Source organism: Glossina fuscipes, unplaced genomic scaffold, assembly GCF_014805625.2.
Source record: "Glossina fuscipes isolate IAEA_lab_2018 unplaced genomic scaffold, Yale_Gfus_2 42, whole genome shotgun sequence".
Classification (NCBI taxonomy): domain Eukaryota; kingdom Metazoa; phylum Arthropoda; class Insecta; order Diptera; family Glossinidae; genus Glossina; species Glossina fuscipes.
Window position 1 is genome coordinate 2,755,609 of NW_023998426.1, and position 72,089 is coordinate 2,827,697.

Here is a 72,089-nt window from a genome sequence, read left to right on the forward strand (position 1 = left end):
TTCGAGCATAAACAAGCAAACGAGATACATGTATGCCGTCATAAAAATCCTGGGAACTTTTCACATTAACACTACAACTGTCGACGTTTTGCGTATGTCTATACCTACCAAAAGAAATCATTTGGATCCGCCTTTTTTGTGAAATCGTCGCAGTCGTCAGTCTTCTTGCAGCGAGGGGGGTATTAAAATTATTCCTCTTGACAGAAATAGGCAAAGGTCGGAATAAGTGACCAAATAGAATTGTAGCAAGGGTTTATCGTGGGTTCCTGCCTGAAAGGCTTAACCCCACGGTGGCCCAAGCCACTCTAAGCGTACTACGCCCCCTGGCGAGTTAGACAATCCCCAGAGAGTAGGGGCCTAAACAACACCAGAGTCCAGAACGGTTTATTGTGTACAGAACAATAAACCCCACTCTGGTCAGTGGTGAGGCCTAGCTGCACTCGACTGTTCCAGTTTGGCTAGGAACTTGCCAACCACAGCCACCACGAGTACTCCCCGAAGGGCCGCACCCAAGCAGTCAGGACTCACAAATTGATCAACGCTTGCTTTCGCCAGTGACCAAATAGGTATGAATCACGACTGCCAAGTCAGGGTTCGCAAGTTCAAGTTTCAAGGGCGGTAGAGTTTACTCTGATCGCAACCATAGTGAGCGCGAAGTTGATGAAAGTATGAAGTACCAACTGGGTAGATCTCCACTACACTGGCGCCAACACCTCCCTATCTTTTTTTCCTCAATTCTTTCTTTCTGAACGTCAACGCGGAAGGAACATGACCTGCATAGTTGGTGGATATTATAAAAAAAAAAAAATTGGTCATCTCGAAAGGTAAAAGATTTCGTAGGAATGGCTATATGAGAGAGGACTAAAAAATTTCCCTAGCCGCACAAAACTTTTCATACCAATTTAGAATACTCAAATACTATTACAAACGCAGCTTGTTGAGAAATTTTGAAAATTTTTTATAATCGGGTGCGCTATGAGAAGTGGTCGAAAAATGGGCCGATCCCGACCATTGTCAATAGCGTCTATCCTTGTATCAAAACACGCCTTGTGTCAGTGCCCCACATGTCAATGATTGCAAACTGTAGCTTAAACAATAGTTTAATTGGACAGTCATCAGACGGACAGTCGGACATATAGGCTTAGATCGATTCAGAAAAAGATTCTCTGGTAATCGATATAACGAAAGGTGGGTCCATCTTAAATGTTTCTGCGTATTACATAGCTTGTACCACAATTGCTGTAGGGTATAAAAATTGATTATAAATATTTGATGGTCCCTTCGTATAAGTACAATTATTCAAAAAATTTTGGAACATTACCTAAAGTACTTTTATTTTAAGATTCTAAATATTATTATTATTATTATAAATTTAGCCAGAGAATAAATTCTAAGACTAAAGTCTTAAAGCACTAGCATCTAGGGCTATCGGCTGTTATTAAAAAACTCTACCACACTTGAGGTTTGAAGCCACGACTATTGAGCTGCTACTCGAGACTCTTGCCTACTCGGCCACTCAGGCGGATAAGATTTTAAATAAGCCAAATAGGGACTATTATTTTCCATTTCCCAAGAAAATCGACTTTATTCGATAACGAAGCTTTTCTCAAGATTATGGGCTTAGATTGTACTTTTATAAAGCTAGCGCAGCGAATAATCCAGAGGGTATCAAACAAACTTTATTAAAATTAAAAAAAAAAAGAATAAAAGATACGTAAAGTAAAAAAATTATGTTTGGCTTTGTATGCACATGTCATATATACAAATAACATTGCTCTCTTATCAGAGAGTGTAGATATGAATAATATTGAACAACAATTCAAATGTCGCTCTTTAGTTACTCTCTCAAATTACCAAATTCGAAGTTCAAATACATTCAAACAAATGTCGCTCATTTAGTTACAAAGTATCGAAACAACGTATCCGGTAGTACTAGCCTAGTGTATGCTAGTATTACCAAGCTTTATCATGTCCGATATTTGCATTTGATTGCTTTTGAATCTTAATTACTATAGCGTACGATTGGAAGCACATTCCTTTCATCAATTCTTTTCCAATAGGAAATACCCACCTTGACAGACATTATAATAAACATATATATATATATATTTTCTTCATCGGTATCAAACACTGAGTCAGGCTATTTATATCCAGCATTCTATCCGTGTATGGTAAAAACTAAGATATTTATTTCAAGCTTGGCAAAAAAAGTATTGGAGATTCTTCCCGGCAAATTTATATTGAGAATGGCACAAATGGTCGAAGGACACGCCTCTGATAAAAGAAGAACACACACACTCGTTCGCTTTCAAAAGCAAAAAAAATTAGGAACGGAAAGAATGTCAAAGTCAAAAGATCTCGAATTGTTTTTCAATATTAGTTTTTATTTCCTAAGAAATATATTTTTGGATCCCTCAACCCATATGTACAGTCTCTGATAAGAGAGTAATGTTATTTGTATATATGAAATGTACATGCAAGCCAAATGCACTTTTCTTACTTTACGTAGCTTTTCTCCTTTTTTTTTCAATTTTAATAAAGTTTGTTTGTTGTTACCCTCTGGTTTATTCCCTGCGCTGGCTGTTACATGTATGTATACATATATGTATACACATAAAAGTACATAAGTGTCTAAGCCCGCAAGATTCTCAATCTTGACGAAAGCTTCGTTATCAAATAAAGTCGGGCTCCTCGTTGGCTTATTTAAAAATCTTAAAATAAAAGTACAACCGTACAATTAATCAAAATCATCAAGAAGAATTGAATTCAAGCTGTTTCGTTATCAAATACTGTAACCACACTAACTTGTTCGATGAATTTTACAACTCTTCTTTAAAATCCTAAAAAAACCTCTTTTTATACTCTACTTATCACTGATACAGGGTACATTAAACAGGCTATATTAAGTTAGTAAAGACGTAACACCCTGACGGCTACTTTCAAATCTCATCATTTTTTTCAACAAATATGCGACAAACACGTGACGCCTTACAAGAAAAATATTGGGATCAGACGGTTTCAAGATTGTCTTTATTTGTCGTAACATAAAATTTTGGGCAGACAATCATCAAGCACTTATAGCAAGTACAAACCACAATCTTCATGTCCCGAACAAAACAAGTAAGAGAAGATGTATTATATGAGAACATTTACAAACAGAATGAGAATTATTAGTGTGGAAACTAAAACATAATAAACAAAAAAAAAAAGTCAAAACAACTAGAGTTGCCAAACTTTGGATCTGTCCATAAAACTTAGATAACATGTTAACATTTGTACAGGGAAGAGCAAACGCAATATTAATTAATATATGAACACAGTAATATATGAACAGGAATCACTGATAATTATATATTTAACAAATAAATTTTGGTGACTATGCACATGTTTTATGTGACTATTTTATTTGCTTTGACAAAAACGTACTTGAATATTTTTTATAATATTATAATTTTAAAAATTTCTTATAAAATTCTTTTAACGCTTTTTAATTTTGTTAATAGAATTACTTGTTTATTTTCCTTTTTATTTATATTTGATTTGATTTTTAGCGGTACCTTTGTCGCACAAAGTAATCAATTTTCAGCCGGTATTTGTCTTGTTGTTTTTTTACGTATCCGAGTATATGTCCTTAAAAAAGGACATTTTAGTTTCTTACCTTCACCAAACATTCAGTTAAATCATTCAAACGATAAATGATTTTAATGTATTAAAAAAGCGATGAATTCTATTCTTTAAAAAAATCTGTTAATTGTCTTATATCGTACCGAGCCTCTTTAACATTATATACAAAAATAAGGCGTTTCAGTTCGAGTTTCAAACAAAGTTTTTTACTGTCCTTAATTTTCTAATATCTTAATTATTGTTTATATCAAATAAAATTATTTTTTTTATAGATTTATGGCCTTTATTTCTTATTTCGTTTACATATTTGGGATGGAATTGGATGGGATCCATTAATCTTCTTGTCACCTTCTTAAAATAGATTGCCTCTCTTAGCTTTACCTCCATTAAAGAAACCTTGGCTTTACGCTAGGTGTTTCATTCTTAGTTAAGTTAGCAAGTGGCGGTAGGGATTACCATATCTTATTATGAGAGATTAACTTCAATGCACCTAACCATACTGGCAGAAATTTTGTTTTCATAAAAAATCAGTATTGATATAGTTATGAGCTTTTCAGTTCGTTCAGGGTGCCTGAAGAAATGTTATCTATCATATTATCTCAATATCTGATTCTGTAAGTACATACATCTTACGACAAACCTAAACTAATTTTTAATCTTTCAAAGTTCGTATGATTCATAAATTAAACCAATTATGTTCACCATTTTCGGTTGCCTAGCTTTTTCATCTTTGCATGGGAGGAGTGCTTAGGTCTATATTCGCTGCCAGTGTGGCGATATGCTAAAAGCATACATACACGCTCTTTTTTTTTTGTAAATTTACACACGAATTTGATTTTTGTTTCATTAATTTTTGCTTTATAAAAGTTACTCCTAATGTTTAGCTTAATAATTTTTTTATATGAGTCTACCCTATTAGGCTATTATTTTAATACAACTGAATCACATCTGTAAATCAGTAAATGAATAAATAAATACGCAACAACTGTTCTTCTATTTGTTGAAATCAAACGGCAATGAAATGTGTGGCAATTGATTTTCGTTTAGTTTCGGTATTTGATTTTTATAGTTGATGGCATTTTAGTAAAATGCAATAATTAAAAATTTTTTAAATGCTGGCAACACTCTTTGCCGGCAGTAAAATATTAGAGGCAAAACTAAAGAGTAGCTAATATTTTCGCGGCTGATTTGCATAAAAAAGCGATACAGCTATATATTTAATTGATGTATAAAAAATCGGTGAAAAATCAGTTTTTAAATATTTATGGAAAAGCGCGTACAAACATAAAAAAAGAGACAAATGTTTTAACATAAACGAAATGTGATGGCATCCTTAGGTAGCTATGAAAATGAATCAAATGCCAAACATACCATTTCTACCTCTATCGGAGGCCGTTGTGAAGATCCCAGTTGCTTTGCGAGTAAATTAACTTCACCGCTACCAAAGCGAAGGTCTGCCCAGTTTTTTTCAGCTCCAGCTGTGGTGGAAAAGCCGGTATTAGTGAGGGGGCTTACATCTGCTTTTCAAGTACACGGTAGCTCGGCTAAATTCGCTGATTTAAAAAATCCGAACGATGATGATTCTGCTAAAACTATTTATCGAGTTGTACCTAATACTCATGTGCATGTAGTTAACTACGTGGTAGTAGACACCGACGAAGAAGATTTAAGTAAGATTAGTAATGCTGACCCAAGTACTATACAGAAATTGGTCGCAATACAAAAAGACAGTGCCGCGGAAACGTTAAAGAAATTAATGAACGCACCAAAAGTTTCGAAAACTTTGGCTTCTACAAATCTATCGATCGGATCAACGGTAAGCGTTTCGGCCATGCAGACGACTTTGCATTCTTCGACTTCGACTACACAAAATCCTGTAAACTCCACAATTTTGTCTATGCAAAATACGTTAAATTCATCCCCTTTGCCTGTCCAAAACACTTTAACAGCGTCAGCCTTGCCTATGCAAGGCTCATTAAATTCTGCAACTTTGCCAATGCAAAATACAATAAATTCATCCGTTTTGCCTATGCAAGGCTCAATAAATTCTTCAACTTTGCCAATGCAAAGTACATTAAATTCATGCGTTTTGCCTATGCAAAATACATTAAATTCATCCACTTTGCCCATGCAAAGCACATTAAACGCTGCAACTTTGTCGCTGCAAACTCTTTTAAATTCCTCAACTTTGCCTATGCAAAACCATTTGAATTCCTCTACTATGCCAATGCAAAATTCTCAAAATGTTTCGACTTTGCCCATGCAAAGTTCCTTAAGTTCATCAGCTGTGTCGATACAAAATCCCCTTCATTCTTCATATTCACCTGTGTTAACTACGATTTGTAATAAGAATTTTCAAAGTCTGTCGAATTATCCCTTGGCTCCAGTAAGCAGTACAATGTCCACTTTAAATAATAATTCAACCTCAATAAGCTTACCGCTACGAATGCATCCAAATTTAAAAATAACCGCAGTGGCGAGCGCAGAAAATATGCCGCCTCTGGCGTCCATCACTACACCGAGTACGCCTGCCATCCCATCATCTATAGTTTCGTCAAATATAATCCCGTCAACTTTGGCCGGTTTATTAAACACATCGCCTATGCCTCTTCCTAATGTATCCCCGCTAACGACAATGACTACGCCTTTGCCGCCACAACCGCAACCGATAACTGCCATTACTGCAGATGCTCCGAGGAAGCCGGTTTTCGATCAAATGCAAGCAGAACTTCAAGAACTTAGACGCACTGTAGCTCTGTTAGCTGAAGCTCAGGCCAGCAGTCAACTACAACAACAGACGACCGTGCAACGTTCTACAAAAAAATCCCGAACAAATACTACCAATAATGTCGCCTCGTAAGCCATCATATTTTGAAACGTGTATACCAAAAAAGTGAAGGGTGCCTAAGAATTCTTTGCTTCATAACCGTTGCAGACGTCACCAAAATCTGCTGAAATGGATGCGACCGGTTATGATATATTTGCTATTTTGATGACATAGCTTTAAAAGGAAAATACTGTATTTTTCTCTATATTCATCTTATAAATTATATTTTATGCAAAAATTTAGAGGGCATTCACGTCCAACTATCAATTAAAAAAACATCAAAAAATAATTATATAAATATTTCTCTAATAATAATAAAACAAAAAAGTATGAAATGAAATCGTACACCATAAAAACAACCTTAAAGCATCTGTTCCAATGGTTTGTTTATTTATTTATTTATTTTTTTTTTTTTTATATAATTTTATGTCTAAAGATCAAGTCAAGCATTTTAAGATAACTGATAAAGCTGACTGATTGGAATGCGGAATACGATATTTTTCTAAATGCGAGAATATATTTATTCGTCAAAGATGGAAGAATTTACGGTATGAAACAATTCAAGGAGTAATCTGTTTCTGGTTATGGTTATGCCATTAATGAGCCAGTTTGTGTAAACTAGGACATAACATTAACAAAATAGGATATTTGGCCGATTAACATTTTAATACTTATTGCTTTTCTTTAAGGGTTGAGCTCTCGTTATCGACATTAAGTTCTATTTTATCATTTTGTTTGATCGTATAGCAATTCTGCACTTATACCGGTCCACTTGTATAAAATAGTAGATAACGTATCGGCTATCACCAGACCAATGGAATGCCAACTGGGTAATTTTGTGAAGCACTTTAGTATAACATCGAACATAAGAGACCAGAGTTTTTTTTTCATACCGAATATCAATGTCGTCATCCACTGATCTAATCTGCTATTGCTACTCTTCAGTTTTTATATCTGCCTTGAATTATAGGATAAGAAATTGTACTTGATATAATATATGCTGACCATGGAAAGATGGGATTGTACAACATTTGTCATTTTCCTTGTAATATCCAGAAATTCCTTAAAAGAACCACACAAAGAATGTAAATTTTTTGTCAGCGTAAGATCATTTGGTCATTTTCGGCCACCTATCTCTTACTTAAAAGGTCCAGTAAGGTATGCGTACCCTTTATGAGGAAGAAGGTCCTTCTGAAATTCAAAGTTAACCTCACTTTATATCCCTCTGGAATTCTAAGTGGACTATGTACATTCAATTATGACCTACTCAACCCATTTAGGATCTTTTGGAAAAATGTCAATCGTATTCTCCAGCCGATTTTTCAAATACCATCAAATTTATTCTGCTTGGTTGCCGCGACAGAATTTTTTATTTTTTATATAATTTTCGTGGATAAATCAAAATGTTGGCTACGCTCCGTTGCCAAGCATTTGCTTGTTTGCCTTGGTTCAATAGCACTCTATCGACTTATATATAGGGGGTGAGTGCGTCCCTGTGGCAAATGAAGACATACTTCTTCTTATTACTATTGCCATTTATTTAGGTTGAAGAAATAAATTCTAGGACTAAACTGCTAGCTATCTCGTTTGTTCTATGTTTACACATAAATTGTATTTTACATATAGGTCATGTATATGACATAGGCTGTCTTAAAACAAGCAAAAACAGCACTATGGCATACCACGCCCGAACTATGACACCCTACAGTCATTTATACAGTGACTTTTTAAAATAAGGCGGCAGATGATCAAAGAAGACTAAACACCGGTAGCACCTTTCAACAAGTGATGTCATTTTGAATTACGAGCCGTATTTGAAATGGTAGCATACAACCATCATTGCGATGACGGTAAAAATTAACAGATTTTCAAAAACATTAGTTGACAAACTCATCAGTTTTTAAAAAAGTTATCCAGAGTGTTTTGGCTTATTTTCATCTGGTTAGGTGAGTCAACAAGTGAAATTTTCCCCTCCGATTCCCCGAAATCTTAGAGAAATAATTGAACGACAATGAATGGTAATTTTAAGAAGGTTTTGATCTGGCCGTGCAATACTGAATCGCGATCAATGGAATAACTTTACTCATAGCACTGTATTAAAATAGTTGAAGTTCAGTACTTTTTGATTAACCTAATATTTGAATTTCGGGTATTAGTTTTAAGGCAACTATAACTTTACTTACTTATATTGCTTTTGTACACCGAACTCCAGACGTCTGTAGTTACTACCGGCCACTGAGCGGTTATTCCGCTTGTAAATGCGAATCAAACTCAACCGCAATCATATCAATAAAACTGATACACCTCTCTGTCCAGAGAATATTGCAGCTTGTATACACGCCTACGCATAGATACGTGTGAGTATGAGTGTACACATTAGAACATTATCTATGCATTTTAGTTAACTTGTTTGTCGTTGAAATTATGATTGCATTAGCAGGCATTTCGCCCATAGTATTATGATATAAGCCGGAGTGTTATATACATATGTATATATGTGTATATATAATCTCGATATCTGCAACGGTTTTAATTAATTTTACATTGTGATCGCTTTATATGTGCGGGTATATGTGCGCGCGCTTTTTAAAATGTTTATTATTGATACAACAGCAATTGTTGTCATATATCAACAAAAATAATTACGTCACTGTAAATGTAAAACATAGAGACGCTATTAAATTTATTAGAAATCTACTTTCAATTGAATTCTCACACAAACATAGTTGTGAGGCATTTTTTTTTTTTGCAAATACCTTCAGATGCTTTGTTTTTTTCATATTGAATTTGATTCAGTCGACATTTAGGCGACAAGTCGCGTTTTAAAGTATTACGACATTTGGCCGAAGTATATATATATATATATATATACAGTAAATTCTCAATTATAAACTTGAAATAACAATTAAATATAGCTTACGCAATAAAATATAATATAAATAAACATTAAATGCACATAAATATCTATATATCTACATTATGTGTCAAACGATCATATTCTTATTTACATAAATAAATAAATATTTTAATTATTTATTATAACCAATGGAACAAAAATAGAACAAAAGATAAATGTAAAGAAATCAACAGAAACAATTAGATCAGTGGAAGTCTCTTCCCTTATTCGCGCGCGTACATAATAAAAGCATATAATAAATAATGATGATAGTAATAGTATATAAATAAGAATAGTTAATACATAATTATTTAAACGAATACATATATATATATATCTCATGTATCACCAATAATGATATGATAAATAAATGAGTGTGGGTTTACCTTAACCTTATCAACAGTCTCCGCTAATTTGTTCACATAGTTCAAATAGTTTATTTTTTTCTATACCCTCGACCACTTATGGTACACATATGGTATATTCAGTTTGTGTGGCCGTATGTTATACCCAGAAGGACTTGGGATAGACCACTCTGCTATTATACCAACAAACACACACACACACACTGCAGAATCATTTTTTGAATCTGCATCTCTCTATCCGTCCGTCCGTCTTGCCCTCTTCTATATTCAACCTTACAAGTTGTCATTTTTCATACATTTTTATGAGATTTGGTATACCGGCCTAAGGACAAACGCGATTGACTAGTGCCACATAACCGTTCCTTCGGAAATTTAATTGGAAAGATTGATGGAAAGACTTCAATTTCAATGTTTGTAAAAATTGATTTTATCGAATTTTTCGATCGCATCTTATATAAGGATTCTACGGAAAATAACCCTTTATATGGCAAAAATGGGCAACTTTTGATATTTTATCATGAAAACTGCTTCTCAGTGAATTAACCATAGGGAATTTGGTTCACATAGGTCTACATGTCTAAACCTCACCCCCTCCTATGACAAAGACAAAGTCCTATTTGTGGTTTGTTATGACTGAAGCAAACGGAAAAATAATAAAATCTTTGACAAGTAAGTTTAGCTGGCTTTTAAATAAGGTTGAGTGTCTTCCAATATGGGGGCGTTCGTGGAAATTACGCATTTACATAAAAAGATAATGCATAATTTTTGGGGTATTATTAAACAAAAGCGTGAATGATTGGATTAGGCAAAGTGGTGCAGGGTATTTAATAGTCGGCCTTGCTTGATTGTAGTATTCTTCCTTGCTTTTTGTAGTAGGATTGCACAACCAATTTTACGACACTAGTCAACTTTAACTCATTAAAATAATATTTATGCATAAGTGTAACTGTGAAAGTTGTATTTATATATATGAAATTCGTACATATAGTAAGTACATGGAAACGAAAGAAATTCTAGACGCTTATCATTTCTTTTTTTTTTTTATCATTTAATCTTATGAACATAATGCTGTCACGCTAACTAGAGTAAGCTTATGTTTACTGAATATATTGTTCTGTTTTAATTTAACAAATTTATGAAGACTTTTAAAGAGATTTATGGGACTACGCATCTGTTGAAACCCTCGGAATCTCTTGTAGTTGCAATCCGGAAAGTATGAATGTGATAAAGAGTAGTTCTGAAGGGAAAATGTTTTTTACATTTGTTCCTTTAATTGTTTATATATGGAACGGAAAATATCTTCACATATAGGTTTAAAGCCGATTGTAATTGGTTTTGCCTTCAATTCGTTTTTATACCCTTACACAACTTATTGTACAAGATACATTAAGATTGGGCGGAGGTATGCAACATTCAGAAGAACTTGAGGTAGATTCACCTTTTGCACACATATGGACAGACGGACAGACGAGCTTAAAAGGCTATTCTAAAAAGGCAGAAAGTTATTGTAAATCGATCTAATTCAGAATCACTTTTTCTTTTTTTCTTTTTTCAATATAGCCGATCACTCAGAGTGTCCATCATTTTTATAACACATTAACGGCCAAAAAGATGATAGGAAGGAGAAAAATATATTGAGGGTGTAACCGCATCGGCAAGTGTTAAACACTCACGGTAGTTAAGGCCAGCTTCCGAATCGCATGAAGGCGTTCTGCCCATCCGTTCATCTGATGTTTGTTTATGTATTCTTGTATTCAACCTACAGGCAGCTATTTTTGATATTTGATAAAATTCGGTACACTTCCTCGAACGACCTAGACTTGTCTGTCCGTCTTTCCTTCTATTTATGTTTGACCTCTTTTATGTTTGACCTCAACAAGTCGCAATTTTGGAAATATTTTCGTGAAATTTGCTGTACGCGAGATGTTTGGTCCAAAGATATGTCGAAAATGATTCGGCCTAGACCATTTTTTACTCCAATTTTCCTATAATGCCCTGTTTTGAAAATTCATTACATAAGCAACTGTATTAAGGAACGCATTATAGAATATTTAATTTAATTGAATTATCTTAATTTATGGTCGTATTTTTTATAATAATTTTGGATAGAATACAAACTACTTAAGCTACCAAAAGTAATAAAAAAATCACAAGGTGATATTACTGCCTAAGCGTAACAAAGTATGTTTATTAGTCTAGGCTTTGTTAATTTATTCGTAATATGATAATCAAAATATATATTTTCTATATTTATTGAATGACAGTTAATATTAAACATTTTATATATTGTACAGTGTTGGGCAAAACACACATATGGTTGTTTAGCTTGAGAGACAGACGGACAAGCGAGCTTAAATCGATTCAAAAGGTCATTCATATAGTAAAAGATGGGTCCTTATCCTCACAACCTAAATATATTCTTTTACCATAAAGGTGTAAGATATAAAGACATAATCATCGATGCCGATGTTTTTAATAGCCGGTGTTGCCGCATTTAGTTTAGTTGGCAATGTGAAGTTGTAAACGTTCCAATTAGAAGATAAAAGGTTAACAAAAATTTAAAAAAAAAGAAAAAATTGATCACTGATTTCTAACCTCTTCTACAGATATTGTTTTGTAAATAGATCAAATCTCTTATACCCATCACCATTTAGTTTACAGACTTTAATTTTTGCTGTCAGGAGAATGTTTACAACAGACGTTATACACATGCTTATATCGATTTAGAATTTCATGTTGATCAAGAATATATATATAGTTCGTGGATTCTCTGATGCTTCCTTCTGGGCCTTGCAATTGTTTTGACTAAATGCATATATCCCCATGCTTCGGTGGCGGATATAATAAAATGAGATTTTATATTTTTTATGATTGTTATTATTTTGTTGCGGAAACGTTGTTCTTCAAATTATATTAAGTAAACAATAAATGTGTATTACACATACATGCATAGTTCCTATTTCAATATTGTATCTTTTACTACCTCAAAAAAAGTAATAAACGAAACCTACATGCAAAGAAACATTGAAGTAGTTACATAGTAGAAACATAGTAATTGTTATTCGCCGAAAATATTATTTCTTAGTCCATTTTAACTCAACATCCAGAAAAGAATAAATAATTAGAAAATATTATTTTACGCATTATACATTGTTTAAACAAAAAAAGTGAAAAGTAATTGTTTAAACTACGATAAATTCTGTTAGCGCATAACCACTAATCCATGTTTTGTTGTTATAAAAGTTTTTCAAATCATCATAAACAGAAAAAATAGAGCTTTTTAATGCTTAGTTTCTCGAATTAATTACTCCGTTACTTGTAGGCTGACAGTGCATTTGAACTTACTTGAGGCGTATTTAACATATATTTCTTTTTGCGAACTTAAAAAAATAAAATTGTTTTAAAAAATATGCGGAAAGTTAAAAGTTGAAAAAGTTGAATCATAAAAGAGCCTGACACTAATAGAGATCAATGGAGAGACGTAGCCACGAGCCAAATGTGAATAAAGTATTACATTCGTAAGAGTAACGCCTCTTTTCATTCCTTAATTCAATTTCAAATTCATCAGAAATATGGATTAAAAAATTAATTAAAAAAGTCCGTAGAATATTGAAAATAATGTTAAAACGAAACCATTCGTGTAGAAAGAGAATTTTTTTCTTTTTAACTTGTGCTAAACCAAATTTTCTGGGTTTCAAATCGCATTTTTTTATGAGCATGGGCTGACAAAACTTTCTATTACGTCTTTAGGAATTACGTAAACGAATCTCCATATTGTACTAAGCATACCTGGAACTTTACCAAAAAACGATATCAGTCGATGATATGATTTATCGATTATATTTAATTTGATTACTTGGCAGCATTGTGATATGCTAACATTACTCTTCGGTCTACTCTTGTGTGAATAAAGAAGAGAAAGAAATAGATAAAAGGCGAGAGAGATACGTCTTTTTAACAAAGTATAAAGAAATATAAAATTATTCACGTTTCCGTTCTCTTTATTTTGTTTATTTCCGCCCATCGAACAAATTTGAATGAAACCAACGGTCTTAGCATTAACCAAGCAAAAGCATGATCTCCATTCCACAAGTTCACCCAATTCCCACAAATTCCACAAGTTTATGACACCATTTAACTATCAGCTGCTTTTCTCTTAAATTTATTTTCTCTTTCACTTTTTTTTATTTATATGACTCTTCTTTATATTTAGTCGAATTGCTTCTTCTCTTTTTAAAAAAAAGAACAATAACACGTTTAAACAAAAATAAGCGTTTTTTTTGGCTAGACAGGAAATTAAGAAAGCGAGAAAGATATGCAATACAAAATTTTTAGTTTGAAATATGAAATTATATTTTTGAAACTTATGCTTGTGATCTGATATCAGACATATTATTATAATTATCATTTCTTTCTCAAAAGCTTGTTTCATCAGTCGTGCCGTTAATGTTTGGGCAGACAACGCAGACAACGGCTCTGCAATTAGCAGAGAATTTAACGGTGGCTCTGCAATTAGCAGAGAATTTAACGACGGCTCGCAATTAGCAGAGAATTTAGCTACTGCTTTGCCTTTTTAACAGAGAACTTTATGCAATACAATAGTAAATTAATGTAATAATAATAATAAAAATGTCAGCAATTGTATAGTAATAAATAGAATAAAATAATTTAAGCCTAGAAAATGGAAGAGAGATGTTTAATAATTTTGTTCACTTACTTAAATTTTTTTCTATAAAAATTTCAAAAATGATTTTTCGCTTTGAAATGCTATGAATTTCGCGCTTTATTAGGAAGCATGTCATTTGTTACAGGTGTAGTTTATATTAAATAATATATTATTATGAAATGAGTGAAATAAAATGAAGTCAAGTTAGAAGGTGCAATTAGAATAACAAACGCTACGACTAATCAGCATTATATAAACTTTAAAATCATTTCTTTTTAGATTTGAAATAAAAAATGTAAATATGGCAATTATGGCAGGCAGCAAATATGTTTAAGACGAGATGTTTTAAGACGTAATTATGTGTCGATTTTCAGCAGTCTTGTTGAATTTTTAAATTTTCTTAATTTGAACGCTAGTTTAGTTTTAGCTTACAAAAAAAAAAAGTAGTAACAAAAATATGGCAGAGAAAATATTTTACTCTCAAAAATAGAATTTTATTTTCAGCAAAGTCAAACGGCTGGCGAAATTCGTAGGATGGCAATTATTTACACATATGATTGTAATTATGTGGGAATAAAAAGAAGAAGATAAGGCTGCCAACTTTGCTGAATGTAATTTTCTACATCTTTTTTGGCAAATGGTGCAAGTGCTGGTAATGAATGAAAGTATAACTTGCAAAACAATGTAAGATAATGGAGATATCGGAAAGTTGTTAAAATTTCTGCTTTGGTGTTTTATTGTAACTTAGAATTAAAGAGTTAAGGCGTTAAAAAAATGTTTAAATAATAACTTCGTTATAGCATTTTTTTTTTACTTATTACTTTTAATTTTGGTGCAATTTAAAATGTATGTCTTACTATTGATAATAATTATTTAAACAGAAATTGTGAGTGTGTGGGTATTGCGCATAAAACCAGCGATCGTTTTAAAACAAAAAAGAAAAAATGCGTATGGAGTGAAACTAAAGTATTTAAATGTGAAACGAAATTTATGAAAAATGAAATAATAAAATAAGAGAAATAAGTTATATTTGCTTTTTTTTTAATAAGTAAAAGAAGTAAAATATTATTCATATAAAGAACAAACATACAAATGTATATGAATTGAATCATCTTTAATTTTTTATCTCTACTCAATAAATGGGAGAGATAATGCGAGCGTATATCTAGAATCGAAGCTTTTTACTATCTATCTATTGGTTTGAATTGCAACATTTCTATACATACATGGGAAGACAATGAAAATTTTAAGATCGCGCAAATCATATTTCCATCCATTTATAACTGTGTTTAATGAAATGTTTTGGCCCACTGAGGCTCCACTGAAATTACATTTGTTTTCAATATGCATATGCGTGCGTGTGCCCGTAAGCTTTCAATTAAGAGAGAGTTTCATATGATATAAGATACGAAGTATCGGCGAGAGAATAAGAAATAAGGTCGTGGACAATACATTCCATTTATATATGCACATATACGCCAAGAACATGTATGTATAAGTTCGTATATATTCACTTTGCCATAACGCCTGTAGTGCACCAGTTCAGTCTTCTCCCTGAAAACGGTTTTCAAAACGATCTCAGCACATGTGTTTTTTACTTCAGACGCATTAATGGGCAGAACATTGGTTTATGTAAACTTGTTTATCAAAGTATGTGCATTTTTGTATTCGCTTACTTTCCTTTCTTCAGTTTGCCATTTGCGACGCGTGCGACGAGTGCCAAGTGAATATGGTGAATTACTGATTGCAAGGCAAAAAGGATTTATTGAAATTAAAAACGTATTATTTCTGCAAAGTGCTTTACAAGAATTGAAGTCGTTATAAAACGTCAAATTTCCTTAAGCGAAATACATTTCTTATTGTTTATATAGTCAACTATACCTAAGCCTTAAAAAAAGAGAGAGAGAGAGAAATAGGGAGATATCCCGTAAATTATTGAGAAATTGATCAATTCAGACAAGAATCACATGTACCAACTCAAGTGCTTATACAAATAAATATTGTTAGTGTTTACTTGCCTTTACAAGGTGTATAGAAACTTATGGTTTATATATATATATATATATATGTATATATATAAACGGTGGTCGATGACTTGCATTCCCAAGCAAGTATATGTATATCTCCCGCAAAGAATACAAGCTCAACTTTCTCAATGCACATAAGCTGATATATAAGGAATAAGCTATATATGTGCACGCTGGATGTGGATGTGGATCAAGCAACACTTAATTATTCAAGTATAGTTGTTTCGTTAATTTACTTGAAAGGAAATAGAAAAGCGTTATTATGGATACAGAATCTGATGACTCAGAGCGGTGGGAAGACTTTTTTGGTAAGAGAAAAAAAACCTTACATACTCGCTTATATCGTTCATATTATTATATTATTCTAAATAGATTTTGATTGGAATGCATGCAAAATAAGAAAGAAAAAAAGAAAAGAAGAATTCAATTATTTTCCATAATATATGCAATCGACTTAGCTGATGTGCGCCTAAAACAGAAACTTGTTTAAATTAGGTGCATATATGTGACATACGATATATATGAATATTTATGAAAAATGATTACACAATCTTGCCATGTTCTTAGCAGCAATGAATGCGCTCAACAAATATTCGAATTACTCTAAATTTATCACATTAGCGGTAAATAATTAAATTATATACATTTTTCGTGGGCTTTACTTACCAGTTGCAACAGGTTTTATTCAAAATGAAAAACCGCCAAGAAATGAAAACAAATTACTACAAAATTATCGTCTGCTTAACACAAATCGAAGATGTTCTCATGATGAAAATGATCAACGATCTAATATTAATACCAGTTTTCGTCTATTTATTCATGATTTGAAAATGATTAAAAATCAAAGAAAAATTGCTTCCAGTTTTTCTAAAAATTTTTTTGATGCGATATTTTTTATACCCTACACTTTGTGGTACAAGGTACCACAAATGGTGGGACTTAAATAATACGCAGAAGGTCTCAATTTAGATCCGCCTTTTATTTTACCGATTGACTCGAAAGTCATTTTTTGAATTATTTTAAGCTTGTCTGTCCATCTGATTTCTGTCCATGTAAATTTGTCTTCACGTTATAGGTCGCAATTTTTGAGATATTTTGATGAAATTTGGCTGGCATTGAAAATAGTTTGGATCGATCCACTTTTGCGACGTCCTATTTAAAGAAACTGTTACAAGAAAAAAATTTCTCGACAAAAGAGGCTAAGTAATATTATTTCGGCAATCTCACTTCGAGTGGAAACTTTGGACTGTCTGAGCGATTTTTACGACCCCCTCTCATAAAACGAAAACTGAAGTTCATATGACAAAAACATGTAATTTTCAATGCTTTATGATGGAAATCATAGCCCACTCGCAATTTAAGATCAAAAAATGAAGTATACAAAATTTGGACCTCGCACGCCTATTTTTGCATTTTACTCTCTATAAGGCTTTTCACAAAAAGTTTTGCTTTTTATTTTATGATGAAAGTTGATCCATAATAGTAATGTGATATGAAAATTAACATTGCTGAACACGTACACACAGCACCACCGCTCTTATGGAAAGTGACTTTATTTGAAAGTGAATTTATTTAATTTTTTATATATAGTTCCATAATAGCAAGTTGCTACAAAAACAAAGTGTAATTTTTGTGTTCTGTGGCAAAAGTAAGAACTGTGTTAGACAATGTGGTGTAGGGTATTCAATATTCGGCTTAGCCCGACTACAATGTTTTCACTTGTTTGTTGTTGCTGTTGTTGTTCTTGCAAGGACTAATGAATAAACCAAGCAAAAGAGTTGTCCACACTTTGCGCTAGTGTGCGACATATAATAGGTGTACAAATAAATTCGTTACATTTTTTCCTTCAATTGTTGTTACAAAGCTTAATAATTGAAATTTGGAACACTTTTATCCATGGTCTTTTACCATTTGTCGGGTTAGTTTATGGATTTGCTCGCGGAGACGCAATAGCTCTCGACCCATTTTCGCATATCTTGAATTTCTGCGAACCGCTTACCTCTTAAATGTGACTGTAACGATCTGAATAAGTATTAATCGGAAGAAGTCAGATCAAGAGAATATGTGGGGTCGGGTGGGATTTCCCGCCCGAAATCTTCCAAACCACTTTCTAAAGGTTTAGTAGATTTAGTAGCGTTCTCAGCCCAAGTTAAGTAAATCATTTCCTTAGCTTGAGAAGCATTTTTTTTTCACTTTTGATCCAGTTAAACACAGAGGACACGCATTTCCATAAACGATGTTACCTTTTTAAACATTTATGGAGCTTTTTAGCAAGCATCAAACGGAAAAGAATAAAAGAGGAAGAGAAAAGCTTCAAAAGCTCCATAAAGTATACGCATTCTCGACTAGTTTCGAAATTGGAATGCATCTAAACATGTTTGTCTTTTCTTCAGTCCATCTGGCCGCCTGCCCAATCGCAAACATTCTCCTGTACGCAATGGTAAGCATATCGTCTACAAACCCAACAAAGGACACCGTCGCAATGCCACAAGGCTGAGAACAATTTTTGTCCACTACTCATAAACTGCATTAGTTTAACTGCATACAGTTAAAGCTTCCACTTTTTTTTTAGTCCACAAAAACAGAAAAAGTCAACCACTCCCACACAATATTAGAGAATATAAAAATTTCGTTATTTTGTTGTATTTTTTTCTAACTTAGAACGGAATGTAATTTTCTTACTTATTTCGTGTAATTTATGGTTGAGCTTGACGTGGAAGCAATCAAAATTTCACTTAACGTAAATACCAATCAATTTCGATGCCCTGCTAGAGAGAAAAGAGAAACATTTTCATTTTTTTTTTTAACCTAATGACGAACGACGATTTTATTTTTATTAGCAAAGCCAAAAAAACATTATTTAAATGCTCTTCTATTAGTTCTTCCCTTCATTAGGAAGCAATCATAGTTAGCCTTCTGAACAGCAGAATGCCTGCTGAAGTTTCCTTTTCCCTTCATGCTCTGCTTGATGCAAAAGACAGACCAATAGCAGTGAAAATAATTGCAAAACACTGCAGTCTTTATACTTTTCAAGAACATTTTTGCATTCTTGACGACAGTTTTGGTTGTTGTTTATTACATGTAAAGATCAATGGTTGTCAAGAAAATAAGAAAATTTGTGAAACAATCATAAATGTGGTGCTATCAAGAATTACTTTTCAGAATGAATATAAAATGACGTCATTCTTATTATCATTACACCACCACTGGTGCCAACAACCGATAATTATAAATTTTAAGAAGCATACGGATGATACATAAGTATACCAAGTAATCATCAATGATATCAATTCTTGCTTTACTACGAAATGTGAATAAAATTTCATTCGTTTCAAATAAAAATTTTATTGAAAAGAAGCCAAAGGTGACAGTGAATAGCATTCCACTGAGAACATATGAACGTCTGCTTTAAAAAAATCTGTATTTCACTTTCAATTTACTTACGTTGCAAAATGTGGTGAAATGAATGCTATATACCAAGGATGACTACCATGCATTCGTACAGAGTACCATGATATATGTAAAGAGAATAATCTTTCTAAGATTTCTCCTCTTCTCCTCTTTATATAGTGTGTAATAGAAATAATGACTATATTCAAGAATTTTTCCGAATGTTTTAAAAGGAAATGTAATAAAATATCAAGGATAGATAAAAGATAGGGAATGCAGGCCAAATGCATTACAAAAATGGACAGAGGGACGGATTTAAGCGGTTTCAAAATTTGATGTTGATCAAGAATATATTGCATACTTTATAGAGTCTCTCAAGCTTCTTTTTAGCCCTTGCAAATGTTTTAACACAATGAATATGATCTCCGACTCCGATGCACGTTCTTCAAAAGAATTCGGGTTAAATCTGCCGCAATGCATAAGAGTTTATAATAAAACGAATGCAAAAATCCCGCTTTGAATATCGTTCAAAGATAATACCCTGGCGCTGAACAAGTAAAAACACTATAAGGCGACGCGGTCCGCTTTTAAATACCCTACACCATACTACTTAATAAAATTATTCACAGCATGATTGTTCAAAATAAGACTCAATATCTATATAAGAAGTTGTTGAAAGGTGGTCGGATCGGAACTATTTTTAATACTGTTCGTTCTTGGGTCAAAACACGTTAGTGTAACAAATTTCATTGAAATATCTCAAAAATGCAGATGTGTTGAGGTTGAGCACAAGAAAATAAAGCTGGGAGCCAGGCAGACAGACGGACAAGCTTCAGAATCACTCTCTGAATCGATCGATTTAATAAAAAAAAAGGGCCTTTTTCAACTCTTTGTGGGTGTTGCACACATTAGCGCAAACTTAATATAGCCTTATGCCGCAAACTGAAATCTGTGAAGTACTTTACGTTGCCTTGCTTGAGTGAATGAGTGAATGATTTAATGGATGTACTTACTTTTAAAAAGGAAAAAGCAGTTGCTAGCAGAGCATCTGAATGTCGCATTCTCGACCAAGGTGTCGAATTGGTGGTCTTGTACCTCAGAAATGCGCTAACGAACTAATTCGATATTTTGTGTCGAAGAGTGGCCAAAATATTTAAGATCACTCTGATTGATTCAGTCCGCTTAAGCGTTTCAATTAATCTCTTCACGGTTAATGAAGTTAAGTTAAGGCATTGCTCTCTGCGCAGAGAAATCAACAAATTTTTTTTACTTTTCGGTTAAGCGAACTATTTGTAAAGGAATGAAAATAAACTGAATGAAAACCAAGTGCATAATAGTACATATGGTTATTGTCAACTTTTTTTAAAGGATATTTCCACTTGTTAGAATTTTAATTTTGAAAAAAAAAAAAAAAAAAAAAAAAAAACTATTTTACCATCTCACCTGACGGCACACAAAACTTGTCCACCTCCAGTGAATTTTGTTTTTCTATTTAAATTCAAGTTATTGCATAGACTATGGAAATACTCAATAATAAAATGCCATACATTTAAATAACGAGTGAGGATATTAAATTTGTTCACTGAGCTTAACAGATAATTGGTTACATATAAATATGTATATAAATATATATATATTATATACATGTTATATGGAGCTTTTAGAAGATTGTGCCAGAAATGAAAATTAAAAAAAAAAAAACAAAATGAGAAAAATTCAAATCCTCAATTATCAATAAAATGCTATAAGCATTTTTTCCCAGTCATTTTGATTGGAAAAAGGTAACTTTATACATTTATGAAAATCGTATATCATGCATGGCGTCTTTTACGTTTTGACATCTACCGTAGGCATAGACAACCAATTGACTACGGAAGAGGTACTTTACGTAACATAAACAAGTTGAGCTAATGGAAGTTAATATCTATCAAACAAGTAAGAGAGCCACGTTTGCATTGAAATGAATCTTGTACACCTACCATCCCAAGCAAAAGTGTAAATATTGAGTCAGGGAATAAGTTCGTGGCGCTTCTTCGCCAAACTTCGGTAAATGTGAAGATCCATAGATAGGAAAAAAAAGAAAATTTTATAGCATTCATTAACTCAGCTGAAATGGATCAAAATGCTATGTCTTAGAATATCACTTTAATCAAGGCGAGAATGCTTGGATTTGGGAGTAGACAACTGATTAATTACATGCTCTATTGTCAAGAACTAATGACAAAACTAATCAGGTCATAGCTTGCTATTGAGGTGGAGTGTCCGGGATCAATCAACAGAGGAGGCATGATTCAACACGACAATGCCAGGTCATGGTTACCTGTAATAGCTTTTAGATATCTTGACCCAGCCTTATTTTCCTTTCTTCAATCTGCCATTTATGACGGGTGCAATGCATGTGTTGGATTGGCGGATACCCAAAGCGAAAAAGATTTATTGCAAAAATTTCCAACTCTGCAAAGAGTTTCACCCTAAAAGCGGTGAGTTTGCCTCGTCCAACTACTGTTTCGCTTTGTAGATCTCTCTTAATTGTGTCTTAGAGTGACTTCGCTCGGAAGTTACAGAAAATGTAAGGGCATAAAGATTTTATCAGTAAAACAGCTCGACGCTACAAATCAAAATGACACGTTTGGGATTTAGAGAAATAAATGTAAAAAAAAAACAGGTCAGATTTTTAACGAAAAACTGTCATGAGCTTTTTCCTTGATCTATAACAAAGTTCTGTATGGGTTTTAGTCAAATGGTCGATATTTGACGTGATCCGCGTAAATATTTCTACCATAGTCTAAGGATATATTCAGTACAGCTTTGACATCATAGAGCATAACGTCTTAACATTTTTTTGAATTCTTGCGTATTGTGAGATTAATGGGTGTCAAAACGTTGCACTTATATGTTCCAGTCTTCAGTTTCGTCTCGGAATGTTTTGCCTCTAATATAAAACTAAAAAAATTCGAGATGATAGTTTTTTTATTGACGGTCACGTTTCGTTTTCAAATTCTAAAAATTTTTTTGTGTTCACAAAGTACAAAATTTGTAACATTTTAATTGTTTTGGGATTCCGTACAGCTCTCAAAATCATTGATTGACGGATGCTGCGATTATATGTTGAACTTTGTGTCAAATGCGTAGACTTCTTCAATGTTCCAAGTTGATGTTCGCGAGTTCGTATCTCAGACCGGTCGAGTTTACATTGGTCGTAGCAATAGTTTTGTTCAGCCGATATAGGCGCACCCTCTAGACTGCGTTTACCTCCCTATCTCTTTCCTTTTTCTCCCTTTACACGTTCAGCAGACGTCCTTCAAGTAATTGGTAATACAAAAAAAAAAAAAACGTTGAGATTATCTGTAAAAATTTACTTTATTGGGAATGATCTTGTGGAGACATGCTGGAATGACTGCCATGAAATCGGAAGAAAAAGCAAAATGTATTGAAAAAAATTGTACTGATTATGTTCGGATTCCACGGTCGTCAAAATCAAAAAACACCCATAAATGCATCCAACCAGTTGGTTACCCAATATTGATGCTTTGGCTTTAAACGATATTAAATGTTAATCAGGTAACTTTATCGTGTTCGTTCTCATTACTCAACTTTAATTCCTACGCTTAAAACCGCAATTGCGCTTCATTGTGTTTAAGGCCATTGTCCGAATGCTGTATCCTCTGCATTCGGTTAGTGCCTATAGACTTTGGTTGCGACTAGTCCACAAAAGCGATAAGCATCCCGAAAATTAAAATGTCTATAATCCAATTTCGACCATAAGTTGACACAAACTTTTTCTTTTCTCTCTTACTGTGCCTATATATTCTATCAAAATACAATACGTTTTTGCCTTCTCTAAAATAAACCAAGTGAAAACACTACATTGGGCAACGTTTCACTATTAAGTATTTGGACGGACAGACGGACAAACAAGTATAGATCGATAATCTATACACCAAAACACGTCAGTCTACGCAATTTCATCGAAATGTCTCAAAAATTCCATTCTGCAAGTTGAATGCCAGGCAGATGGACTGACGGACAGACAAGCTTAGATTGAGTCAGAAATACTTTCCGAATCTAGTAAAAGGTTGGTTTATTTGAAGACTTTCCATTCTGCAAGTTGAATGCCAGGCAGTTGGACTGACGGACAGACAAGCTTAGATTGAGTCAGAAATACTTTCCGAATCTAGTAAAAGGTTGGTTTATTTCAAGTCTTTCCACCCTGCAAGTTGAATGCAAGATACATGGACTGACGGACAGACAAGCTTAGTTTGAATCAGAAATATTTTCTGCATATAGTAAAAGGTTGGTTTATTTCAAATCTTTCTGAGTGTTGCATAGATTCGCACAAGCATAATGGCTTCTACGCCTTTCATTGCATTCCTTCTCAATCTATTTCGAAAAGTGGATATTTTTGTAAAATATTGGCGCGGGAAGATTTTCTCCCCATTGGTCAGCGACATCTCTCGGCTCTTTCGCATAGAATCATGATTAGATTACGTAGATGTCTCTTATGTCTGTGGCTTGATGCATTTTTGGTGAAGCGCACGCTCGTGTAGAGAAAAAGCACAAGAGAAATATAAAATCTTGCATTTGGTTATCTTTATTAAGGCAAACAATCCATTGAAAATTTCAGTTTAGAGGTAAAATGTTTACATAAAAATGAAGTAAATTTCTCTCTTTCTGTGTAAATAGAAACCAATCTATATATATAAACGTATGTGATTGCATTTGTATTAATAACATAGATATGCAGCAGGACGTGAATGAAAGGATATGAATGAAAGAAATTTAAAGTAGGGTTCGTTTATTTATAAATTGCGTAAACATATGCACATGTGTATGTATGTAATGATTTATGCGCAAATATTTAAATAACATTTTATGTATTTAGGTAAACAAGCGGACAAACAACATAGAAAAGACGCGCCTACAGGTTCTCAGTAATTTTCACTTTGTACAGAAAAGCTTTAAGTCAGTCAGCTCAGTCAGTCAGTCACCTTTTGTTACATCTATTAAAACAACACACTTTTTACTTAAATTGCGACCATTCGCCAAATAAGACTTTTGAATATATTTCTCTTATATAGGATTGAATGAAAAGAAGTGCAAAAAAAAATATATATATATATATGTAAAAAAGTTTTTGTTTTCTGTTTTTTTCGTTTGCATTTCGCAGGAAGTTCTACTGAGTTGGCACCGTCAGTTTTGGGTATTTACGATACTTTAACGACTGAATTAGATGGCAGAAGCTCGGAAAGCAATCCTTGTATATCAGATAATAGTGACGAGGTTTCACTTGCTTCCAGATCAGATGCCATAAAAAAAATTATAACAAATTCAAATGTGACAAGTGACGATAAACTTCTAAGTGTTCAAACTTTATTCAAACAAAATGATGAAAATGTTAACGAAATTGCGAGTTGCATGCCTTCGCAGTTTAGTACGAGTTTAGACGGAAGTGCAGTGAAAAGTGCTATCTGCGAAATTACAAACAATAGTTTATCAGACTCAAGTGAATCGTTAACCGCGATCAGTGGCCGCAATACACCGAATAAACATCGCACCAATATAAGAGTATTATCACCAAATGTTCAACGTATTATAACACATTCCGATATAGAACCGGTTGATGCTGTCGACATTATTGCTCTGAATAATCCACCAAAAAGTCCCCTACCTAATCGTTCGTTACGAAAGATACCTGTATGCAACATTAGCAACAAGGTTAAACTTTCTCATATTCCTCTTTCGAAGATTACAGGCAAACTTACCCTAGCTGGGAATGATATTGTAGAGACTTTCAGTCAGGACGGTAATAGCGATGCTACCGAGAATTTAAGGAAAACATCTCCAAAATGTATTGACAAACTTTCCACCGATAAGGCGAAAACAATTTCCAAACAGAGTCTATTTGCGGCAAAAGAAACTTCACAAATTCCCGTAAAGTATATCGTGCCGGGAAATAGTTTACTTGAAGATATCACCTTTGAATTAGCTTCACAAGACGAAACGAAAAGTCTGACATGTTTCGAACTGGTTAAAACCTCTACGCAGACCTTACGGAGCGAAGGATACGAAAAGTCTTGTGCGAAAGAGCAGATAAAATGTTCGCCGTTGGTGCGAACATTATCGGCTTTGACACCATCTGGCGGTATTGAGAGAGAATATTGGCGGACAGATTCGGAGCGACAGGAAAGTATAAATCAGCAAAATGCTAAAAATGCGCTTCAGACGACCGGGGAAAGTCAAAAATTGAAATTTTCCCCAAAAGAAGCGCAAAAAATGTGCAATTTAATCTTACCAGATTTAGCAAGACTTAAGCATAGACCTTTATCATCTTTATCAATATGTTCGACATCATCCAGTTCCAGTTCGGGATCTGGTCTCGATCATCTCGGTTGTAAACATAGTACATCTTATCTCGCGAGCGTCGAAAGCCTAGCTGATCAAAGCGAAAATGAGCTAATGGAAGTTCCGACGGGAATGTCTGTTTTTGAACGGGCTTGCTTGGAAATTGTCGACTCTGAAAGAAGTTATGTCAATGATCTCGGTGAAGTTATCCAAGGGTCTGCTCTCTTTTTTAATACGTTCTCGTGCGAATTGATTTTCATTTACGTCATTTACTTTTTCAGATATCTTTTTGATTGGAAAGAGAGGGCTTGCTTGCGCTACGATGAGTTGAAGGTTTTATTCTCCAATATTGAAGAGATTTATGAATTTAATGTTGCCTTACTTAAGAAACTAATTGATTCTGGTCTCGATCCAGTGAAAATTTCCGCATGTTTTATTGAAATGAAAAATCGTTTTGAGGTCTACACCACCTATTGGTAATTATAATGAATGATAACCGTGTAACTATCAAGTTGTAACAAAAAAGACAAATTAAATTCTTCAGTACCAGTTATCCCGATGCCATTCAATTGTTAACAAAATTGCTGCAGGCAACTCATACCAATGCTCTATTAACGTCTACACAAAAATTATTGCAACATACACTGCCCTTAGGATCATATTTACTAAAACCAGTGCAAAGGATTTTAAAATATCACTTACTCTTGGATGTAAGTATTATTATATAAAATTAAAGAAATAATATTCGATTGCGATCCATTATCGCTATTGTATAAGAGATTGAAAAAAGGAATAAATATAAATTTACATATGCATATGTATAATATTGGGTGGGCGTGGCTGATTTTTTCTACTTTTGTAGAATAATTTTGTAGAAATTTATGTCGTGTATCTGTTGTGGTTTATAAGCAACGAGCAAAGGACACGGAAAGCAAAGGTACGCTCAGTTTTGGTAGTGCGTTGAGAGCGTGCCTTTAGGCTGATTGGGTCATTTTCAAACTTTGTTGTAATTTTGTAGGCGCAACAATGTGTACCGCAGATGCGACACAGTTGGACGCACGGACAAATGGACGGACTAATAGACGGACGGATGGACAGATGAACATGCGGACATGCTTAAGGGCATTCCGTATTTGAAACTTTTTGAAGCTTGCTTCTGCCGATTATAAAGCTATTGAGAGGCGTGGTCACTTTTTCCCACTTTTGTACGGATACTACAGCATCGTTCATGGCATATAGTTCCAAATTTTGATACATCTGCTGTAGTATAGTGAGTAACGAGTGGAAAACCAATTTTTTATTCCGTTTGAAACACAGAGGTATGTATTTCCAGTTTATATGGCACTGTGGGTGTGTCGTTGGACCGATTTGGCCCATTTTCAATACCATGTTGCGTGCTAGAACTTCCATTGTTTTTGCAAACTTGAAGTTGACAGCTTTCTTTTTTGTAGTCAGGGGAATATGTAAAACACAGAGACAAACGGACGGACACGCTACAATCGGTTTCAAATTTGATGTTGATCAAGTGCGTATATATTTTGTGAGATCTCTGCAGCTCCTTCTGGGCTTTGCAAACGTTTTAACAAAATGAACATACCCCTCATCCGTCGGTGACGGGCGTGAAAAGCACCTATCTCTCAAAACTAACGCTGTTAACGCTGTCACTTACAGAATTTAAGGAAACACTGCGACATCAAAGAGGTAATGCAGGCTTATGAGATTATGAGACAAGTGGCGCGAAATATTGATCAAGTGAAAAGGAAACTGGAACAACAAACGAGAGTTAAAGAGCTATCTGGCATCTTAGATGGTTGGTTAGGTCCAGGTATGCTTGATGTGAAATTACATTTTTACTTTGTATATCTGTATATGTTTTGTTTACATATGAATTGGCAGAATTAACGGTGTTAGGGGAATTGCGATTAGAAGGTGTGCTAATGGAAAGCAATAAACCCCGGAAAGTTTTATTATTCTCGTCGATGTTAATTATAGCCAAAGCCAAAGAAGATAATCGTTTACAATTCAAAAGTTATATACATGTGAGTATAAACATTTAATAATTTCTTAAGAAATTTCAACATAAACGTTGTTTTTTTTTTTGTTTTTTTTTTTTTATTTTTTATAGCAAAACAATCTTATGTTGAGCGAACACTTGGCTGGCGAACAAACTAGCTTTTATATAATTCCGTATGACGAGCCTCGCAACCAAATTAAATTAACAGCTAAAAGCCGCGATCAGAAACGATTGTGGACTCAGCATATAAAAAGTGTCATACTTGAAAAATTTGATAATATTCCGCCGAGAGCTAAGGAATTAGTTTATCAATTGGGCGACGAAGAAGGTATCTAATTAAATCTATGCATTTTCATCCATTTTCCCAAGTAAACAACTAAATATGCATTCACCTGTTGATTTAAATCTCAATATCAATTATTTCTCATTCCTGATTTTTAGATCATTCTGTAGACAAGCACTCATGGAAATGGAGTCTTACGTCGACATCAACACCCACTTACCTAGAGAGACGAAATCAATATCGGCGCAGTGAAATGCGCAATCGATCGAAAATTAAAAGGAAAACCATATCAAGTCCTAATACATTTCATAATCTTAACGATGTTGGTTATACCGATTCCGAGACCGTTTTAAAGCCCATTTCGAAGAGTTCGGATAGCATTAACGATAAACGTTTGTTAGACATAGACACAAGCATAGAGGAAGAGATTCAAAATTCCGGTGAAGAGTGTAAACAATGCAAGCATCGTAATGAAGAATCCTGCAGACATTTTGGATCCTCGAGGCAATTCAAACGAATGTTGGCACTTGGCAGCAAACCGCTCAAGGAACGCAGTAAATCAGTGCCACGTATGAGCGTAAGCACCCGCAAACCAAATGCAGCCGCTTTAGCCGAGGAAAGTCCATCGAAAAGCTCGGTTATGAAATTTGAAGAAACTAAATCGTACAGTCACAAAACATTTCCGAAGAGAATAACATCGTTGCGAAAACAACGTTGCAACAACAAAAAGGAAACATCGACATTTTATATGACATTAAGCGAATTTGAAGATGCAAGCACAACAGTCCTAAAGATAACTGAATCGTCGGAGAACATATCAAATCCCAGTCAACTTGATAGTGATATAAAATCTGAAAAATATGTCAATTTAATGCTTTCGAATGTAAGCGACAGTTATGAAGGAATCGTGGATGCGAATCACAAAGCAAGCGCGCGAATATCTGCGGAAAAGGTGAAACAAGACGCACAGATTGTTTTAGATCTCTTAAGAGATAGCAAAGAATTCAATCGTTTTTGTTGTAAATTACAAAAAAAACGATCGACAGAGAAAAATTGCAACTCATCGAAAACTTCTGCAGAGAAAGTGAATGAATCGATTGTTAATGATTTACCGCCTAGACCGCCATCAAAATCCCCGCCACCTTTAGAAATTGAAAATGAGTTTAAAAGGGAACCGTCATCCTATGAAAGCGAGCCAATCTATGAAACTTTGCGACGAAATGTACATGTCCCGTATAAATTCTCACCTGTATTTTCCCGTTCGAAATCTGTACAATGCCCTAAAGGGCGAGAAAAATGTATAGAACCTGCAGCTAGTTCGGATTCAGATTACGTAACACTCATCTACCCGAAGGATGACGATGCGTGTCGGTATGAAAGTCATAGCAAAACAAATAGCGTTGAGAAAATTATTGGTCGAGATACTCAAGGAAGTTCCAAAGCAAAAAACTCAACTAATCCCATATTAACTGAGAAATGTGATAGTTTTCTTAAAACGCGGGCAATAAAAAATAATTCTACTACGGTAGCCGTGACAACAAAGTCTACGCAAAGCGTACAAGCGTCGAAAAACCGCGTCCGAAATTTATTAAGAAGTTCAACATCAACTTCGATTACGGAGGAATCTTTTCCTAAAGGACAGAATCGCTCAATACTTCACTTACAAGGTAGCGAGGCAGTTGGAGAACGCATCGCACATCTAGACTATGCCGATCCTCGATCTTTATTCATAATAACAAAATCAGATACAACCACTACGTTGCAACGGGATTCAGTATTTTCATTAACTTCTTCCAATGATAGCGTGTGCGAGCAAAAACGTTTGAACAGTAAATTTGCCGATTCTTCGCAAAATTTTGAATACGAGCATTGCGTTGAGGCTACTCTAGAAAATGATTTCCGCGATTCGGCAATATACAGTGACGATAATGAAAGACGTATAGATCCAGCCCAACAAATCCCATCATATTTATCAAGTCTACAGAACACTTATAAACCGCCAGTGCCGCCCAAGATACTCTCAACTGCTACAGCGAACGGACCATTACAGATTTCCAAGTTACTACGAGAGACTCCAAAAACCGAAGCGACAATCAATCCATCATCACGTGCTAATTCAGCCATTGCAAGAAAGTGGATACTATAATAAAAAAAAAAAAAAGAAGAAATTTTAGCAATTCATTCATAATGCTTTCTTGGTATAGAAAACGAGACCCAAATGGTCCCAAAACACCTTTATACTCACCACAGAAGCATAATGGTGTGGCTCTTTCCTCTTCCGTATCTGATGTTCGGAATGACTCCTTAGTGATTCTGTATTTAGAGAGGATTGACAAAATAATACGAAGCCCTGACATCTATACAATAATTATTTATTAAAAAGGTGTGGACCGCTACCATTTTGCATGTAGAGCAACTGCAGCTACTTCGCGGAATGAATTCGTAGAATGTGCGAGAGTTTACATATATATGCATGCATATAACGATTATATTTTGGCATTTGCCAAAGTTTTTGCATGCATTCCAATTCGGTATGTGTATAGCCATCTTCGTCCGTCCATCTGTCCATCTAAATGTAGAACTCTTGCGGTCCAAAACATTGAGATAGAAAATCGGAACTTGGCACATTTTCAAGTCTACAAATTACAATTTGAGTACAAGCAAATACATATGCAAATAGATTACAAGCAGGGTTTGAAAAGCTGGGAAAAAACATTCTTTTGTCAACAAATTTGAAGGTTAAGCCGCTTGTCGTTTCGAAATTTGGCAACTACGTCTATTAAAGTATTTCATAGCAATCCGCATCAACTTAATGATAGATCCAGAATTAATAGACAACTTTTTGTCACTTACACACAATGCTTAAAGTGGTGGATATCTAGAGATTCGTTCCATAGCGAATATAACTTTTTTTTTTTTTTACTTGTTCTAAAAGTAGAAAGAACACATAAGTGCACATATGATAATATACATTTATCTTATATATTTATATATATATATATATATATGAGAATGTATACTGTGTGCAATATCGCTTTCATCGAAAAGCATAAAAGCATAAAAGCATAAAGGAGATCGTTATACGAGAATATATTATTATATATATATATATATATATATGCATTGCATTTACATTCACTTGCATTCATCTACATTTGTTAGCTCTCTTGACAACTCATTAACTGTATTTTAAAAGTATTATGCACATTTAAATTATTAAATGAATAAAAGAATAATATCTCAATTGAACACATTCGACCATACATTGAACATTAATGATAATCTTATCTTTTTGATCGTGTTGTTGTCGACGCTGGTTGAAAAAAAAAAAACAAAAAAAAAAGAAGCAAATCCGATTCATTTACTGTCTACTCCATTAAGCTGATATCTATTTACATAAAAACGCATCAACTATCATCACGAATTGACCGGATATTTTCGCATATAGACGGCGTCTGTAAGCAATATGATGGCGAACGAAGTCACAATCTCACGTTGTGTTAACCATATGTCTCGTATTTCTACGTAAAGAAAATGAAGCGTTGCAAGCTTAAATCCTAAGTTGTGCACATATGCATATGTACCGATTTTTTTTTATTTTTTTTTTTGTATATGATTATGTGGTATTTCGTCTGTTATATCACGTTAAAGTGAAAGTGATGATAACAACATTTATACAAACATGCAAGCGTGTTGAGTACGTTTGTTGAAATGTTTATTGTTGGATTTATGTTCTCCTCCCTCTCCCGTAATAAGAGAATACATAGTGTATAGTAGTTGTTAACTGACGATTGAATTCAATCGTTACAATTTTATAGCAACAGAGGCGCGTGAAGAGTAGGCGGCGATGTTTAAGAGGGAGAAATACATTGTGACATTGATATTTTTGTCGAAATTGGGTGCGATGCTTGTTGCGTTTAATAATTTTAATCCATTATTAAATTAATGCAAAGCAATTTACAAGAAAAAGCAGAAAACCTGCAGAGAGAGATTAATGCCATTAATTAACATATATATGTATATATATATGCTGAAGTGATGTTCGGAAATTTATAAACTTTCTAAAAGACAAATTTACTAGAAATGTAAACAATGGTTTATCTAAAATGCAATCAATCTTTGGATGTCGAAATTGAGAACTCGTTTATTAACCTTGGGAAAATAGCATTAAGTATTATTATTATTATTATTAAGAAATCGCTTATTAGCCTTGGGAATATATGTATTATCTTATTCGTATATTGTCATTTTACATTATTCATTTTGCATTATCCTGGACCTAAGGTTTCGAATATCGCTCGAGTTTATCACATTTATGTATATACACACATATATATGTATTTATATATATATATATACATATATTTATATATATATATATACATATATTTATGTACATATTTATATATATATGTTAGGTATAATTTTTTTGCTTTTGGTTACATCAGATACAAAGCAAACTTTGAACTTCTTCTCTCAAGCAGTTGTCTTCTCTTCTGATTTATCATTTGCCTGGAATGACAAACAATTGGGTAAAGCATGGAATTTGCCAGGATATTATTAAAGTTGTTAATGATTGCCATTTAATGCGCTTAAAGTTGCATTTACCAAAGCGGCTTGTAATGAAAAATGTGTAGTAGAATTGAATCAGATTAGTGAAGCAATTATACAATGATCTATCCACAGAGTACAAAGTATTATAGTGAGAGCTAAGTTTTTGTCGATGATTGCGGTGTTAGCGCATTATGAATTTATCCTGCTCTACTAATCTGGAGGAGAGGAGTGTTATTGTTAAGACATGCTTGTCGCTTGTGGAAAGTTATTCGCCAGGACTGCAGGCAAGTAACTCTGGTTTCTTTAATGAAGGCTACGCTTCTACTCAACTATCTGCAAGAATGAGAATTTTTCATGAAGAATTCGACGTCTATCGTTCCTGAAGCGAAGGGCATAACTTAGTTGGATCTAGAAGAGCTCTAGCTATTGTCAACATTTAAAATACGACCGTCCAGATATCAATCTGACCCAATTCAAAGGAAAAAGTTAAATCGAGAAAAATCTTGAAGATTACATATGGAAGTCGATGGTTTGAAGACTACAAAGAAACCTGATTAATATGATGGGAATGGAATTAATTAAAAAAAAAAATAGAAGCCCCTTTTTTTTGTTTCATTTAAAAAGTCGTACTACTCGATTCGATTTTAATTATCGTATTATATAAGCACTTTCCAGCAAAACGTCCCATTTCCACTTATAGCATTTTTTGTAGCATTTTGGCTTTTCCATTCCTCAAAGCTTAATGTGAGCGGCGCAGTATATATTTCAATATATATTGAGTGCAGTTACTTACATACAACCGTAACATCTTCATTCGAAAGGACTGTCTTAAGCTAAAAATTATCATAATAGAGCGCACACATCCTAGTTTCTTGGAGCTTTCGATAAATGAAATTCTATGCTAAAAAGGGACGTCACTTGCGGGAAAACTTTGTTGCCCTTTTTTAGTTCGAAACAGAGTGCTGTAGTGTAAGGTGAAATCTTTCTTTCCGTTTGTTCACGCGTCTGACATTTTTGCGTAAACTGCACTTATTCTACGTTGCTAAGTATTTATTATGTCTACTTACTTCTTTCTATTATCTAACCATAAAGGATGCGCCAAGCTCAACTATCCATGATGCTGAATAGGCGAACCATTAATCGACAATAAAGCCGAACATTCCCGGGGGTGTTGTTTGTGGGACGGAGGGAAGTGGACACCTTAGCCCGATATATTACGATGTGACTCAACCCAATGGAACCGTCGCCAAGAAGTGCCCCTAACAACGATTGATGCAATTGCGTCAACAAATGGGCGTGGTATGCTAAAAGTTGTAACGTGTCCCGTTTTCCCTTAAGCTTTCTGACGATATCCAAAAATGGATTATATTATGGATAGCTTTAAAAGGCCTATTGTCATTTCCGCTTGGAAAGCACATTATTTCTAAAAGATAACAGAAGTAGCGTTTAGCGATGGTCAATATTTTGAATAGTAGATGGGCACCTATATTTTTTATAAAATCTATGGTCGTCTTTATAACGTTGTCGCGCCGATAGAAGTGCAAAACTGCAAAGGTTAGAAGACAGTGTAGTCAATTACAAGTGATCGGGTAGACGCGGTCTTCAGAAGTCTCACAGGCGTCATCACCCATAAGCTTGAAACGGCTTATTTGTTACAAGATTGTTCGAATTCGAGAACTGTGTGCATAGGTTCAAATGTTAATGCGGTAGAGCATACTTGGCCGTAGCTATAAGTGACGTACTCAGTCGCTAAACGCCTAGCACCTACCAATCGGGTATATCACCCATTTGGCTGTGGCTAAATATTTATCTCTTTCTCTCCTTCTCCTTTTTAAGTACCACCGTGTCACATTGTCACTTCCTATCCACTTCCCTTTCTCCATTTCTTTATGACCGCTGCTGTGTTATACGTATAGGAGGCATTCCGCAAATCATTGGAAAAATTAAAATATATATATATACATATATGTATTGCTGCTTGGGATTATGGAAAACAGAAATTTTGACGATAACGTCTTTGGCGATTTTTGATTAAACCCCAAATCCCGAAAAATGTAAGAAATTCGTTGGCATGGCTGAGACTACTACTTTTTTTTCTAACAGGGAGGAGAAGGTTAGAACTTCTACGGCTTTTGGATGCAGTAGTTTCAAGAAGGCGATGAAAATGGGCAAACATGGTAACTGGCACAACAGTCGAACATTGTATGAGGCCTGTTCGTTTCATAAGATGAACGATAGTTTTCTTGAACGATATAATATAATTGTGTAGCATTGTTAAGGTTTCTTTTCACACGCATGCAAATCTTACATTCCAATGTTTCAGAATTTGAAGACAAAAACCCGACCCCCCCTCCCCGCTTCATGAACGGAAATCGATTTCGGTTTAGGTAAAGTTTAAGTTACATATTTGAAATATTGTTAAAACAATAATCGATTTTACAAATTATGACCATAAAGACGTTATTACTGTATAACGGTTTTTAAAGAAAGATTAAGCAATCGGCTGATACATCATAGCAACGAAGCATGCAACCAATAAGCACACCTGACATCAAAATTGACATTGCACTTACACACCTGCAATACGATTTTATAGGACAAATTATATTGTTTATGATTTCTTCTAACCAGTAGTCTTCTTCTTCTTCTTCTTTTTTGATTATTTAAAAGAAAAAAAAAAAAAAAAGAAAAACAATAAATGATACTTGAAGGAAATGTGTGCATTGCTTACGTACATAAATGTAATTAAATTAAAGATTGGTTAGATATAATGAAAACTCCCCTATGCTATGGCCATAAGTATTGATGTCACTATTACCTGATTAGGATGATGACGATGCTATACAAGTATAGTTTTTGATTTGGTTTACTATAAAGTTTTTTTTTCTTTTTCTTCTTTGTTTTTAAATAATTTTTCGGTTGATTTGTTGCATTTACGAGTATGCAAACGTGTATGAGTTAAATTTTAATGAAAACCCCCCCAACAATATGCAGAGCTTCCCGTTTATATTCTCTCTTATTGCTAAGAGTCAAAAACCTAAACATAAGACATAGCAGCCGCCTGCTGCTGCTGGTGCTGGTGCTGCTGTTGCTGTTGCTATTGCTATAGATCGATCAAAAACGACGAAAAAAGGAAAATGAAATACAGAGAGCTTTCTGTTGCAAAACCGCACCGCACAGCATTGGCAAACAGTTGGCTGCTATGCAGCAGCTTTGGATTTTTTTTGTTTAGGAAAAAAAAACAAACCAGCTGGTTAACGGCGCTCCAACAAACAACACGCTGCTCATGCGCATTCAGACTTCTTTGAGACTTGACTCAAGAAGGTCGTGTTTTACTCTTTAAACGCATATCATCATCAACGCGACTTTATTATTATTATTATTATTTTCATTATTATAATTATTATTATTATTATTATTATTGTTGTTACTATTATCATTAATAATTTCTTTGTCTTTTATCAAAGTATTTTATTTGTAATCATTAGAGCATAGTTTGTGTTTTCTTTCGGGATTTTTTGATCTTTTAAAAAAAAAAAACCTTTAATACGATTTTTCAAATGTATGACAATTCAATCATTTGTAATGAAATGTAAATACTAATAATAATAAGAAAAAAAAAAAGTGTAAGTGACTGTGTGTTTGAATGATGTGTTTGAAAATATTGTTGAAATGCAAAAAGAAAAATGAAATGAAAATGTTACAGCAAAACAAATACGAAAGAGTTTTCCCTTTTTTGGTGCGCTTGTGGAAATCAGTGAACAATAATTAATGTAATTGATTGCTATCTATAAAGTGCATAACAATATAATGCAAAGCGATGGGACAAAAATAAATAATTGTTTGCATTGCGCTATGCTGTGTGTGTTGTGCTGTGCTATGTTTGCAATAAAAATTCAAATTTGAATTTTGCATATGCATACATGCAAGTAAACGTATAGGCATACGCACAGGCACACGAACGCGTTTAATTTATATGAATGTATTTTATATTCATGTGTATATGTAAATGAAAACTGGAAGTCTGTTTATATTTTACTCTATATATACTATGGATAATATATAAACTAAATTTACACACACATACACGCACACATACAGACATGCGTATATATCTATACATATGTATATATATATATATATGTATATATATATTATGTGTAAAAGTTTGGTGTTTGTGTGTGTTTGATCCGTATCGAATCGAATGGACCAAACAGAGGCAACTGTAATAACATTTCTTTAAACTTTTTAAATGGGACTAGGCCGCAGCATTTTGTGGCTATTTTACGCAAGCGCTTACACCGTTTGCTACTGTCAGTGAAAGTGATTTTTTTTTCTTTTTTTTTTTAAGTTAAGTTAAATTTTTAACTTTTTGCCTTTCTTATTGCATACGTCCTACGTTTGTAGCATTTTTTATATACACAACAAGTCCATGAATGTGCTTTTTTTTTTTTTTTATTTATTTTTTTATTTTTTTTTTTTCTTTTTATTTCTTCTGTTTTCTTCGTTAAACTACAATTCATTTACAATAACTTTTTCCTTGACTAGTCTTAAAGTAAATGTGCACAATAATAATATCTATACAACAGCATTCTGTAAAATGTTTAAATTTCACATTATTATTACAAGATTAGGAAATTTTATCTTATTTAACTTTACTTTTTCGTTTACGGCATCAGATAGTCACCGCAAAAGAAATCCTTTGCAATTCAAAGTAAGCTGTAATTAATTCTGATTATCTTACATTTTACCTACTACCGAGAAAGGTACATAAAAATATATAAAAAAATTTCATAAAACTAAAAAAAAAAACCCAAAGCATAATAGGTCTTAACTTAGTTAATTAGCTAAAATAGAGTAACGCGATTACTTTGTTGAAAATCCAATTTTTATTCTTCATTAATAATGTCGTTGGGTCTTAATTTTCATGTTAGTACATTTGTCCGACTATTCGATATATAAAAGATCCTATTAAAGGCCACCGTTCGTTATTCGCTGTCGCATAAAGTCGGGACTTGTTGAGAAAAGTTAGTGACCCACTGGAATCCCGTGCCTTCAGTGTAGATCGAAGGTATACATGTCGCAGCGTCTTGAATCCTTGCATTTTGTGGGGTCTCGGCTGGGGTGTGGCCATATAACTACGTGGTTAACGGTTCCCCCGCTTGAACGAATGGGGGAGAGATAAATATCATACTGGTTACTGGGAATGTTATGTGCCCACGCCCTTGTTTGTAAATTTTCTATCTCATGGCATTGTCTGGTCGATCGTTTGGAACCTACGAAATCTGATAGGAGAGCTTGCTTTGTTTTCTACTCTCTTTCAAATCTCGGTCGTTAGCACTACGCGTAGCATTATTCTGCTCCAGCCTTACCGCGGGAACTTTCAGGGTGCCTCTTGCCGTCCCAAATACCGGGAAAAGCGCTTGCCGGATGCTTGACCCAAAGATAGCCAGAGATTGTAGGTGAATCCCACTCTCACCAGGAGAAGAATGCATCTATCTCTCTGTTCATTTGCCATCCCCATAAATATTAATGCTAAGGACAAAGAACGAGTTCGGATAATCAGTAAAAAGTTCCACTTAAAAAGGTGAGGATTAAAACCGAGTACTCGCTGGCACTACACATTAATAAGGATATTAGCATGAGCTTAAATTAATTTCTATCGATTTCTACGAGAGCATTTAGTTAACATTGTATAGCATAAGTTTTTTCGGTAAAGTGCAAACAATATCCATCTCTCTGGACGTTAGTTACACGAGTCTTGTATCACATAAAAAATGCGGTTTTGCAGAAAGCGTTAATCGTTCTGTTTCAGTGAAAGGAAATTGCCCTTGAATTGTGATGGCGATGGAAAATGTACGTGCGATAGACAAAATGAACTGCGAACATTGACAGTGAAGCAGAATATTCATGGTAGCACATTTTGAGAAGGTTGACGGCAGTGTATTACAAGCTGCTTCATTTACAAAAAGTGATAACAAAAAGGCACTACCAAGAAGAACTGATTACATGTGAGCTTATTGAGCAGGGCTATTAAAAAGGCCGAAAATATTTTATAGAGAAGGATTTTTGAAAGTGGCAAAATTTAGGTCCACGTTGCTAAGTCCGACCCAGAAAATTTTCATTTCACTAAACTATGTGAATATGCGCTACCCGCCTCGAGGATACCAGACATTGTTCCTTATGATTAAAATTGATATGTATTTCGTTTTTAAGCTGATATCGGAAAGCGTGGGAAGATGTCTCAGCCAACGATAAACAATACTTTGAATACTATTTATTTAGATAGATTCACCTTTTTACTAAAATATCCAGAGAAACAATTTTATGTTTTCAAGAAATAAACAAAGAATATGCGATATGGTTTTGTCTAATATTTGACCCTACTTGGCAGATGATTTTTGTGTGCAAGCTAAGAAGCAAGATACACTCAACTACTACGTCCATCATTTGCTTATTATATCATTAGTATTGTTGTAATTAATTAAGCCAGAGGAATACATTCAAAGAGGTAAAGTCTCAACGCACCAGCATGATCTGAAGGTATCGGCTTTATTGAAAAGTCTATCGCACTTGAGATTTGAACCCGCGATCGCCATTGAGTTGTTAGTTGAGAACCTTAGGCGAATCGCTTGTTCTAATATCTACTGTATATTCTATATTCCGAAGCCTACATATTTGGAGGATTTTGGACAGCTTCGTAGATACCAACTAAGTTCATTTGTAGATACTTGCAGATGAACGCTTAAGATTGATAAAAAGCTTCATTTAGCTTTGCTTTGTGATCGATTTAACTTAATGAAGGCTAATGGGAGAAAAATTTCAGATTATGAAGTTTCAAAACATGATTTTAATTGACATAGTTATATATAGCGGATGTATAGCGCAATTCCGCAATTCACTCAACTAAGAATATATATATATATATATAATATAATGATGACATTTGATGCATATAGAAAATTGAACCAGAAATCTGTTCGCATTCAAAAGTATTTTTTGTTCTAATATTATATAATATAATATAAAATATAATGGCATTTGAAAGGTGTAGAATATCGAAGCAGGAATCTAAAGAAATACATTTATTAGCAATAAAATAATGAAGACAATGAAATCTCGTCAACACAACGCATACTATTTTCGCTTCCCCCTTTTAAATGTTAATTAGTTAGAAGAATATCATGCAATACTATTAACTCATGCACACGCACATACTCATAAACATCAACTTTCCGTTTCTTAATCTCAATTTGAAATTTCGAAGAAGCCATGAACTAAATGACCATTTGACAATTGATGTCATGGCATTGGCACATATAACTAATAATCATTTTGAACATTAAAGCGAAACACTTTAAAATATGTTACATAAGAGATTAACCAATCGGTTTATACCGTTAAAATTAAGTAAACAAAGTGCGTACTGAAATCTTAAATAGCCGTCTGCTTCACTATACAACCAACTGACATAAGTTTTATTATTTTTTTTTGTTTTTTCGACCGAAAGAGAGCAAAACGAAACTTTAACGACTTGAATATACAAAGCCAGGCACAGGCAAGCAGGCAAGCAGGCATAATCGTGCATTCATTGTATTGTTGAGTATTGTATTGTATAAGAAAAAGAGTGTAAGCTTAGCTTCTGAGAATACGGTAATAAATGTTTCTCAACAAGGTCAGTTAATGATGACACACATGCGTATATACGTAATTATATGATGGAAATTACTTTGGATACAATACATCCTTAATTAAAGGGGTTTGTTTTCATATTTTGCTATATTCATTAACGAACACAATACAGTCCATCTTTAAATACGCTACGCGTTACATGAGACCTGGCGTTATATGAAACCTGGCCAATTTGAATTGTGTTCGTCTTTGGGGCCAAAGTATGTCGACGCCGTTAAACTTGCGATTTGTAGAGTGAAAATAAACGGACGGACGGACAGACATGCTTGGAATTACTTTCTGAATCGATCGGTATAATAAAAGATGGGTCGACCTCAATTGTTTTTGGACCAAAACTAGCGTAGGGTATAAATATATTATATAAGGAGGTAGAAAAAGATAGTGAGCGAGAGAGACAGAGAGAGAGAGAAGGGAAGAGAGATAGACAAAATTATACTTCTCTGCCGTCAAAGTTTTTATGTCACAGTGGCCAACCACAGTATAGTCAACGTTCATCTGCGGAAGCGGTCACGAAAGAAAAGACAGCGTATGCATAAGCAATTTCGCTCAAGGGCATAGAACATCGTTTTTTAAACTTGATATGCGTCATAAAATTAAGCCTTTTAAGCCGCAAAAAGTTTTTAATGAAGAAACCTTAAAGAAATAATTCGCCTAAGGCGTTTAGCAAAATCTCCTTTGCAGCTGTGTTACGTGTTTTGCATCTCATATCATCGTTTTTCCTAACAATTTTTTCGAACAAGAAGACCACGGCGTAGCTATGATATTATTTTTTAAATTCCCTTGGTATTAATTTTCAAGTCAAGTATTTTTTGATAGTTCTTCTCGTCTTTTTTGAAAAAGAGAAAAACAAGAGAAAAACGATATGTTCGGAAAATCTTTTAAATAAAGATTTTATAGGATTCGAAAAACGATTTCACATCTCTTCAAAATAAATTTTTTTATAATTGAAACATTTTTGTTGACCGCAAACAAATATTTACTCAATTGATCTCAAAGTTCCCAGAATTGTATTGGGATTGTTCGCCTTCCGGATGGAATACAAAGAATTCCGGACACTGCAACAATCTGTGAAGCATATTAACTTGAAGTGTTTCAACTTCATCATCATCAAAGCATTTATGTTGCAAGATTCGCTTTCAATTAACAATTAACAAGAGAAATCGTTCCGGGTCTTTTGTTGATATAACACAACCACAAATTCATGAATGATATGAAAAGTACATGATCGCGGCCTAGGACACCTTAGTTCATTTATTATGACATGAAAATGTGGAAAAAAAATTAAATGAATTGTGTTTCATAGTTGAATGAACAGTTATGAACTTATGAACCTGTGCAACTATAATATTTTTATTATTGTTTTGAGCAAGCAAAACGTGGGGGCAAATTTCGTCTCAAAACCACTCAATCTTGCTGAAGATCCGCAAAAGTATTTTACAGTTAGCTTTAGGAGGACGCGCAAAAGTTAATATTATCTCAAAGGAATGGTTACGGGTCCTAAAAGGTCTTACTATTTTTTTTGTACCTTGCATCACTGATCGTATAAAGTATATTAAGATTGTACGGACGTATATAACCTAAGCCAAGAAAGGCTTGAGATAGAGGCACATTTTATTATACCAAGAAGATGATTCTGAATCGATCAGAACTTGTTTGTCCGTCCGTCGTTCTGTTCGTCTATCCATGTAAACTTGTATTCAAACTCGAGGTCGCAATTCTTGAGATATTTTGATGAAGTTTTGTAAACTAAAGTGCTTTGACCCAAGGTCAAACGTCCGACTATAATCTTCTTACTTGTTTTAAATTAAGAAATTGAACTGGAAAGAAGGGCGGGTGGTGCGGGGTTATTTTGAAGGCTATAAAAAATAATTAAGAATTAAATAAATACTTTTCCAGAAAATCATAAATTTTTACCATTTTTTAAACCAAACCTCGTAGAGTTCAAGGAGGCTTCAAGGAGGCGTTTCAAATACTAAATAATTTTTTGATCAATTAAAAAAACAAGTAAAAATATTTTAATCTGTTGTTCAGCCGTCAGCCAGTAAATCAGATTTTTCAACATAAGTCGTTACAGAGAATGCGGTCAAAAACTGCCCTCCGATCCGAATCATTTTCAAAAGCATTGGTCCTTGGGCCCAAAGTGCAACTGCAAAGCGCTAAATTGGGATCTGTCGATTGAACATATACACAGACAGAAATCGGAAGGACGAACGGGCGGACGGACGGACCAACAAATATAGATTCAGGAAATGATTCTGAGACGAGTCTACCTTAAGTTGCTCTGGATGTTGCACACATTCGCCCAAACTTAATATACCCTTCTATTACAACATATATCTGGAATATAAAAAGATTGAGCTTTCCGAGCGGGCAATAGTAAACAAATAACTATTGTTAATAATAACGTTGAAAAATAAGGGATGATTATGGCCCACTTTTCCGTGACTTTTGTTAGCTTTGCCAACTGAACAACATTTCATTGTATTTCAATTAGTGCCTCTATTATCGATAGTTATGCAATTAAAAAGCATTTCAAACATCGTGCAAACGTACAAGCGATTGTGTGTAAACAAAAAGCAAAAAAGCAAAAAAAAAAAAAAAAAAAAAAAACGATATAAACAAAAGAAAAAAAAAATGTTGGTAGTCAGCTATTAACGTGCATTGTAATAAGACAAAAACCTCTATAAAAGAGTGAGAGTGAGAGTTAGCCAAGTTATTGGCTGATCGAATCGATATGGGAAAATGTACGTAATAAAATGCTATAAAATTATAATCACAACATGCACGCTAGGGTATTAAATAAATAGATAGGTTGATAGATACTATGCAATCATGAATGTATGAATGTGAAATAAATAATAATAATAATAATAATAATAATAATATTTTACACCTCTTGCATACGTACCTCTTTATATAAATGAACAAACACATTCACAAAATTGAATTAATTAAATGATAAAAGAGTGCTCTGTATTTGATCTTTAAACCAATCTTTCGGGGACATAAATTATTCGAGGCATCTTGATCTTGTAACTTCCGCAATAAATAAATGCGTGAAAAAACCAAAAAAAAAAAAAAAAAGCGAAAGAAACAAGAGACATATAACTTTACTACCATTTGCATAATCATTTCGGCAAACATTTCACCTTATTATGTAATTTTATGAAAATACTCGTTTTTTTTTTTTTTTTACTCGCACATAATATGTACAAACACGGATTTATCTTTGCAAGATGTGTATGGTATACGTGTGGGCTGTATATATATAAATATATATATATATATATAAATTTATGTTTGCGTACCTAAGCTAAATTAATACTAATTGTTGTTGTTGTTGTTGTTGTTGTTGTTGTTGTTTTTGATACACTGTTGTGGTTGTCATCGTCAAAAAACCAAAAATGAAATGAAACTACTAAAGGCAGGTTTTAAAGTGCTCTTAACTAACTACCTGGTGAAAAGCAGTTTTATTAATCGTGAACCACGGCCATGGCCAAAAATCAAGAAACCGGTTAACGGCACATATGAAATGAGTAAATCGAGGAAAAGTTTGTCAAACGATCGAATTGTTGAGGAATAGTTTTCCGGATTGTTAGCTTTTCCTCTCCTAATCATTGAAACATTGCATTAAAATGTTTAATATAATGTTTCCGATATACGATAGTAGTCAACTTTGAATCCTATGTTTGTATTGATTCTTGTGCTCCTGAATTACGTTACGACATTATGCTAAGCGAAAGTAATAAATGAAAAAATTTAAATGTCGTGCTTACGCTTATTGTTATACCATTTCATCACTTGTGCTATAGGGTATGTTAAGCTGGTGCGAATGTATGTAATTTCCAGAAATGCTTGAGATAGATCCATCTTTTATTATTAACGATTAATTACATGGGCAAGACGTAACGCGACCTAGAAGATCTATTGTATACGTCCATGCTCCTAGTCGTTCAGTTTTAGGATGTTCATGAATCCAGCCACCTTGTATGGATCGGAGCACCACACATTGTTCGACGTAATAAAATGTTCGTCAAACATTTGATGTCTTATTTTGCATCATCACGAAAACGAGTGAATAAGACGCAATGGTGTAAGGTACCTACTGGTCCCACTTGTTTGACTATATTTACCTACTCTTCCACAATCGTGTATATAAGGCTATGGGAAATTTTTTAAAGTTTAAAAAAGAGTAGCAGGATGACCTTCAGTTTAACAAATTTCAAAAATTGTGATCTATACGTTACTCATAGAAAATTCAGTTGGACGGTCACGCTTAATACTTCATTTTCTGATTTTATTAATCGGTATATAAAAAGATGGATCTACCTCAAGTCCGTATGGGCCTCCATACATCCGCACAAAGTCAATATAACCTTGTATCTTAAGTGGTGTACCCTAAGATGGTTTTTATCTTTAAATTAAACTAAACTAATTTAGAAGCTCGTTACATCGAATGCAAATATTTTATTGCAATCTTTAATCGATTCACTTCTTTTTTTGACATTCCCAAATAAAAGAGAATAACATCATAAAATTTTCACTTTGGCAAGTAAGAGAGCTTTGCCGCCTACTTTATAATAGCAATCTCTTCTGGAGAGAATCTTTATTCTGATAATATAAAATATCCCAAAGGACCCTAATCCGTCATATAGATTTTGTTTGCACTGTTATCAAACTTGAAAAAATGTAAAAAGGCAAAGTTAAACGTAATAGCTTTATAGGTATTTCCTTTGTTGAAAAAAAACCAGTATGGCAACCTTGAGCTTTCTTCTCTAATCAAAAAAAAAAAGAAAAGAAAACTGTAACAACATTTCATCGTCTTCTTGAAACCGGAAATGAAAGACATCAAGGTCTTGTTATTTTTTCGACATTAAAACCTGCAGCTTTTTTTCTCCTTTTAATGTGAGCCATCATTCAGGGGACGTTCCCTACGCGTGTAATAGGCCACCGTAAGAAGAGGGTGAGGAAAGAGAAAGAGACAGGGAGGCAGTGGCAGCAGCTTTGTGGAAGTGCGCGCAATCGACCAAATACTCGCTATAGCTACGAACTTTACCTTTCGTGAGATTTGAACTCGCGAACACTGAGTAGCTAGTCGCGATTCTTACCTTCTCAGCTAGTCATGCGGCGCTGTAGCGATCAACTCTGGACTCTTACGGCCCAGCTGCATCGAGCGATGGTCATCGAAACGGTATGCATGCCAGGCAGAACCGTAAGACTTTCGATTCGCAGCTTGATCAAATAGGGCAAGTTTGCATATCAAATGGGTTTTGGTGAGGGGTTTCTCGTCATGGAAACGCCATATTTCCTTTCGCCGTTTTTGAAGGCTTTCTTAGTTATCTTTTTTGCAATTTTTTCCCTGTAGCGTTAATAATAAGTTTACTTGCAGTATACTAGACTCGGCTAACAAATTATTCGAAATCTTTCTCAAATTTTCCATTCAGGTAATTAATAGATCATAACATTGCTCCTACCATCAGCAAATCGTCAGCAAATTTTCGCGAGTAACGAATAGTAAGGAAACTTAGTTTTCCTCTATTAACTTTTATTATTATTTATTATGAGTTATTAGAGGAGTTGAAAATTCCAATCTTCACTAACCGTGGATATGTTTTATGCCCCAAGATAATGCATCTTCACGCATTGCATTGACTTTGCGAGAGCTTTTTTATAGCAGAGATTTATTCGGGGCACATAAGGGAATATAGAGGAAACACAACCAACGACAATATTACTAAGAAGTTTGATTCATTTAGATGTTAGGAGCAAACAACGACGAAAACTCTTCCAATAGACCTAACGGTTGAAACATTCTACTTACAATTAAGGAGAAATATTTTAAGGTCGGGTTCGGGTACCAGTTTCCGCTTTTCCTTGATTTTACAAAAGCCCAGAACTTTTTCTCGCTTGAAAGTTTAGGATGGAAAGTTTCTTAAGGTTGCCGAACGGTTGAGACAGTTTGCTTATAACACGGAAGACATCTTTTAAGGTCACGTTTACCCATTTCTTTAATTTCATAAAAAACCCCAACAATGTTTTTTTTTAAGATAACTTTAAAAATAGGTTTAATTACATGTAGCGATCTCTCTCATTTTCGGAAATCAGTTTTAATGATTCGTTTCGAACGCTAGCGCTAATCACAAACGTTAATTATGGCATAAATCAGAGGTATTTAGCTACAAATTTCATTATACTCTTGCATTCTCTTTTTATTAATAAAACAAACTGAAGATCAAGACACATTAAATCCTCTTTAGGTGGGGAAATTCATTTTGAAAATACTTCCGGACAAGTTTTGTTTCAAAAATTGCTCGTGAAAACCAAACTAAAAATTCAAGTTTAATTTCTGCAAAAGCGAAATATTTCGCACATATTCAACGAAACATAAACTAATTATTATATATACACGAATACATATACATGTGCTACAAAATGTATATATATGGCTTTCGTCTCACGCGTTGTCCCCGCATAGAAAATTTAGAGTAAAAGGTAAAACAAAAAAATAAATTAAATAAAAAATTTTGGTATAACTATGGTCGAATATTTTACACCTATCAACGCGCATACCTTAGACAAAATTAAAATAAATAAAAAAAATAAAATTAAAGTTTGATGCTTTATAATATTGGACATATGTGATCTATTTTTCCCGTTTTTGTATAGTAGTTCTGAGCACACTCATAGAACAAACATAAGGAGGAAATTCTTATCATCATATCTGTTGTGGGTTATAAGTAAAATGAGTAAAAAACTTGAACGTTTTTGAAAACACACTTGTTTTCAGTTTATCCTGCACTATAGACATTATCTCCGAACGATTTTCGACCCCAGGCGCTAAGAATTTTGCAAGGTTTTCTGGCGGAGAATGTTTATTGCACTTATTCACGCGGACAGATATGCATTCGTACATATATTGACAAATTAAGAATATGTATAGACCTTGTTGGTCTCTGAAGCTTCCTTCTCGTTGTTGTAAACGTTTGGAGAAAATAAATATATGTACTGTGAACCTTCGCTGGCTGTTATTAAAACAAGCATTTGTGTGAATGTGCTCATCTGTGTGCCGTGTCTTTGCGGTTAAGTGATTTTTATTACAACATCCTCTTAAAGTATGGTGAACTTAATACAAAAGTGAAAACGATGATAACATCGTCAAACAATGAAAGAAAGCTTTTTGTTTTCATTCAGCACCTATCATCATGATTTATAAGGAACACAGCGATGCGTCATCCAGATTCAATTCAATTGTATTGAGCTTTAAATTGGAACTATTACTATACTATATATATATATATATATATATATATGAATGTACATTCTATATATGTGTTGAAAGCAGATCTTTGCTGCCTACCTACGAAGAAAGTTTTACAAATAAACTCATTAGCTGGTTAACAAAGAAACCAAAAAACCAAGACTTTTGTTGCATATTGAATACAAACACAGAGTGAAAAAAAGAGTGACATATAATACTCCCCCATAAGTTTGTTGATCTAAGCGAATTGCGATTTTCTTCAAACGAATACAAAAAGAAAAAAAAAAAAAAAACATCTTTCACTATTTACCACTTCATGTGCTTGATTGATTATCTCATGTTTCAGCATCTGCTAGAATACTTGGCCTTTCTCTCTTGCTAATGGGCATACGTGGTAGAAATTTCATAGATTTCTTGAAAATCCTAATAATAATATAATATATCCTAATATCCTAATAATAATAGTCGTGCTTTAGCGTAGCGTAGTAATTACTATGACGCTAATCGACTCAGAAAAGCAAAGTTTTTAAGCAAATCCCTTCTCTCAACAAGCAACTCATTACATTTAGATAAGATTTTCCATCAAAGAGGACGCTCTCTAAACTTTATCTTTATATTCAGTAACTACATGTTCGATAAATTGACTATAGCAGCCACAAAGTTAACAAGTGAAGGCGTTTTTTTAGTAGATTTTGGAAATGGATTTTGAAAGAACGAATGCACAGTTGCTTTTGGAACCAATCTTCCAGGTCATGCTCAATAACTATATACATATATATTGATAGCTTCTTCATGTATAGAGTGTATAGATCAGAAACGTTCCTAGCCGCGAACAAATCGGCCCATGAAGCCATGAAGCAGCCTTTCAGAGAATTTTGCAATGACACTAACGCTGCATGAACTTTTTCCATTTTCTATAAACGTGATTTCCAATGAGTTGAACAGAGCGATCGCGAAATTTTCCAACTTACGAGCTTTCGTAATTGTAAATAAACCTGATCGCCAGCATAATTTCTAAACGTAGTTTTCCGCGACACGTTGTGCTTGTAGGACTAGGACTTGCTAAACTTTATACTCCATAACGTGTTTCTTTAAGCGGCTGTTTACAAAGTTGGATCATCTTGTCGACTGGCGGCATGCAAGCTGTCAAATTTTTTCTTAGATAGCCAGTCGTCATCATGTCTTATGGATCAACAAACTCTCTTCCTTCTTAGCTCTTTGGAAATATCAACAGGCATCGACTCTGAATAAAGTGTTGTCATGAAATGACTGCGAACCGGCGTTAGTGCATATTCTTTCTCTCTCTCTCTCTCTCTCTCTCTCAACCTGTCTACAGCCTGGATCTATAATATTGTCTGACATTTGAGTCGTTCGCTTTTACTTTATTCATTTGGTGTAGTTGTCTGACTAATCTTTATAGGTAAACGTACTGGGGCTGCGTTAAATCGGGCTATCATAAGCAAAGTATTCAGGTTATTTTGCTATCCCTTTTTCATCATCATCATCATCATCATCATCATCATCATCATCATGTATCTATATATATATATATATATTTAAAAAACTTTTCCGATTGCAGATATCAAGGAAGTCATTGGATACTTTTAAAAGTTGTACGCAACTGATGTTATTATCAAGTTTATTTTTATGCTTAGGCATCAGTTTAATGAAATGTAGCATATTTACAAGCAACGTTATTGAAAGCACGCGTGCTACATGCAATTTTGTAAAGCGGCACAACATCCAACTATTTAAACAGGTATTCAACGCAGCAATTACATTTAAGCCAGCGCGACAGAGATCGCAACGCAACAGAAACCAAATAGAGACTAATAACCGCATCAATATAAAATCGTAAAAGAAATAGAAAGAGCAAACAAGAGAAAGAAATAAAAAATCCGATCCTCAAGCATATACTATTATTGATTAAATACATCCCGTAAAGACGGGTATGTAGTATTTATTATAAGTTCCTCAAATTGTTGCATTTAATAGTAAATGAACATTAACAATAAAGAAAGATTAGCAATTGCACGAGATATCTGCAACTGGTACTGCGTAGCCGTCATAGCAGCGAATCAATGTGGAAAGAAAAGTCGCGGAGAAAAACAAAGTTAACAACAAAGACCGGCAAAATTTCAATGTTTCCGATAAACCTTTAAAGCAACTAACGGTGTTTCCGAAAATTTAACCGAATACCGTATCAAACAGAATTTCTTTTAAGCTTTATGTAAAATGCCAGGTACCATACAATGCGGTCTATGGTTCCTGATAGCAATATTCAGTTTACTCTCGACTCAAGCTCACGACAAAGCTGCGCTAAAGACGTTAGTAAGCCCGCTACAGCGTACTGGAACACCGATTACGTTACTTGAGCAATCTTTAACTCAAAAATTAGTAATGACTAAAGATCACCCGAAACGGAGAACAAATGCGGACTTAATGCCGCACCTTTACACTAACACGGCACATAATTTATATGCTCCCCATCAAAGTTTCTCAAAAAAAGACGCTATTAATTTCTCTAATGTGCATCATCGAGCCGATGGATCAGCGTTTCAAACATTTGGCTCGTTTCGAGAAAGCCGAAATTCCAAGCAAACGATTAAACCAATTCAAGCTCATCGACGATCTGATTCTGCTAACGTGGAAATTATAGCGGCACCCGCGGTTGAACTTCCTATTAATCCCCTTATCACTATACCAAAACGTATAGTTCCGTCAACATTTGAAAATACAACCAAACTTGTCTCTCATCGTAACTATCAATATATTCCCCTTCAGAAAGATTTTTTAAGTCATTTACTGGTAGAACTTAGGCCTAAAAATAATTGCACACCCGATAATCGCGATACAACTGACGAAAGAAACACCTTAAGCGAGAGTACCTTCGGTGGTGTCGGACAGCATTCCTCATTTCAGCAATCCTCAACTGAGCGTTACGATCGAAGCGAAGAAACGAGCAGTAGTCGACGAAGTGGTTTTCAATTTACCAGTCACACGCTTAGCCCGCAGAATAATTTTCAACCGCAAGCTTATCGCGAAGATAATCCGGTCTTTAGTGATACGCCCGGATTTGAGCATGCCTACGATGAGGAGATGCTAGGAACTCATGCAGAAAAAGAAAAACTTTCAGCACGCCAATCAATATTCGAATCTGAAGCGAATCCGGCTTCGTATTCCTATGAGTTTTCACCGTTGCCCAGCTCGTTACACAGCCTCAGTCCTGTTATCGCTTTGGGGAAACAATATCGCGAGGATGTAACTAAATTTGGAGATATTAATGGACCAATAACTACATTATCTCAAAGACCGCAAAGAGGAGTTTACTTTCCGGATACGGATTTGCGGCCGGCAAATAATTATTCACCGCATAAAATGTTTAATGAGTATATGGGATCTCATGATTCTCCGGGCTCGAGAAAAAGTCGTTATTATCCATATAAATCATCGAGAAATCCTCGAGTAATATTCCCTACTAACGATAATATTGGCACCACTGGTCCCAGCGGTCCAGCATCTGGTTTGTACTTTAACGATAATGTCGTATTCAGAGATCAAAATTTTGGACTTAACGAATTGGCAGCGATTCAGGATGTCCGCAACGAGTTCACTTTACAGGATTTGGACAGTACTTCAGAGAGCAGTTCCCCATTGGCAGTCCAATCGGTTAACACGTTCAAGGAGAAGGGTATGTCTAAAAAATTTTTTCCAATGCGTTACTATAACGTATTATTTCAATCACTAACAAATAAATGTAATCCGTTAATGGCCTGATGACTTCACAACACACTTGTATAAGTCTCTTGTATGTATGTATGTATGTATGTATGTATTCGAAATCTTTTTACTCCGATCTCCTTCGTTATAGACCGATTAGTTAAACTTGTATAGTTACACCTGGATTCAACCCAAAAAAAAAAAAAAAAAAAAAAAAAAAAAAAAAGAAAAGTCATTTTTAATAGACATATGTATATATATTTATTATTATTTTTTAAAATAAATTGCGCACGGCTTGCATCTGGTATTTGCTTTTTTACTTTTCTCAAAACTAGCTGACATAACAAGTGAACTGGTATGCCAGCATCGGGGCGGCACTTGTGAATTTTTCATAAGTTGCTGGATGACTAATGGTCTTCTAAAGGGCACTTGCAGCGGCCTGCTACGTGGTTGCTGTCATCGTACAGCGAAATCAGCGAATTTACGCACTTCGGACTTTGTTGGCAACACAATCGATTTGACTGATCTTCCGCAAAAGAACTTTGGACCCGTGAAAAATGATCCCAGTGAGTTATCGTAATTACCGATTTTGAAAATCAAAGAAAATAAAAATAAAAGTAAAAAAAAAACAAAAAAAACAAAACAAAATAAAATAAAACAAAACTAAATAAATAAATAAATAAAACAAAATATATACACGAGTTTGCAAGTGCACGAATATTTAAAGGATGCCTTTAACTATGGCTTAAAACTGCAATAATAGTGCAAAAGATGTCAACCCTCCCCCATTGAGAATTTATAAATATAAATTCCGTATATGAAATCCCGAAAAGAAATCGAAAATCCTGCATGTTTTCTATTCAATAATATTATTATGATGAATTTGTAATCAACAATTTTGAAAGCTTTATGTAGTTTGTGTGTGCATGCCATCAAAAATTATACTCGCATATCGTATTTTGCATTTATTAAGCATAAGTTTTTCTGTATGATTTTAATTTTTTTTTTTTTTTTTTTTTTTTACTGGCACGACTAATGTCTTCTTATTTGTATGCATTTTGTAAACTTATGTGTGTGCATGACCTTAACGAAAATATTCCCAATTGAAGTTCCGGCGGAAGATCAGACTTCGAATGATCACATTGAACACCAATATCCAATATATTCACTTGCATTTATTTATATATATGTGTGTGCGTCTAGTGTAGAATTGTGTTACTAATAAATTTTACGATAAAGAGTAAGTGAGGAGTTTTTGTTTGTTAAAGTTACTGCTGCTTTCTTGTAGGTTGTGGCATATCACTGGCCAAGCAAACCGCTCAGAGGCGCATAGTAGGTGGAGATGATGCTGGATTTGGATCATTTCCTTGGCAAGCCTATATACGCATCGGTTCATCCAGGTGAGTAAAGTTGACGGCCTAACAAGCCTAATAAGTCGTAGCTTATAGAATCTATTCAGGTGCGGCGGTTCTCTTATATCTCGACGCCATGTTGTTACCGCTGGCCATTGTGTGGCTCGAGCCACACCACGTCAAGTTCACGTGACTTTGGGCGATTATGTTATCAATTCGGCAGTCGAGCCCTTGCCAGCTTACACTTTCGGCGTTCGACGTATCGATGTGCATCCGTATTTTAAATTTACTCCGCAAGCTGATCGCTTCGATGTTTCTGTTCTGACTCTTGAACGTATTGTTCATTTTATGCCTCACATTGGTAAGATTGATATGAAGATTTGAGCTAATACTTAATTTTGCAAAAATTTCATATCTCAGCTCCTATATGTTTGCCTGAAAAAAATGAAGATTTCTTGGGGAAATTTGGTTGGGCAGCTGGCTGGGGTGCCTTAAATCCTGGCTCTCGTCTACGACCGAAAACTTTGCAGACTGTTGACGTTCCCGTTATTGAAAATCGGTGAGTTGATCATTTTGCGATACAGTTAAGCACTTGTTGACTCGGTTCGGTATTTTCTTCGCAAAGAGTATGCGAGAGATGGCATCGACAAAATGGCATCAATGTCGTCATATATCCTGAGATGATGTGCGCTGGTTATCGTAATGGGGGAAAAGATTCATGTCAAGGCGATTCTGGCGGTCCTCTTATGCATGAGAAAAACGGTCGCTGGTATCTAATAGGTAGTTGATGAATCTCTTTGCTCTTCACTTCTACGGGCAACTCAGATCGAATTTAATTGAATGTTATTGCTTAGGTATTGTTTCGGCCGGTTATTCCTGTGCATCACGGGGCCAACCTGGTATCTATCATCGCGTTCCTTTTACGGTCGATTGGATCTCCTATGTTGTCAGTTTAACCGGAAATCTTTAACGTACAACAGCACACAACCACAGTCCCAACTCTACTTTCCAGCATTCTCTTGTAAATATATAAAGCATTTTCGTGAACATTACTTTTGCTTTTACAAAAAAACAAAAGTCGATGTGTTACTCTCATCTTAGTGTGAAATCATTATATATTAAGCCTTTTATTTATTAAAGACAATTTCAAAACGTGTTATATTAATATATATTATATGTTGTATGCGATAATAGTGTGTAGTTTTTTTTTTTCTATTTTTTTTTTTTGTTTTTTCTTTTAATATAAAACCAAACATAATTTATTGTAAATTTTAGTTAACATATGAATGTAAATAAAAAAAAAAAAAAAAAAATGAAAATTTTGATCTAAATATGTTGTTTATTAATTGTTATAACCAAAGACCTGTATAAGGATAAAGCAATTCGTCTTTTAGTTTAAGAAGAAGAAAGTAAAGAATTCTACAATTCAGGGAAATATTCTACATCACAAATACAGGCACGAATATATGCTCAATAAATTGCTGAAGGTGCCTTTGATGTTCACAACCTTTAGGGAACAATGCACGTATGTCCAAGTGAGTGTTTTTTTATCGATTTTGTTGAAGTGATCAAAAACTTCCGAGAATTATTCGATTCAACAGTTCTGATCAAGACAATCGAACGACTGTTCTCTCAAGTTACAGCAGTTTTGCAGTTGCAGCACAATTTGATTGGCTATCGTTAAAGTTTTTAAATATGAACAACACGTCCCTGCATCCTAATCGAAGAATTTTGAGAAGTGTTTGATTAATCGCCTTTGGAGTAATTCTGTGTTTCGATTTAGTGTACACATGTAACACGGTGATGGTCAGAAAGATAGACAAAAACCGAAAGAGGTAGAGAGTAACCGCAGATCAGTGAGTGCGTCTTCTCTCGCTAAGTACGATGTCTTTGCCAATTGAGCACTGTGACAAAGCCTGGCCTACCACAGTGAGAATTGAACCCGCGAACACCAACTTGGTAATGTCGATGAATCTTAACTACTTAGCTTAGTCGAATACATCTTTTGTGGAAGTAGTCAACATTTCAAAGTGAAAATTTCAATAGCGTTTGCTTGCACTGATCAAAAACTTCCAAGAATTCAACCGGGAGCAAGGCTGCTGATACGGTTTTATTTTTTTTCTGATGAGTAGGACAAACAGCAGCGGTATTCGTTATTCGACCAACACAATTTTTTTCAAAAAAAATTTTTGATGTTAATATTCAGATAGTTTTGCGAGGAGCCTTTGGAGAATGATTTAGATGATAATCATAGAATTGTCAGAGATTTATGGCACTCTCAATACCATTTGGTGTCAAATGATAACTCAAGAACTGACAAAGTCAGGCACTTGAGTGTAGCAATCATTCTTATTAACTTTAACATCTGTTGGATGGGTAGCGGATGGATTTTACAAAATGGGTAGACATTTTCACGTCTCTGCAGGACAGAAGAGTCCTAGTTAGTAAGTCAAATAACACTGCTTTCGTTATTCGATCTTGGAATGATTTTCAATATACATAAGCAAAAATTTTCTTGGGAACAGAGGATAAAGCAGAATTTCTTAACAGAGAACACAACAGTCTTAATAAAATAAAATTCATGGCGCAAAGCATCAAACAGCGAGACGCAGCATCGAAAGTTGATATATATGTGCTTTCCTTTTAATGAATATTATTTTGAGGGGAATATTGATTTCTTTGAAACAAGAAAAAAAGCTTAATACCCCTTAAAATATTGATCAGACAACAAGAAATAGTGATATGTTCACATGTGTTCTTGTGACCAAACTCTCATTATTACACTTGATACATGTCCATACGCTTTGGCAAATCTCTCCAATAATTGGTGGCTTTCACCCTATGAATATCTTCAGAGCATCCGGACAACTTAATATCGACAAAGCATTTCTTGAAACGTCTACACCAATCATTTAGTTTGCCTTTAAAAAAAAAGGGCCCATAGTGTTAGTTGCTAGTGTTTAACGTACTTTTAATCCTAGAAATCATTTTTTTTTTTTTTTTTTATAAGAACAATATTCATAGTGATTGAAATTGAAAAAAATCTAGGGCACTCCTGGCCCTAGTCGTGGTATACTACGCTTCTGATGAGGTTCCTTGTGGGAGAAAGAGTTTTATGATCGGAGTTTATTATAATGGCAAACTAGCAATAGAAGATCATCTTTCTACACTTTATGAAAAGTGTTTTGGACGTTGATCTACGGTCTAATTATTGATGGAGAATATGTTGGTGAAGGCGAAATATCTCTACCAAATAGAGTAAAGCCGGTTTAAAGCAAAAAGTTAATTTTCCCGGTAATTTTTGATATTCAAGATTCCTGATTCTCTTAAGCGAACGTCACGATATCAAATACGTAAAATATGCCTGATTGCTTAGCTTGAGGTTTTGATAGAATAACCTCTTCTTCGCTTCTCAGGCATTTCAATAACGCGAATTTGTGTTCAGCAACTAACTTAGACGCTTGCATCTTTCTGGCTGTATATTTGTAAGAAACATCTTTACACTACAAGTTTTAGAAACAAGTTCTTTTGCAAACAATTTATGTTCTATGCAATGAATTCGAAGAGTGAAATGCTCAAATAGACATTCACCAGGAAGAAACCAGTTATTCACAAGTGCACAGTATTAACATTTCTAACTTACACTTCTATTGACAGATATCAGTTTTGTGTTGTTTGCCAACGAGTTCATAACTTTTTCTTAAAAAGTTCATCATCAATGAAAGTATTCATTCTAATCTGAAGTTCATATAATAATACAATATTCAAGTGCATTCATTTTTCAAATCAAAGCGGCCACGACCAGGTGATTGTTAATTTACGATTTCACTGCTTACATTTCCGCGTATCTGTATGCACCCAACTGCAAGTGGGTAAATGTTGGATAAACTAAGCCATTCGGCAAGAAACTAAGCGAAATTGTGAAGTAGGAGGGAGGTCGGAGGGTGTCTATTAATTTTATCATTTTTCATCATCACACACATTCGCTCATTGCGCGAGTTTGTTTTAAGTGCAAGTGAATGAAGTGAAGCATAATGATGGCAACGTTAAGCTCAGTTGTAATCAGTCTCAAATACATATCATTAAATCATCAGGGAATCTTACCGTGAAAACAAAGTGTGTATACGTCTTTGAAGACAAAAGCGGTTTAGTTTATCCCCCAAAAGAAATCAACCTGTCTGTTGTAAGACACTTTTTCGCTATTTGCAATAATTTCAGTTTAAATTTACATATCTATGACAAATACGTATTCAAATATTTGCAAATGTTAATAGCATTCGAAAGCGGAATAATACCGCTTTTAAAACAAATACAAAGACGTTATAACCCGGCAAGGTCGACCATTAGATAGTCTACACCGATTCGCCTAGTGCGAGTGTTCACTCGTTTTGGTGATGAGACACCAAAAATTACACTACTTTGATGCAAACGGCGCACATTGGAGGGTGCTCGAAACATCACCTGACGCGATCCACTGAACTTACCTTCTAAAGATTTCATTATTTTTCAGTGTCCATCGTAAAACCATGGAAATTAGATTTTCTCTCCTTGTAAGGACTTGCTTTCATGACATGTATCTATATACGTTAGGATTTAAAAAGTAGACCTGTCTGATTCCAATTCCTCGCTGTTAATTTTTTCATTAAATTGGTAACTTTCATCATATAGATTATACAAAATTAAATCATTTCTTGAAAGGCTTACTACTCATTAGAAATCTTATACGGAGTTGGGTCCGTGAAATAGACTCAAGTGGTGCAAATTTAGTCCACTAAGCTTTTTCATCGAATTACTATTATAAATAAATTTTCGTCATAAAACATTAGCAATTGGGTCTCACAATAATAGACTTACCTGGTCCGAATTCGGTAAAGCTCAATTCATTATTATGAGCTAATTTTCAGAATGAAATATTGAAAATTAAGTCGTTTTGCAATGTAAAGATTCGGTTTTCATAGAAACGATTATACCAGGGATTGTCCCAGCCGAAGCGAAATTTCGATGCCAACGTAGAATGTCCCAGTGCTATTATTCGGCGAGTTTTATCGAAAAATATTGAAAATTTGCAGTTTTTCTACATAACGACATTTCAAAATAAGTCGTTGTATGGCGAGTAATTGAAAAAATGGACCGATCCGAATCGCTTTCAATAGTGTTCGTCCTTGGGTCAAAGCATGTCAGTGTACCAAACTTCTTTAGAATATTTCAAAAATTGCGACCTGGACAGAAGGACGGATGGACAGACAATCAAAGGAGAATCTATCTTAAGCCATTTTGGATGTTACCTACGTCTGCACACACTTAATATACCCTATATCACAAGTGGTGTATGCCGACTTCGATCATGTTAACGATGAACGTGGGAAGATTTTAGCTAAGGATATCTTTAACATGTCTTCTCTGAAATTATATGTCAGGCACTTGCAACTCTTTCCTTATATGCCCGCAGTGCTCCGCAAACTAGTTGCTCCACAGCTCTACAATTGGTGATTTCTAAAATATTCTAAAATGGGTACAAACATTACAGCCCACCTTTAAATACCTGATTACGCTTCGCTTAATATACTTATTGACATAAATCCTTTTAAAGATAAGGCATTATATGGGAAGGAGTGTCGATCCGAACCATTTTCAGTAACATTCGACCTTGAGCTAAAGTAGTCATTAAAATATTTCAAATCTTAAGATTTGTAGGCTGAACACAAACAGTGGACGCACAGACATTAGATAGGCAGACGGACATACAACCTTAGAATCACTTTCTGAAACGATCGGAATAATAAGAGGCAGATTTATATGAAGTCCTTGTGAATGATGCACACATCCGCACAGATTTATTGCCGATAGGGGAGGAACATTATCTTATCTTTCGCGATCGTTTCTGTCTTCTTTGTTGTACATTGATGTCCTTTGACTACTGCATAGCGGATAACATGAATTTAATTTAGCTTCAAAATATTGCATATTGAATGAATACTACGTGTTATAGAATATTCGCCGCCGGATAGTGGAATAAAACTGCTTTCTATTAATTACTTAACGCAAGCACAAAGCGCAAAATATCATATCGAATGAAAATGAAGGAAGAACGATAGCATGTTAGAATAATGTTCAAGAGGAATTTTTTGTCATTTCTTATTGGTCTCTTTAGTTTGATCAACATTGAGTCGGCCATAATGTCTGTGAAAGCAAGTAAGTTTATTATATTAAGCATGCGAAACGATGAATAACGTTTTACTCATTGCCATTATTTCGCTACGTTGCGCTACGTAGATATTTTAAATACTATTTTAGGAGTACCGTCAGAGTGTCTCCATCAGGGTAATGTGTGGCCCTGTAAGCTTTCATTTTCTTGCTGGCTGCAAGGTGGAAAGCATACGCATGGTTGCGGTAGCAATAAATGGTTATTCTCTTGTTGCGTGATTGCCAATGGTAATATATCACCAGCGATTGACTTGAATGAAAATACTTTCGGCGTGTACGGGAAGAAAGGAATCACTTTACCCAAACGAGTTCTTTTACGCAGGCGAGAGAACAATGAAATATTTTCAAAGGTACGATACGTTTTACTTATTTTTTCTCCACAATGTAATCTAAAGCACAACAACAACAATTTCTATGTTAATAGCCTGAATGTGGTTTAGCACGAACGTTTCAAAATACCTTAAGGAAGCGTATCATTGGCGGAAGGCCGGCACAATTTGCTGAATATCCATGGCAAGCTCACATACGTATTGGCGAATATCAGTGCGGGGGTGTGCTTATCTCTAGTAATATGGTGGCGACTGCGGCGCATTGTATTCAACAAGCAAGACTTCAAGACATTTCAGTTTATTTAGGGGAATTGGATACGCAGAATTTGGGCCATGCTGAAGAACCACTACCACCGGAAAAATACAATGTCATACAAAAGCTAATACATCCGCGTTTCGAATTTCGTATGACGCAACCGGATCGTTATGATTTGGCTTTACTAAAATTGGCCAAGCCTACTGGGTTTAGGTATTTATACAATTTGTACTAAATATGGCATTTTAATGAGATTCATCTTTTTTCTTCTTTTTTCGTAACTATAGCGAACACATTTTGCCAATATGTCTACCTCAACATCACATACGATTAGTGGGGCGAAAGGCTATAGTTGCCGGATGGGGTAAAACCGAGGCTAGTTTGGGTCAAGCGGGCACTAATATGTTGCAAGTTGCGAGCGTCCCCATTATAAGTAATTGTGAAATTGTTCCCGTTTTAAGTTTGTCATCAATTAATTGCTTAAGTAATATTTTTAATAGCATCCTTAGAATGCTTGCGCTGGCATGAAATCAAAAATATTGAAGTGGAACTTTATGGTGAAATGTTTTGCGCCGGACACTCAGATGGTCATCAAGATGCTTGTTTAGGTAAGAAAGGGCTATATGCTGCCAAAGTCTAACCTTAAAGCAAATATATATATACATAATTATTTCAGGCGATTCCGGTGGACCTCTTATTATTAAGGAACGAGGTAAGTATTTTATAAACACCCAGACATTATCGATCAAATAAAAAGCTCTCCATCCATATCGTTATCGTTTCGTTTAGGTCGTTACACTTTGGTGGGAATAACCAGTGCTGGATTCGGTTGCGGAGTTGATTATCAACCGGGCATTTATCACAACGTTCAGAAAACGTCAAAATGGATTCAAGAAATTCTAACAAGACATGCAGTCCAATCTTAATACAAATATTTTGAAATGTGTCAAAGTGTATTTACTTCCATACTCTGCCTAGGCTTCATTATTGTAAACTAAACTCAAAAATAATGCTAAGCATCATATAAGGTAACGAATACCTTATGTTATTTTTGTGTATATAAATTAAAAATCTTTTCTTTATTTTTTTGAGCATAGTTTTAATGATCCTCGTACATAAAAAAGTTTTCTTTGCCCTTACGTTGTAACGCATAACATGTACGCGACAAGCCATATTGAAGTCAAAAAAAAAAAAAAAAAAAAAAAAAAAAAAAAAAAAAAAAAAAAAAAAAACAACTAAGGCGCATAGCACGATGATCTTACGCAAATACATGTCCGTCAGTTATTTAATGTAAAAACTTTCGATTTTGATTAATTTTGCCGGAGTGGTCAGACGGCAAGTTTAACCACAACATTTTCGAGTACACACGAAACGAAATCACACAGATGACTGTTGTTATTCGGCAGACAGTTTCAGGTAAACGCACAACAACTCCAACTGAGCGGAGCGTAGTTATAACCGCGCTAATGACACGACAGATTGCGTATGTTATTTAATATTAACCCAAAATAATTTATTTCATTGCGATTGCGCGAAGCTTTACTGAACTGAAACAACAACAACAACAATAATAATAATAATAATAATAATAATAATAACAATAATAACTTTTAGCCTAATGCCGTAATGTTGTGAGAGCAGATTGAGTGTTAGTTTGTCATTCCGCGATGAAACGCTATCGTTATTGTGAAAATATTTTAAATTATAACAAATATTATGGAAATCTACACCAATTTTTAACTTAGACAAGCAAAATAGTTAAGAAGCGTGCATATATGGACAGAAAAAAAAAAACTTATATATATATATCCATATATATATCTATATATATATATATATATATATACATATACATGTACATCTTAAGCATTTAGTGTAAAATAGTTTAAGAATACGTAACAGGAAATTTAATAATAAAAGAAAATAAAAAAAAAAATTAAAAAAAAAATAAATATAAAATAATAAAAGGTAAAAGTGTAAAAATGGTTTAAAAAACTCTTTATTATATATGTGCGCGTACAATCGTGAATAAATCAAAGAAATTGTGGTCAAAGAGATTCATGCTACGTTCAAACAAACGATATTTTATAAAATTACTCTTCCTGTCATCATGAACATCTCTAGTCTGAACGGCTTTAACATAGTAATAATAAATGATAAATGGCTTTACTGTCATTTGCTAATCCTATTAGTATTTAATGGAATAACAAATGGTGTAGTTTATCATAACTCGATCTATAATGAGGCCATCACTCCTGCTTTAAGACAAAGCATTCAAAGAGATTTACCCAAAGAAGCAAAGTTTTTCGATGATTTTGATCGTAAGTAAGACCATGCTAACAGAGAATTATATCTCTCTAGTGTTAGACGGTTCATAATATAGTTATAGCCAATCGCCAAACTTTCAATGCACTATCACTGTGCGGAAGTAAAAAGTAAAAAAAAAAAAAATAAAAAAAAAGTATATTTTAACGAGTCTTCCATACACTCGCTACTTGCATTAACTTTTCCATAAGAAATCGAGTGCGTGAGGTTTGTTGTTGCATCAAGCCTGTACAGGTAACCTTAAGAAATATTCCGTAAAATGAGTACCGATATCAGTTGTGCATCGCAAGTTTATAAAGCACGTGCCTAGCACAACAATAACTGAGACTACTCGTTCTACTCGAGTATTTCACGTGTTATGGGATTAATTTGCTCGATCTCGAAACATACGAAACTCTCTTGTTAAAACTTTGAAAGAAAAAGTGAACACAAACATTTCCCATCTTACTAAGCTCTGCCGAGTTGTCTGCGATGCATTTCGTTGATACAACTAGGTACGCAAACATGAAACCGGAATTTTTGTATCGCAAATTCACATTTACTGCGGGAAAAAAAATCTTATTCGAAGTATTGCCCATCGCTAGCTATACCTACTCCCCTCCTTCTAAGAATTCGTTGATGGTAAATCCATAAAAATGTAGCGCTTTTCTCGCCAACAGTTCTTTCACCTTTCGAGCAGTTTGTTCACCTTTCCATATGAATCAAAGCGTTACTCGATGCTTGTGAATAAGTCCAGTTGAATGTTTTCGAGGTGCTGGGAACGGATAAATACATGGATGGATGACATGTAGAAAAGTGTCCTTTTCCTGATGATCTGACCATTTTTTGAACAGTTAAAATCGGTTAATTGTTGTTAGTAGCGTTTCGTATTAACTTTACTTTAATGGCATTTAACAGACCACGTCATTCTTCCACTGCTAGTCTTACTAAATACCGATTATCGTCTTCTTGCTGTCCGGTCTAGCGATAGATAGATGTGAACGATGCATCTCAATCTATTCGGTGAACTTTTGCTCCTGGGATTCTCAAAATAGGTTCACTTTTCATCGTGAATAACAGTGTGTGATCCAAAGACGACTTCTTTTGCATGATTCGAGGAAAGGCGATATGATCAGTGTTACAGTGCCATGAAATCTATGTTGTTGTGAATTTAAAGCTTTTAGTTTATGAACATCATAGTTTTATATATTTCGGTCACCTTAAGCATAAAAAATAATTCACAATTGTCCTACATCTTCATTCGCTTTCTTTAAGATTGTATCAGAGATAAGTTAAATTTTTATTTTTTGTTAAACCGTAAACTTAACAGCTTTGTTGTTTAGTTTGTCATCTGTATAGAGAACAGCAAAAATGGAAAACTCAAATGTGCTTCATAAACATGTAAAGCAATAAAGCACAGAAGCGTAAAAAGCGAAGCGATTATCACGCTTTTACTCTCGAGCAATATGCTGATGAGATTTATCGATAAGGTGCGATTCTTGGAAACAAAATAACTTTGCGCTTCCATACTGTGTTCGCAAAATATTTCATTAAAGACTTTAGACCAAGTTCACATACGATTTTATCATTGAGAACCTAGGTTCTCTACCTCGAAACTCTTATTCTCTGGCATGGTTTGTACGCTGCCTGTCGCCTTCTTCTCTATCAAACGAAAAAAAAAAAAAAGAAAAAATCAAGCTGGCTTTTGTAATACTCCTTCCCGCCCTCCTTAAATAATTGAAGAAAGTCGCTTTCAAATAAACACAGTTAGACCGTTTCTAAAATAAGAAGGCTATATATACGATTATTTTCATTGAGGGTGTCGTTTACAATCTCTCACTTCCGACCACTGGAAAATGTAATATGGAACGAATACTTTTGAAGTCATATCCATGAGACATACAATCTTGCAATATGTCACATCGACACATTCGGCAGTATAAAGTCAAGTGAAGTACGGGCAAAAGAATGGGGGAATAGAAGGCGTTATATTCAGCACTTGTTTTTAACATCTCTCACCAACACTCGGATTTAAAGCATGCTTATCTTGATTAAAAAGAGTTTCAATCGGGTTTCTTCGTTAGGACTTCAATCGTTTTGTTTATCGTTGGTATTCCAAAAGTTCGCAGTCTACGCTTCATAGACGTAGAGGAATCATACAAATCATCTACTTCTTCGGTAGTTGATATAATTGCCAAGAAGCTCAGTGACTTTTGTACACTGATGGTTGTCACCCCATTTTCTGTCTACTCTTGGACGTGGGGTAATTCTGAAACGCCTAAAAAGAAAGATTCAATGCTTTAGATCAAGTCTGGCAAATAAAATAATTATAAAGGACTAGGCACGACCATTACATACCCTAGACAACCCAAAAGTTATTCACACAACGAACTTTTAAATAAAGCATTCTATGCGAAGTGATCAAAGAAGCGGTCCGATCCGAGCCATTTTCAATAGGCTTGATCCTTGGATAAAAGCAGATGTTAAAATATCTCAAAACTTAAGATTTGTATGTTAAAAATAAAAAGTGTACGGACAGACATCAGGTGAACAGTCGGACATACCAGCTTAGATTGGTTCAGAAAGTGATTCTGAATAAGAAATAATACAATAACAACAAAAAGTGTTAACATACCTTAAAATACCCTTGTATCACAAATTGTGTGGGGTATAAAAATTAGAGGTTATATCGAAACGAATTGAAAAGATGAAAAAATTCAATTTCAATTTAGAGAGGGATATTTGATCGATACATGATCGGAACGTAACTCCTAATACAGGGTTTCGTTCGAAAAAACCGAACAACCTTTAAGCCGTAAATGTATTTAGCCCTGCTAAGGTAAGTGAAATCGTACAAAAAAAATGCACAAAATTGAATTGACTTAAGAAATGAGCGAAGGGAATGCGAAAGGGCCTTGTTGCTGCTAAAATCGGAAACAAAATGACCTAAATATATCGAAGGTTAGGTGAATTTCGTACATTAGTGATAAGTGGTAGGCTTCTAAAATTCGTGGTGAGGTGAGTATAATTTTCTCACTTGTTTTTTTTGTTTGTTGCTCCTTCTCTCTCTCCCTCCCTCTCTCTCTTCCTTTCACCTCTCTTTCTCTTTCTCTCTCTCTCTCATTTATTCTCCCTGCCTCTCTTCATCTCACTGCATGCATTTATCAAAACATATAACGCGCCCTCTCAAACAGAACTAAGCGCAATACGATTAGGAAAACTTGATTTTCCTCTTTAATCACTTCAAGTTCAATGGCATGAAATTAAGAGGTAAAAAAACTTGCAGATCTTACACATTTACACAATAATTATTTTTATTATTTTATGTACGAACATATATATGTGCACATAGATGCATGCATGCATGCATGCATGCTTGTACGTATAAATGTATACATAAATATGTATACTACGAGTTGATCGTGTAAGTCAAGGAAAACAACTTTTCCAGAAGCCACGTAACAATTTGCACTCACAAACGTTTCGTTTCGTGCGATGTGTTGCACATAGGCAAACACACATATCTGCCTGCATCTATGTGCATTCAATGTACATTATTTCCGTTTCGAGTTACACACATCCTTTTATTCGATCAAAACAAAAAGAAATGAGCAGATAAGCAGCAAAGCAAAATTGAACGGTTTGTTTTTTTTTATAAAATTTAAAGCACGCATTGTGCTTAACCAATATCAGTGGTACGTAAGTCGTTCGCTTAAGTAAAAAGTGAAAAGTGAACTTTTGAAACTGATTGCATATAAACATGAAGAAAGAAATGTCTGCTCGCACAGTTTTATGTTTCTCTCTCTCTCTCTCTCTCTCTCTCACTCACTCTCTCTCTCTCACTCACTCTCCCTCTCACTCTCTCTTTGCCACTCATTCTCTGTCCTTTATGTAGAGCTTCTTCTCTCTACGAATCTCAAAATTTGTTTATTTTCTCTTCATTTCTTTTTCTTTCACTTTAAGTTCAAATGCGTTTTCATCTTCTAAGTTTTCGTTTTTGTGCGTCTTTAATCGCAACACCACGTCTTCCTCTCAACGCGACGAGTGAAGCTTGCAACCATTGTGTTTGTATTACAAGCTGTCAGTTTCGATTTAGTTTTAAAAACGTGCGGTTAGAAGTACACGCTCGATAAAAGAGGTCTCTTGTTTACCGTTGTGCGATTTTTAAAAAATTTTCATTTTCCTCTTTTTTTTTAAATTTTTTCTTTTTCTTTTACTTTTTACTGGTTTTCACTTTCCTATTTTATTACTCTCTATATATAAAAAGCATTTGCTTCATTAACCGACTCCATGAAAGTTTATATGCCTTACAATGTTAAATTTTTGTTTTTGTTTTTGTTTTTTTTTTTGTGAAATTAAAAAGTGAAATATAAATTAAATTGTAACTTATTTCGACAACAAGTTTAAATGGAAAAAAACCGTTTTTTTTTATATACATTCATGTACATATATAAACATAAACATATATACGTTACTGTTATTACATTTTCTATTAAGTATCACGAAGGAGGACAACAAATGTATGCCTTTAACGAACACGAACACGAACACGAACACTCAAAATCCTTTCGCAACGTTATCATCTTATAAGATATGCGCATCTTGAAGACAAGGCATTTAATATGCAAAAAAAAGGATATGTACATCGGATGGTCGTTAAATATACTCTGCGTTCTAATACAATCAAGCTATTCACGTATTCTAAGAGAGCCAACGGCGCAGCAGGAGCATGATCTTGTCATTTTGGATGCACTTTCACGCCGTATTGGCGGCTTAGGATATTATGGAGAGAATTCAGTTATGGATATTCTTGCTCAAAGTATTAATTAAAGTATTACTTCGTTAAATATATTTATATTCAGCTAACCATAACCGAACCATAAGCTGTCTATTAACGCTTGTCGATTATTTAGTTGGTAAAGGGAAAGCAGATTTTGATTGCACGAATTTCCTGCTTTCTCCTATTTCAGGGAATACTGCGGCATATTCAGGCCGATTCGTGAAGAAATTCGTTCCAAACATTAGGCTTACACTTCAATAAACAGCATGTGAATTAGCTTTATTCCATTTGAGACAAATCTTGGATAATCAGTAACATTTCTCAGGCACTCACTATCTCTCTCTCTCTCTCTCTCTCTCTCTCTCTCTTTTCATTATGTCCGATCGCCCCGCTGAATGATTCATCATACAAAATAAAAGAAAGAAAAGACTATAACATATCTCTTCTTCTTCTTCTTGCCTTATTATGACCCTTCTGAGAAAATTTTATAAAGCCACGTAAAGCATTTGCTGCATTGTAGAGTAAGGGTAGGCCAATAATGGTAGCCTTCTTAAAAAATCCACCAGATTCCTATCCAAATTTTTGCAACCCTAACCCTGCGAGTTCCAATAACACAGCCATGGACGAGGAATCAAGTTTTGCTGAAGTAATTCAAAATATTACATTGATTTTGTCCGCATTTTTCAATTTTTTAGCTTTTAAGTTATAACAAAGATACTTGAGGGGTTGCCGTCTTGAAAATTCAGTTGAACGAATAAAGTAAGAATATATCCAATCCTTCAATCGCGTTCCAATAAAAGACGTCCAGATGGCTGTTGATAGTCTCAATGGCAATCTAAGTCCGGTTGCGTTGTCAAAAATTTCTCTTCCTTCACTCTTAAGCTATAATGATTTTGTCTATAGGAGTGATATGCAGATTTGCAGACGTGGTCGGTCTTTCCGCTTTCCGCTTTCATCTTTTATTAGCTTACTTACCACAAGATTGAAAAGCAAATCAATAGCCAAACGCTTGCTAAATCTTCTCGTGGCCTTATGTCAAACTTTAATTCTGATATAATAAATCTATGCATATCTATAGGTCGTCAGATGATTTCTGCTAGTCATCCTTTTGTATATGTTGGATTTTAATTTTTTTCCTTTCTCTTTCAGTGATACCACAGACCTGCAGATATCGTGGTAAAAAATTCGAATGTGGTCTTTCGATATCTTGCGTTTTAAGCGGTGGTAAGCCAGTGGACTTATGCTCAGGCGGCATGATATGGTCATGTTGTGTAGATAAGGAATTCAATGAAGAGATCAACACGAACGCCGGACAAGTCAACAATACCAGTAAGCATTTAATTAACAAACACTTATACATGTGTATGAATGAATGCAATTAACAAATTCATAATATTAGGCAATGAATTACAAGCGTAACAAGAGCATTTCGAAAAATTACTTTAATGGTTAACTTAACACATACGTTCACGAAAATCGCAAGTGTTGTTGATTCAGTTAATTTATGAATTAAGACAAACTAGAAAACATCTAAAAACTCCGTTACAAATCGTTCTACATATAAGTTATATGCTAAAAAAAAAAAAAAAAGTGAATAAATAAATAAAAATAAAAGTCAAAATACGTAAAGCAATTGTATTCGGCTGTGGCCGAATTTTTTATGTAACCACCATCTTTATCTTTAAAAAATAGACCCAAAAAACGTGAACGTTTTTATTTTAAGTGCCACGCCGTTCAGGAAATGGCCTTATACCCATAAGTATGACTATACGTGGAAAGGTTTATGTAAATATCAGAGGCGGGAAAGGAAAGGAAGGTAGTGTTTGCGAATATTGGGTTTAAATTTAAAGAAATTGAAAGTGAGATGAAAGAGCTCGGTGTAGGTGAATTATTTCAAGGATCACAAACGAACAATCTAGGCGACAACAGACGACATGGACGTAGGCAATTTCTCTCGAGGGTTATCATTAGCACTTTGACTCCCACTCTATCCTATTTGTGTGGCGAGACACCCTACAGCAGAGAATAATCCTTATAATTTTGGTGTTGTAATCGAAATTTGGGAATTTGCGGAAGCCATTGACCCCAGTTTTCCTCTACGGACAAATAATGCTTTTCAACAATTTGAAATTTCGTAAGCGTCTAGAAAAAACTTATCAACCATTTGGCGTATTTTCAACATCAACCTGTACGCAACGATTTCCAATATGCTTGCAAAATTTAGAAGACGTTTGTTGCACTTTTGTGACCAGAAGAACATTCACCATAGACGTTGCATAGCCACACAATGGGACAGACGGACATGTTTAAGAAAATAAAGAATTCGAAATTTATTTATTTATTTATTTATTTTCTTTTAATTTTTCTATACATATTGTTGCTTTAGTATTAGTTTTTGTTCAAAGTTAAAAACGTAAACATCATTATTATATGTGCATTCCACAGGTGATATCGTACATTTATATGACATATATCAGGATTTAAAGTATCACCAAAAACATCAAGCCAATGTAGTTACAAGCGGTTCTTCCTCCTCAGCTTATATAACGTCACAAGTTAAACCTTTACATCACACAAACTCTTTCGGCGCGCCGACAGTTGCACATGCTGATTACAGCCATCAGAATCAAGTATCCAGCTCCACAATTGGAAACTTTTACACCACAAAACGGCCGCTGTATCATAATTACTTTTATGGTCAAAAACCTTATATGAATCGACCCGGATCACAAGTTCTCGATTTTAATGATTTTAATGGGCAGGAGAGTGCAACGGGCATTGCGAATCAGATAGATCTTGTATTCGATGCATTACCCCAATCGCATAAAAAGAAACCCGTAGGTGTAGGCAGCAGTACGTACGTTTTCTCTGAAAATGAACATAATTTTGCTTCAGGTCATATTACGGGATCAGACGCTGTCGAAACCGCTGACAAGTATAATCATATTGAGAGCTCAATATCAACGTATCAAAGTGACGCATTTCAACCTGTACCTGGTATAAAATACGCTACAAATTCTTCTTATAGTGATAGCTTTCTCTCTTCTTCTTAAACCTTTTTTGTTTTTCGTTTTTCTATAATTTCATTCTCTTCTTCTCAGTGGTGTCAGTGGTTTCACTTTCATTTTACTTATATTTATATTTATTTGTTTCGTTTAATTTTGGCACTGATAGCGGGAGTAGTTCATTTAATTTTCTCTAGATTTTTTATATTTATTAAATTATTATTTAATAATTTTCTCCTTTAATATATATTTATATTATCTGTTATTACAGATTGTGGAGAAGTTTATAGTCGTTCTAATCGGATAGTAGGCGGCCATTCAACTGGCTTCGGTTCGCATCCTTGGCAGGTAGCTTTAATTAAAAGTGGTTTCCTATCGCGTAAGCTTAGTTGCGGCGGAGCTCTTATCTCCAGCCGTTGGATAGTTACAGCCGCTCACTGCGTTGCCACGTAAGCAATTTTCATAAAAAAAAAAAAAAATATATATAAAAAAAAATATTTACGATAATCTCTTCTAGAACACCGAATTCAAATATGAGAATTCGTTTAGGAGAATGGGACGTTCGGGGACAAGAAGAACGTCTCCATCACGAAGAGTACGGTGTTGAACGGAAGGAAGTTCATCCTAATTATAATCCCGCTGATTTTAAAAACGATTTAGCCTTAATTCGTTTAGATCGCAGCGTAGTTTTCAGACAGCATATAATACCTGTATGCTTACCACCTCCGTCGACTAAATTAGTGGGTAAGATGGCAACCGTTGCCGGTTGGGGTAGAACCAGACATGGCCAGAGTACAGTACCGTCAGTTTTGCAGGTATTTAGTTTTTTACTTTTAATTACTAAGCTTCTATCTTATTATTTCGATAATCAATAATTGACAGGAAGTCGATGTAGAAGTTTTATCTAACGATCGTTGCCAGCGTTGGTTCCGGGCAGCTGGGAGGCGAGAAAGCATTAATGAAGTATTTTTATGCGCCGGTTATAAGGAGGGTGGTCGCGATTCGTGCCAAGGAGACTCTGGCGGCCCGCTCACTCTTACTCTTGATGGTCGAAAAACACTTATAGGTTTAGTATCATGGGGCATCGGTTGTGGTCGCGAACACCTACCCGGTGTTTATACAAATATACAAAGATTTGTTCCCTGGATTCAAAAAGTTATGGCCAACGAAAAAGCATCGTAGCATTATTGAACTTGAAATTTTCCTCAAGATATGTGATGTTTACTATCACAACGAGTCCGCCGAAAAATTCTATCACCTATGAACCATATATTCGATCTTGGATATTCTAAAAATTATTACGAAGCATGTGCTGGAGGAAAGAGGAAAGCTTATAATATCAACCGATAATTCCTTTGAAAAATTCATATCTTAGTTATTTTTTAATTTATTTTGTATATTTTAATTTAAAATTTTATTGTTATTGCTTATATATTGTTTAAGTAAAGATTTTCATATATGTATATCTGAAGACAAGCAAGTGTCTCAATTCGCTATACGATGAAATGTGATGAATGCTAAGCGAAATAATTGACCGCGTCCTTCTCCCACAACCAAAAGTCATAAAGCGGTCATCACTTGACTTTATTCATAAAAGGAAGCAATGGCCAGCATCTAAGGTGTACTAAAGAAAAAGTTCTCTAAAACTAAGAATCTATTGTAACTCTCTCTCTCTCTCTCTCTCTCCTTTATTTATTTTATTTACTAAAATACTTATTTATTGCGTCCCATGTATCTATATCTGAAATCGAACTAGAGAAAATCTACTTAATTAGGTGATGTTATTATCTGTTATAAATCTATCATTCAATGTAGAAAGGCTTTCAATACGAGGTCCCTTTTTTCGCACGATAGAACCATTGCTGCATTGTTAGCGTAGCCAGCCAGGTTAATCCTCAGAACGGTAGATCATATTTGACTTATGATTAATGTGTGGTCGTAGCTATACGCATGTACGGATTGATCGCGATTCGCATCAAAATGCGAAAGCGGCATTTTAATCCTTAGCACAGGTTATGTCCATAAGTACAGTCGAATTTTGCCGCGAGACTCAGAGATCACTAGACCAACACACGAAAATTCGCTGAGATGTGTACAAAGGACCCAACGTGAAGAAAGAGTTCTTTATTTGAACCTTAATAAAATTGGGGTTAGATTTGTTATATAATATTATTATTTGTTTATTTTAATATTTATTTGAT

General features: G+C 34.4%; 4 protein-coding genes across 9 annotated transcripts; all 4 read left to right on the forward strand.

Annotated features, from left to right (window-relative positions):
- The first annotated feature begins 4,815 nt into the window (after positions 1-4,815).
- Positions 4,816-6,698, forward strand: LOC119636908 (uncharacterized protein PB18E9.04c-like). The gene has a single exon (XM_038032616.1). It carries the CDS (start codon positions 4,949-4,951, stop codon positions 6,482-6,484), a length of 1,536 nt encoding a protein of 511 aa, XP_037888544.1. The 5' UTR covers positions 4,816-4,948; the 3' UTR covers positions 6,485-6,698.
- A 9,576-nt stretch (positions 6,699-16,274) lies between these two features.
- LOC119637043 lies at positions 16,275-31,973 on the forward strand. Its single transcript, XM_038032831.1, has 8 exons — positions 16,275-16,713; positions 24,963-26,352; positions 26,419-26,613; positions 26,682-26,847; positions 27,809-27,962; positions 28,034-28,176; positions 28,263-28,479; positions 28,593-31,973. Exons 1-8 carry the CDS (start codon positions 16,668-16,670, stop codon positions 30,578-30,580), a joined length of 4,299 nt encoding a protein of 1,432 aa, XP_037888759.1. The 5' UTR covers positions 16,275-16,667; the 3' UTR covers positions 30,581-31,973.
- A 1,762-nt stretch (positions 31,974-33,735) lies between these two features.
- Positions 33,736-54,184, forward strand: LOC119637044. Of its 6 annotated transcripts, none has more exons than XM_038032834.1 (8): positions 33,736-36,312; positions 49,518-51,629; positions 51,994-52,224; positions 52,947-53,058; positions 53,118-53,371; positions 53,431-53,569; positions 53,636-53,790; positions 53,865-54,184. In XM_038032834.1, the coding sequence occupies exons 2-8, from the start codon at positions 50,174-50,176 to the stop codon at positions 53,978-53,980; spliced, it is 2,463 nt and encodes an 820-aa protein (XP_037888762.1). In that variant the 5' UTR covers positions 33,736-36,312; positions 49,518-50,173; the 3' UTR covers positions 53,981-54,184. The 6 variants fall into 6 exon arrangements, with proteins under 6 accessions (XP_037888762.1, XP_037888761.1, XP_037888760.1 ...); XM_038032833.1 differs by lacking the exon at positions 33,736-36,312 and adding an exon at positions 36,389-36,614; XM_038032832.1 differs by lacking the exon at positions 33,736-36,312 and adding an exon at positions 36,655-36,761.
- A 4,892-nt stretch (positions 54,185-59,076) lies between these two features.
- Positions 59,077-71,240, forward strand: LOC119637026. Its single transcript, XM_038032799.1, has 14 exons — positions 59,077-59,202; positions 59,284-59,564; positions 59,639-60,012; positions 60,087-60,232; positions 60,300-60,407; positions 60,476-60,511; positions 60,589-60,713; positions 61,185-61,215; positions 61,839-62,120; positions 68,033-68,212; positions 69,329-69,880; positions 70,160-70,337; positions 70,406-70,703; positions 70,771-71,240. The coding sequence occupies exons 1-14, from the start codon at positions 59,118-59,120 to the stop codon at positions 71,068-71,070; spliced, it is 2,976 nt and encodes a 991-aa protein (XP_037888727.1). The 5' UTR covers positions 59,077-59,117; the 3' UTR covers positions 71,071-71,240.
- The last annotated feature ends 849 nt before the right edge of the window (positions 71,241-72,089 follow it).

Coding starts and splice junctions, on each gene's coding strand:
- LOC119636908 (XM_038032616.1), top strand. CDS start 4,949: ATGGCATCCTTAGGTAGCTATGAAAATGAATCAAATGCCAAACATACC.
- LOC119637043 (XM_038032831.1), top strand. CDS start 16,668: ATGGATACAGAATCTGATGACTCAGAGCGGTGGGAAGACTTTTTTG. Junction 26,353..26,418: donor CTCGGTGAAGTTATCCAAGG/GTCTGCTCTCTT, acceptor TTACTTTTTCAG/ATATCTTTTTGATTGGAAAG. Junction 28,480..28,592: donor TCAATTGGGCGACGAAGAAG/GTATCTAATTAA, acceptor CCTGATTTTTAG/ATCATTCTGTAGACAAGCAC.
- LOC119637044 (XM_038032834.1), top strand. CDS start 50,174: ATGCCAGGTACCATACAATGCGGTCTATGGTTCCTGATAGCAATATTC. Junction 53,059..53,117: donor ATACGCATCGGTTCATCCAG/GTGAGTAAAGTT, acceptor GAATCTATTCAG/GTGCGGCGGTTCTCTTATAT. Junction 53,791..53,864: donor CGGTCGCTGGTATCTAATAG/GTAGTTGATGAA, acceptor GTTATTGCTTAG/GTATTGTTTCGGCCGGTTAT.
- LOC119637026 (XM_038032799.1), top strand. CDS start 59,118: ATGTTCAAGAGGAATTTTTTGTCATTTCTTATTGGTCTCTTTAGTTTG. Junction 59,565..59,638: donor ACAATGAAATATTTTCAAAG/GTACGATACGTT, acceptor CTATGTTAATAG/CCTGAATGTGGTTTAGCACG. Junction 62,121..68,032: donor GTTTTTCGATGATTTTGATC/GTAAGTAAGACC, acceptor TTTCTCTTTCAG/TGATACCACAGACCTGCAGA.